Source organism: Apteryx rowi, unplaced genomic scaffold (assembly GCF_003343035.1).
Source record: "Apteryx rowi isolate R43461 unplaced genomic scaffold, aptRow1 scaffold_208, whole genome shotgun sequence".
In the NCBI taxonomy this organism is placed as follows: Eukaryota; Metazoa; Chordata; class Aves; order Apterygiformes; family Apterygidae; genus Apteryx; species Apteryx rowi.
This window is the reverse complement of record NW_020448397.1, coordinates 83,158-155,246: the sequence shown is the minus strand read 5'-3', so window position 1 is coordinate 155,246 and position 72,089 is coordinate 83,158. Positions and strand designations below refer to the sequence as shown.

Below are 72,089 nucleotides of genomic sequence, written 5' to 3'. Positions count from 1 at the left end.
TTTGTTGCCCTAGGAGCTTCCACTTTCAGCTTATTAGCAATAGCTATTGAGCGGCATTTGACTATGATTAAAATGAGGCCTTATGATGCAAATAAGAAATACCGAGTGTTCCTGCTCATTGGAACGTGCTGGCTGATTTCGGTCTCCTTGGGTGCCTTACCCATCCTCGGCTGGAACTGTATAAACAACTTACCGGATTGCTCGACGATTTTGCCTCTTTACTCCAAGAAGTATGTTGCATTCTGCATAAGTATCTTCATAGCCATTTTGGTAGCTATCGTTATCCTTTATGCGCGTATCTACATCCTGGTGAAGTCCAGCAGCCGCAACGTCACTAACCACAATAACTCCGAGCGCTCCATGGCTCTCCTTCGGACGGTTGTGATCGTCGTTGGCGTCTTCATTGCCTGTTGGTCACCACTCTTCATTCTGTTCCTCATCGATGTGGCCTGCAGGGTCAAGGAGTGCTCCGTCTTGTACAAAGCCAACTGGTTTATTGCTTTGGCCGTCATCAATTCTGCAATGAATCCCATCATCTACACTTTGGCCAGTAAGGAAATGCGTCGGGCTTTCTTTCGCCTTGTCTGTGGCTGCCTGGTGAGATCCAAAGTGGCCAGATCCTTGCCTATTCAGCCCACACCAGATCACAGTCGAAGTAAATCCAGCAGCAGCAATACCCAGAAGCCAAAGGATGATTTTCCACAGATGAATGTTGCCTCATGTATCATTGAGAAAAATGAATCTTCATTTCAGAATGGAAGCTTCTGTAAATAAAAGACTCCTCAAGACAAGGACTTTTCTGTGGCTTTTAGAGTTAAACTACAAATGGAGTTCCAGTGTTCATGCACTTAAATCATAGGGGAAAACACTAACCACTTATTTAACTTTGAGGACTTATTTATCAGCAATCATTTGCTTTGGTAGTCATTCAGCAACGCACCTGATTCAAGAGAACTTTTCATGCTCTCCACCCAACAGCTGGGACAGAGTCCATACATATCCAATGACGTTGTACACCGCAATGGCATTGCATATTTATGGTTATATATGGCACTGCCTGATCTTGCAACATATCTATAAAATCTGTCAGAAACTTCACCATTCACTAAACACTGCCAATGATCAGAAAATGAGCCTGATTATTGCTGATTGGGAAAAAGGCTCATTACATATGTTGGCGATTATAGTTATCTGTATGTATCTTGCTGTTATGTTAATAGCCTTGCACGTATGTGGTATAAATAGCTGTATATTTGTACAATTCCTTATTAAAAAGTCATTGTTTGGCAAGAGTTTACAATATGCTAAACATTGTATTGCAGTATACAGTGTACGATGACAAATTATACAAGTAGATAGATGTGTTTCAAAGAGGATGTTTGAAAACATTTGAAGAAGTAGCTTTAAACTGACACAGGAACTTTAACATGCCATATCAATGCAGTATTTTTATTTTTTCACTTAAACTTTTCATGTTCAATGAAAGACAACATGACAGTTGTCACTGTGGCATTTCACAACTTATTTTAAACAAACAGTAGTAAATAACAAGCAGTAGCAAATAACAATTGAGAAAGGATATATACGTTCGTTATTTAAAATAGCTAAAATGTGACCCAACAATACACATATATCAAGTGTATGTACTATTTCAATGCATATATTTTTACTTACTATTTCAATGTATTTAAAAAGGTATGTCAAACTCATGTAAACCTGTATACCTTGTAAATGCACTACCTAAGCTGAGATTCTTCAGTCCTGAAAAGGAGAAGTAGCATTTCAGAAAGCAATGAACCACAACTAGGTTTTCTTGGGGAGTTCCTAGTTTTCTCTCCAGGCACTACTGTGGCATTGGATCATATTATGGATTTGGTTGGGGAAGAAGTCCAGCTAGCAGGACAAGATCCCGCTGTCTGTTGGTGGAACCTTATGCTTCTCCCAACCTCTGGGCGCTTTTGCAGACACAAGAGGGAAGATGCAGTACAGCAGGATCACAGTGAGGCGAATATCTCCGTATATACCTGACCTTGCCTTGGATCTGGAATGAGAGCCCATTCAGTTTGGAAGACCTTCCACCTTTCCTGGAGCCCCAAACTTACTCTTTAGAGAGGTTGTTCCAGAGAAATCTCTATGCAAACAGCTCCATGGTTCATCGCTGCCTTACCAGGCTCCATTCAGGATGGTGGTCCATTTCAGAGGGGGTTCCCGTGACCTGTAAGGATTAAGACATCATAAACATTTGGGGTCAGGTACCCATGAACGTGGTCCGTGGTACTTCCATCAATAGTACTTCAGGGCTGGAGGCTTCAGTGGAGGTTGAAGGGAAATGCTCAAATGAGTTCCCGTTGTCTTTCAATAGGAGTATAACCGTCCAGCTTTCTTGGGCTCTTGTGAAGATTCCTGTTTAATGTCTCAAACCACACCTTGCCTTATGCACAATCAAAAGTTGAGGGTTTTTTTTAAGTTCATAGCTTGTAAAAGTTGATCCTTAGCTTTACTCCTGTCTCAATCATTTAACGCAACAGCATTAAAAGACTCTCTCCAAGTATGTACAGTGTATAAATCATGTAATGTATGTAGCAAAAGCCTTTAAAATATAGAGGTTTTCATTGTCATTATCTTTTACGTGGTAACAGTCTACTTGTAAGTTTTATGCTATTAGACAAGTATAAGAACAAAGAAAAACAAAAACTACATTTGAAAGAAACAACTGCAAGATAGTAATAAATATGAAATAATTTCTACCAAAAATGTTGAAAAGCAGTGCACATAGAGAAAAAGAGCAAGCTAAGCTAAGCATGATAAAGGAGTGAGAACTGCAGAAATATAGGCTGGGTCAGCAGCTCCATGGCTTGGTTAGAAATAGAAGTGATTGCATTGCAATGTCATGGTTTAGGTTTTTAGATCTTAGACTGCTGTTTGGCTGTATTTTCAGACTTGAAGATCTCCCCTGAAATGGTCTCTTTGAAAACTGCCTGCTAAAATGCTTACATGTTTCTAAATGTTAGCTTGAGAGGTGGTGGCACACAGCAGCATTCCTTGCTACAGTAAATGAGAAGGGCCTTAGCAACGCAACTGCTTGAGAAAACATTGCGGCTGACCCAACACCAACTCTCACGTTAAGGATGTTTTGCATGACTCTCCATATTTAGATGAGAAATAAAAATGAAAAACTGTAATAGACAAAGTCCACGGACATGCCCTTAAAAGTGAGTTTTAGCAGCGGGCTTCTAGCCCTGGCTATTGTTAGAGTTGATCCAAGGTGTGAGCAACACAAGCAGCTCTGCTGTTTGAGGCCCTGTGACTCTTTGTTAATATGAAAACCTTTCACTCTGCCTTGATTTCCAACCCTTATTTTGGATCTGTATTTTTTTTGGTAGTTCACTGCCAAGCCATACTTGACAGCAGGCTCCTAATGCTCATAGGTTCACATACAAAGCTAATATAATATACAAAGTACTTCTGACTGAAGAGAAAAAAAATCCATTGGGGATATGCTTTTCAGTGGGTACATCCCACTAAGACTTACTAGGTGAAAGCCAGATTTAGAAAGATTTCAGAGTAAAATTTCAGAGAAGGCCAAGTCAAGGGCTTAACAGCAGTGGACCATAAAGAACCAGAAAGATGTCCTGTTCTTGAAGCTGGAGAAAGCTGGAGGAGAAACTTCTTTCCAGAGCTTCTGTAGAAGCTTTTTTCCCTCTAAAATATTAGAAAAATCCTTAAAATACAACACAGAATCCAAGTTGTTCATCATCTGGGCTGATTTGACCCTACAGGAAATCTGAATCAGGTCTCCTTTAAGTAACTGGTTTGCTTTACATGGAGCAAAAGCTGTAAAGCAGACAGACATTTCATTCATATTATTTCATGAATTGGAATATTTATTTTTGTTCTGGATTACAAAAGAAATGCAAAAGAAACCACCTAAGGGAGAAAAAAGCTTTCACAAGAGGCTTTCACAAGAGGCTTATTGCCAACAGTCTTACAGAGTATTTTCAACCCATTAGGTACCATAAACATTTAGAAAACTTTCATTTAAACCTCAAACCTTTGAACTGAAGTGGTTATGTAGCAGTTGTTTTTCATAGAAATGCAAAAAGGTTTTGGCCTTCTATAGAAAGTGTACGTTTAAACTACAGATGTCATGCCTCAAAGCACTGCCTGCGAGAACGTTATGTCAACCGCATATGGTAGGTTGTCTCCGAGTCTGCCGTGGTTGAAGTCAGAGGCAGGTTTTGGCTCTGATTTCCTGGGAGCAGGCTCAGACCCTAGGCTCAGACCCTAGGCACAAACAGCAACGCACACAGCTATTCCCTAAGAAAGGCACATTTTACAATAAGCATCTGTAATTAAGGGTGCAACATCACCTACAAGGTTTGTCATTTCCAATTGCTCCAATAAGGTAAATGGAAACCAAATGTTACTGTAAGAGCTAAAGAAGCTGGGATCCTGAGAGCAGCTGGTCCATTTCTGCTGAGCTTTGCTGGAGTCAACATTTAACTGGCTTTGTTGGTGCCATTTAACTCTGGATTTCCACCAATATAATTAGCAGCACTAGCTTGGCCGTTGACTTCACTGGGAGCTGCAGACCCAGCTCCCACCTTGAGCCTGGAGCCCATCCTTGCTCATGGCAAAACTCAGGAGGGGCTGACGCAGCAGCAATGCTCAGAGGGTTTCTGCTCAGCCACCGTCAAGCCGTGGGGCCAGCCGCAGCCCTGAGGCCTCATAGCATCTGAAGGAGGCCAGAGGCATCTGCACAGCGGGTGGGAGGGAGATGGTTTGGGAGCATCAGCCCTGCTGAGCTTCCTGCCAAGGCGAAGGGGTTGTCCCTGCTCCTTGGCACACCGGCCCTTGCCCAGGGGTTGTCCTTGCCATCAGCCACCAAAGAGAGGCCGTGCGGTTGGCCACCCTCCCCTATGCAGCATGCCGGGTGGGAACGCCACCTTTCCAGGTCAGGCCACTGGCTGGGCTGGAACGAGGGGCCCCTAGGAGCAATTACTCGCTTCCGAAAAATGGTATTTTGGCAAAGTGGAACTCTTGGAAAGCAAAATCACCTCTGTCAAAGTCATTGGGGCTCCTCTAGTGCAAAGTCAGTGCAACTGAGGTCAAACACATCATATTTTATTTGGTCCTCTGTCATTTTTGGTCCCTGTTTCTACTGAGATGAGAAGTTCATTGACTTAGTAATACTCACTATCCAAATAAGCCCTGCAGAGTTTCATTTATTCTGCTTCAAAGCAGACATCTCTCCAATCAAATGTGAAAAAAAATAGGCTATTGGGGAACCTGAGTGCAGGAGAACAAACACAGGCCCACGTTCTGTACATTTAGATTTGGTAGTAGTACTGCTTATTTTATTACTTCTGTTACTCATATACAAACTGAATAATCAAAAACCAGTTGCATGACACTTATACTTCAAATCATGTTGCTTGAAGACTTCCTCAGAGACAAAATTTGCCTATACAATCAAAATGCCACGATCAGCAGACCGGCAAAAACTTGAGATTTAGTAAAGTATTTCACAACAGATTTCAAGTCTGGAGTCACAAAAGTTGCTGGGAATATAAATGATCACAATATTTCTACACACACTATTTTTCCTGCGAGTCTCAGTTTAAAATGTTTTTCAAGTAATAAATGCTAATAAATACCAAATGTACAGCCAAACTCTCTCTTACAGCAAAATAGTCACTTTTTTGTTTTGTTTTTGCTGTTTACACAATGCAAAGAAAAAAACATTTACCTCAAAAGAAGAAACCTGGCTTCTTTCAAGATTTAACTCTGCAATACTTTACTTAGAAGCAGCTATCACACCAATCCAGCCACAAAGGACACAAATATACATCTTCTACCAATTACAGTCTTTACATTCATTACCTCATATGAAATTTCACTTTTTTTGAATGAATATTTGCCCAGGTGTTTTTGGTGGGTTTTGCCTCTCTGAAGAAAAAGGAAAAAGCTGGAAAAAGCTGTCATATTTAACCTCCGTGTTGTTTAACTTCCATGATAATGATGTAAACTGTCTGTTAGGTCTGCATCTTAATCTCAAAATTTGAGGCTACCATCATCATCTGAGTCATCTTGCTGATCTCCCAGAAAGCAGGGTAACAGAATGAGTCACTTTTAGCTTTAGCTACTTCTCTGGTTTCCATGGTATCTTCTATTAGTCAAACAATGTAAAACACCCTGAATTTAGCTTTTCCCTGTACAGTCCTTTTGCTGGAAATACATAGCTCTGAAATCTTCTCTCTCTTACTGAGAAAAAACAAAAAAAAGCTTTTTCTCAGTGGAAGCCATAGAAGAAGCTCATGTTGGAGGATGCAGAAGAACAGATCAAGGCTTAGGAACATAAATGTCTCAAAAAGGGATGAGCCTGAGGCATTGCCTGGGCTTTTTGCAATTGCCCTCAGAGGTTCTGCTCTAACCATATCAACCAGTTACCGTATTTATAATTTGGTGGCAGCTCTCCATTCTCACAAGCAGCTTATACACCCATTGGTGCATGTTTCCAGGCTTCATACTTCTTGTCCCTGAAGTATTCTCTCTCAGGAGAGAATTTCAGCCCCTATTTGAGCCCCTACTTAACTTGCATGCCCACCACGTGGCTGTACTATGTTTTCCACAGACCTGACCTCCTTCCAGCTGCATCCTTGCAGCTGTGAGCAAGGTCCACAGACACCATGCAAGTAAGCAGAGTTAAGTGCAGCTGAGCCCAGAGCTTCTTGTGGGAATTTGCCCATATCCTGACAGCCTGGAGCACAAGTGGTGCAAGGATAGATTTGAGGAAAAAGACCACGCAAACCTACCCGTTTTTGACAGTAGACTAAATCTGAATGTAGTTTTTATACAGACATTTAAAAAGAAAAACATCTGGAAGCTAAACATGGAAGTGTATCTGTTACTTCAGCACAGATTTTGTTTATGCAAATATGGTTTGCTTAATATACATTCTTGGTGCTACCACTTACTTCATGTAGACATTGGATGCTAAGAACAAAGGCTTGAAAGCTGGATTTGTAACCTGATGGGGAAACATTCACAAATTGCAAATTTCTGCTCTAGAGCTGCAAATTTCCTGGAGGCTATGAAATTGTGCTAGCTTTCAAATGGAGCATTTATTACTTACAGATATATAAATATGTGTAGATTCTGTTATGAATACATTGTTGCTGGCATCTGGCACTAATGTGCCAGCAACAATTGCACTGTGATATAAATTTGATAAATTCTCCTCCTGCTACTGCACAACATGGTGCCTGGGGACCATGATGCTAAGAAACGTGAGCATGTTATTCTGCAGGGAGGGGCAGGGGGAAAGATCCTCAGATACAGAAAATTTAGGGCTGGCAGATGACACCTACCAGATTGTTAGTAAATATCTACATTTTCTTCATGCAACAGTACATGTTTTGTACTCAAATCCTGGTCCCAGGCCTACATCCTTCATTCAAGCTTTTATTCAACAAGCACAAGCTGCAGAGAGGTTTCTGGCAGACCAGTGGTAACTCCCACTGGGAACCCTGTAGGGCTGGAAGTGGAGGACAGCTATTGTATAACCTTATATCCTACTTCATGTGCAAAGCTCCGGTCAGTAAGCCATGGAAACTGGATCTCCTTCTCTTATGGTCTCCACCCAGGCATGGCCAATTTGAATATCCTCTTCTTGCATTAGTGAAGGGAGCTTGGGAGTCCTCACGCTGCCCAAACTCCCATTGAAGTCCAAAGGTAATTCAGCTTTCAAGTCGCTTTCCCTACCTTTGAGGTTTCCATTGCTTGTAAAACAGAAGAAGTAACTGAAAATTTGGAAACACGACTGCAACTCAGCTGACAGATCTCTCACTGATAACTTCACTGGAAAATTTGTTTTAACCTGATAATTACTATATATCTGCAATGAATCAGAAGCATTTAGTTTATTTTTAAAAGTCCTATTTAAAGAATCCAATGCATTTTCAATGACTGTGATTCACCTAGCTGTAACACAACTGGAAACAAAGCTGATAATCAGATTTTACCTCTCTTCAAATCAGACTTGACATGAATTTAGGCAGTCTTGCAAGATACTGGGAGTTTCTTACTCAGTTCTGTCTTCTCAGCTATCCGTTGTGATACCAATGCACTTAGTGGTTTTAAAAATAGGGTGATTGTTCAGCACCATGACTCTAAGAGATGGGATTTCATTGAAAAAGTCAATTTACAAGACTCTGTAAAAATCACTAAAATTAGGCAGTATTAGGGTATCCTTTGTTACCAATGGACATGCCAAGCAGGGAAAACTGGACATGCTGACAGAGCAGCTTAAAATACACAAATTTTCTTGGGAGGCAGAGCTTCAGAAATGTACTTGGGGGAATTTAATACTTCTGCCAAGCTTTTTCACCATGGAGAATGTTATTTTGTGTTTCCTTGCCACCTGCTTAAATTTCCAAGACATGCAGCTAATTGGCTGCTAAGTTATCAAAGCTACAGGCAGGAGAATGGTAAAACCTTTTAGATGCTTATTTCAGAGCACGTATAGTGCCTTCATTTATACAGCCATATCTTGACACATTTTGCCAGGGGTGTAGTGACTGGCTATTTAGGAATCTAAAACGAATAGGCAGAAGGTGGGATTTTTAAAGGCTCCTGAGAAAGTTAGGGACCTAGCACTTACTGAAGTGATACATAATGATGTTTTAAGCACCAAAAAGGCCTTCTTTTATAGTTAGTGATATCACACTAACAACTTCCCAGGGCATGGCTGTAGGCAGGTGGGGGCATGGGAAGACAAGTGTTATGTATGATGAAAAAAGTGGGAACTGTAGTGTTTCAAACTGGAATGTGGTGCCACATGAATGCTCTTTAAACAAGTGTATCAAGCTTGTTAAAATTTCCAGCTAGTCAATCTGTATTAAACATAAATCATTAGATGTGTAATAACGTATTATCATTCAATTGTTTTGATGGAGCATCTGTTTTTTTCTGAAGCTAAATATGCAAGTTTTGTTATAGACATAACTAAAAGATACTTAGGCTTAGACCTCACATGCTTATTTATATACATCTATGTTTAATTTTTAGAATTAGGTTCACTTGGTGATATAGCAAATACCAGGGAAAAATGCTAAACAGAGCAGGTTGGAGAACTGAATTTACAACCTGCAGTATATTTCAATAGATTCTAGTATGCATAGGAATGGAAAGATGAAACCTCAAAAACAATTTTTTGGAGCAGTAAATTTCTGCAATATTTAGAATCATAAATGTGGACTCAAAAGTATTTTCAGATTTAGCACTTAAACAAACTACCACTTTTTATTTAGATGTTTTCACTTCAAAATGTTTTGTTTCAACATTCAGACCCAAAACAAAATTTATTATTTAGGTTCTTCCAAGCAGACATGAACTTATTTTTTTGAAACTATTTTTTTCCCCAGGCAAAACCTTGATATTCCTGAAGCCCCACTTTCTAACAGAAAACAAACATGCTCAATTTCTCAGCCTTTCACCTCAGAATTTTTCCTACTAATGACAACAAAAGTATCTGGCCTGACTTTCAGTCTTATTTTCAGTTTGCAAGATCTGAGGTTAGAAAAAGTGTAGCTTTAATTAAAAAAAAAAAAAAAAAAAGGAGAATTTGTCAGTATGAACATGAAAGACGATGAAACATGGATCTCTAAACAGCACCAGGTTAAGGCTTAGGTACTGTTTGGACATGCCACAGTCCCTGGTTTCTGCGATGAAGCAGAGAAATCAGAATCCTCTTGGTTTTATTAAATATTGGAATTCTGGCCTTCACGGATGCAAAGCAAATCAGGAGAAAAAAGATACAGCTACAGCCAGTGATCCAGCCCTAACTACAGGGTAATCCCTCTTAACAGAGTCACTTTTCAGGATGAAAGCACACTCAGTAGAATAAAATATTTTCCTTCCTAGCATCATGGCCAGAACAGTTGGATAGCTACTGCTTTGGGGGTATAAGATCTCCTCACTTTCCCTTGCAATTTCCAAGCTGGTAAAAGATTGAAGCAACTCTGAAAATATTCATTCATCCCACTTCCATGCTAATTTGGGTTGCAGTGCAGCATTTAATTTCTTTCCTTTGCCCTCAGTGCCCACCCAAACCTAGAAATATCAGCTAACAACTAATAAATATCTGTAATAAAATGAATCAGAAGCATCTGGTTCACTGAATGTCCTAGTTTGACTTCTGAATGTCTTGATCACAGAAGTAAATGTACTTTTATTGCATGAGTCACATGATTAGTCTTAGATGCCTTAATCATTTTTGTTCGTGAGATCAACCAAAACCAAACTTCCAAAGTGGCAACTTTACTGTATTTCAAAGCAGAAAGTGCAAGAAAATTATTTCAGAAATTTATCACAACAGTCCTATCTGAATGGATTCTTAGTGAATCCTTCAGCCAGTTTTGTCCCAGTTTAGCAAATCCTTAAAACCAAATCTAACTTTACGTAGTTCTATTCACTTCTTGTAGGTAGGTAGGTGCTTAACCTAGACTCATCCTGCTGAGTCTAGGCCTTTCTAGATCAAGTATGAAGATTTGATTTGAGCTATCGGTGCCAGAGAAGACCTCGGGACACAAAATAAATTCTAACGATGGTTACTCTGGCACAAACTCTGCCTTTACAGAAACTGTGTTCATCAAAATGCAAATTGAATTTGGCTCTTGATGATACTACATAAATAAGAACTAAGGTTCATACAATAGGAAAGCAAATTCATACAGTGCTTGTGCTTGAACTGCACAAATGTTTGTTAAAACACTTCCCAATACCAAAGGAGAGGATATTTCTGCCAAAAAGACATCTTTAGTGTATATATATTTTTTCCAACTTGATATTTAGAGATAAGCAGTACATTTGTAATACTTAGCATGTGCTGAAGGCCAGCTTCAAGTGGTACCTTGGGAAGAGGCACCTAATAACTAAGTAAATCCAAGTGACATCATTTGCAAAACTGATCACTGAGTCAGGATAGTTTTCACTTTTTATAAGAAGAAAAGATTTTTCAGCTATGTCTTTGACCAACCATGTATATCTTGTATTAAATCTATTAAACACAAGTTATTTGAACTTGTCTAATCAGAATATAACATCTCATCGGAGACTGGTAGTCAAGAACATCTAAATCTTCACCATAAGCAGCAAACTACTTTAAATAACCTTAGCACTCAGATTAATAAATTAAAGTTGCAGAATATTAAGTTACATAATTGTTAGAAAAATCAAATGCACATACCTCATACACACAGAGATCACACCAGCTCATTGTTAAAGCAAGTTACAAATGTTTTGAATAGCATCATGTAAGAATTCAAACTTGACATCAGAAAGATAAAATGCTTTTGAAATCAGTGACACTGAATAACGCTTTTAGAAACCATTTTATGCTAAATTTCCATGTTGGAACACTAGTTGCTGAATTCAATCTCCTTGGTATTTAACCAATATGTACTCTGTTCTATGTTCTCCCCATAATTGTGCTTTTTAGATAAAATTATAAATAAGATTCCCAATATTTAGTTTCTCAATAAATTGAGACTGCTGAATTCTATTTTTACCTGAACAATCACAATTGGCATGTTTCTTCTGTTAAAAACACATGGCACAGAAGATTAGTTCCATACCTTCAACAGACTGACTTGAAAAATATAAATATATACTGTATTTATATATAATGTGTATATATACACTATCAATATTCACATTAAAGAATCAGAATAATTTTATTGAAATTACTTTTTAAGAAAGCCTTCTGTTGTGACTTCATGTCCACATAAAGCATTAAGAATTTTCAAGTGTACCATGTGAAATGGGGCTTCTTAAACCTAAAGAAAACATACTGGTGAAATATATATGAATATGCTTTTTTTTTTTTTTAAACGTACATGTTTTCAGATCTGCAATTTTCACCAGTGATAGCTTGCAAGTTACAAAAGCTAAAAGAGTTATCTAGAGTCAGTGTTTCCTCTCAGCAGGCTGCTGCAGGCAGAGTTCACTCCCAGAAGAAACTATTGGCAAATTATTCTCAAGGTGATGGTTGATGAGATGACTTATGCTGTCAAAGACACGATCTTTTGTACGAACCTTTAAAAAAAAAGGATGCAAGAAAAAACATTAAAGAAAGAGCAAAATACTTTTTTCCCCTCAACTTTGCACTAAAATTCTTTAAGAATAAAACAAAAAAAGTTAATCATTTCTTTGTTTCTTTATCCCCAGTTTTAAGAGATTGATCCTTCTCCCATCAAAATCTGTGGAAGTTTGACTGTTTCTGGAGTAAACTCTTCTGTGCCTTACTCCCTCTGTTCTCTCCAAATAGACATTTTATTGCTATCTATGGGCCAGGCTACCATAAATAGGCCTGCCTGAAAACTTTCTGAACAACATTTTATTTCACTGAAAGCTGGAATTTTAGATCCACTTTTCTTCCTCCAGAAATGACCTGCTTCTTTCAAGTATTTTCACATTTTTCATTAGAAAGAAAGAGAGACCTATAGAGAGGTGGCAGACCCTAATTCTCTCCGTGCCCCAGCAACTTTGTGTTTCCCCTCACAAAGACCTTCTTCTTGAGGTGCCAAAAGACTTGCCTCACTTCTGCTTGAAAACTCCCTTCCCCCAGAAGTGATCCAGCCGTCATTTGTGTTTGGCTTGTGTTTGCCCTGTGTGGCACAGTACCCACTCCGGCTTTCGAAATTCAAACACCTCAGAGAAGGGAACAGCATTTTTCTAGCACATTTACCAGCACTCTGCACTGGCATCCTGCTAAGTGAATTATTACGTCCATGAAAAGAGAACACTGATATTGCAAGGTCAAACAGTCAAAAGTTAGGGCAGGCCAAAAAATAATTCCTATTACAAAACGATCTTTAATGGTATAACCACATCTTCACAAAACGTTTGCTTCCTGTGTTTGGAGTGAGTTAAGGCAGGAAGAACATAGGGTCTCTCATGCCAATGTCATGCCACAATAAAGTTTCACATTGGGATGGTTGTAGAAGGTTCCAGCAAAAAGCATATGAACACTTCTGTAAAATGAGGGATATCATCTATTTTCTTTGAACTTTTCTCAGAAAGAGATAACAATTTTTGTAAAACTTTCCAAAATCAATTTATGCTGTAGCAGGCACCTCACCTGAAATATTTCAGTCTCTACAATTAAATGCTGGCAAAACTTAGGACAAGCTGTCACAGGAAAAAAAAGCAACAAACAACCTTAATGCAAATGATGCCATTAGCTCGGTGGACATCAGCAATTTTGCTGAAGAAAACCATCAGGTTCTTGTGATTTCTGAAACATATCTCTGAAACATCACTGCCTGTATTTATTCAAACCCATATTTTCAAAATTAAAGGATATCTTTAAAACAGTGCCAGCCTTCATTATCAATATTCACATGAACACCTTTTCAGTCAGTTCAATTCAACTGAGAGTGTCCTCACCATAAAACAATATGCTCTGCCAGCACCAAAGTTCAAGCTCTCATTCTAAATCCAGTAAAAAACCTTCAATCTTCAGTTTTAAGCATCACTTACCTTGAACTAGAGACTCTTTTTGTGAGCTGGATCAGGACAGAAGCAACAGGAGAGTTAACTCTGCTCTGAAAACAAGGCTTTAAGTGTTGTTACACATCACTGGCTAGTTTTGTGTATGTTAATGAATGGTCACACACTCTTTGTATGCATGAGATTCATAAATAATTATGCTAAGGCCACACAGAAGAAATGCAAGCCACTGGCACGCTCTCAGGCCTGCTATATGCTTGCATTTTATTGACCATGCTCCACTCTGACAAGTCACAAAGCTGCTCAACAGCTGTGCCTGGATCCCATAAATATGTAGACAGCACAGTTAACCTAAATACAGCCATAGAAAACTGGTTCTTATCAAGTGGTGCCTCCTTAAGTGGACTCCTGCAAGAGCAGGGTCTTTGAAGCTCCCGTAAAACAGCAGAAATAACCAGTGAACTGTGCCAAGATTGTGTAAGATGCTGCGCTGCCCACTTCCTCCTGATCTTCACCCCAAGGACATGAGGAGCCTGCTAGCAGGCAGAAGTAGTCAGGTCTGTTCAAAAATGAACTGTTTCATGTTTGGGCTCCCTCCTACAGTTTTAATTGCAGTTAAAAGATCTCCTGCCCTGTTTCTACTCAGTTAATCCCCAGCAGCCTCCACTTAAACAGCAGAAGTGGTGGGAACCGAGTTCAGTGCTCTTTGTCCATGAGGCTCAATTAATGGATGTTTGTGAAGCTTTTTGAGGCCATTATGAGGCAAGTATTTTAGTTCTTTATCCAGTGTTTCAGGGGCTTTACTGGGGCAGACAAGGAATTCCTGATAGCGTTACATCCCCATTGCATCCGCTGCCCGTCCTACTGAGGGGTGGCAGGAGGCAGAGGTGCCTTGCCAGGGGCACATCCTGCTGTGACATCTGGTTTGCTCCAACAGAGGAGCAAGCTGGGAGACTGGCTTATGGCAAGAACAGTCAGGATAAGGGTTTCCCAGCCCTCTCTGTGAAGTATATGCAGATGATGAATCAAATTCCCTAGATGCTATCAGATGAGACACACTAGCTTCTTCCTCACTGTGTATGGAGACACCAGGAAGGCAATTAAAGGGGCCCAAGATCTAGCAAGCTCATCACTGGGCAAGCAGGGCATAGCCTGAGCAAAGGTGCAATTGGGAAATGGGAAGAACATTTTGCCACACCAAGCCCTTTGTACAGACAACTGTTGTTATTCTCTCTACCCTACCCTCTTGGAAAGGAGGAGGTAAGGAAGGCTTTGGGACGTGGTGGTACATTACCAGAAGGCTGACAGATGGATAGATGCAGACAAGAAGCAGGTCCCTAGGTAGGGAGGGGAGCAAATTAGTGCTGCCATGGAAAAAAAATGAGGGTCTCTATCCTTCACCTGCACCAGCAAAATGGCCTGGGGATCACAGAGCCTTGGTACTCCACGCCAGTAAGGACAGCAGCAGACATTATATATCCTTTGCATTTCAGAGCACCCAGTGGCCTGGAACAGCTATTTGAGCATTTTTTTTGAAGAGAGAATTAGGAGACCCTACTGAAGAGGTCACAAAATAAAATTTTAGTGAATGAGGTCCCTCTTTAAGAGGCTTGGCACCCAGTTTCCCAGACTGGTGTCTCAGTGAAGCCTAGACTAGGCAGTTGTTATATAAGTAAGTGCTAAAGACATCATTTGACTGCCCTCTTGTGGCAAATACAATTACAACAAGTATCATGGCCATTTCTCACTACATTTATGCTCTGCAGGATCGACATAATTCTGCCGGTCTTCTGCAAGTTTCTCAGCTGAAATGGATGCCAGAAGGCCAGCTCCTTTCCTGGAGTTTCTCAGTTGCTTTGGGGCTTGTCATTTAAGGTTGTCCTCTACAAAGAAGAGGAGTTGCCAGCTGTCTGCTACCAGGAGTCAAGAATAAAATATGTGGCAATGCTTTAGGTTGTCTCAGATGAGGCTAAGCCTCTGCAGAAGCCTGACAGGAGAGCTGCAGAAGCTGGAGTTTCTTTGCCCTCAAAATTCTGCTGCCAGGAAGCTCCCTCCTCACCTAAGGGTGCCCTTGCGCTGCAAAGAGATGGAGCAGTTTTGTCCCATTTGTCTCCCAGGCTAAGGGCAGGAAACATTCCCAGGGAAAACAAAATGGCCTGGAGGGCATGGTCTATATTCTGGCTGACAGAAACAGTATGTGGAAATTTCAAACACAAAGGTTGTCCTGTCAGCTGTCCCATCAGCAGCTTCTCAGCCAGAAGGCTGAAAAAAATGACTTAGCTACACTTTTGAGGCCAAGACTGTATTACAGTGACAATGCTTGACCTTGATAGCAAAACAGCTCCTAATGCTCCCTGCAACCTGCAGAAATCATGCAGTAGATCTGCTAAACATCAGGGAGAGAATTAGAGATGTGATGGCACCTTATGAGAGTCTGTGATTATGACCAGGTGTGAATAAACTGTAAACAAGATTAAACATATTTAGAGAAAATATGTCAAGTCAGAAACCTCCTGCAGTATTATTCAGGAGTCAGCACTTACAGTTCCTTCTGGATCCACCAAAAGAAGATGCTTGGCTTGTCCGTTATGCATGCCGGTCAACACATAGGAGCCTGGATTCGTGGTACTTTTCCTCACGAGGAAGTCTCCACATTTCTTTAACAGCTGTTCTGCTTCTTTCCTACTCATCTCTCCTTGATACCAAGGCTCTGTACTCAGCTCCTGCATTATAGTCCAGTCTGCTGCTCTGGATAAAAGAGGACTGATACATTCAGTGGAGGTGGCCTTACTCAACACAGGCTCAGATGTTTGGTTCTTGAGAGCATCTTCAAATGGTTCTGGTTATGGACACAGACACAAGTGCAAGATCATTCAGAGGTAAATTATATTGCAAGATAGTGATATTCCAGTTGTTTTTAAATGGATTCATTTTGTGTAATAGTCACTTCCTTTTATCCTTATGAAAAACTAAGGGAAGAGGTATTGCTAGGCCCACTGATTTATGGAATATATTAAGACTGAGGAATGCAATATGTTAAAAATATACAGTATGCACAGAAAGATGCTGATAAAAATCAGAGCCAACCTTGATATGAGCTTTTGAAAGGTACTGACGAAAGGTACTGACTCTAATTCAGTAATGGCAAAAATAAGATATTGTCAACAGTTGTATTTATAAGCTCTGGTACAGGGCAGAATTATCCTTTTGTCTTGCCAGTTACGTCAGACAATTTCATTTCAAATAAATTGCATAATATGGGTAGCCAAAGTTATTATGCTCCTGTCTGGTCTCTCTTCAAACAACATATTCATTTAACAATTATGCATTACTGAGTCTCCAGCCTAAGGGGATGCCTAGAAGGGATCAGTAGCCCTTGTTACTCAGCCTACTCCTCTTCCTAACAGATACAGGCTGACATCTTCACTATGATTTAGCTAACTGAAATCATCCTTGAGGAAGCATCTTTTAAACCTCAGCTAACCCCTGAACTCAATCTTACTTTCTCCGGATTGGAATGGAAAGGTGTGTCATTAAATATCCCAACAGTCTTGCAGAAAGAGGTCAGTGTATGCTTCATTGTATGCTGTACTGACCAATCAAAAGCTATTTTCCCTCTCAGACTTTCATCTGACCAACTAGTATTAAAAAGATATGTTGTTTTGCACCCATTAGACTTACCAGAGGACATCTGCAGAGCAGGACCAGGAAGCAATACACCAGCTCTAAACAGACTACTCAGATGCTAAGGGTATACAATGGTTGCGTGGGGCCACACAGGGGTTAATTTAGCTCAGAGAAATAGGGTAAACACTATGCTGTCACAGCTTGCTGGTACCTCAGCTAACTCTCTAAATCCAATGAAGCTATGTCTTTGCTACACTGCAGTCTGCACAAAGCCCAACACATGTTTAACTTGACAAACCACATTAACATCGGGCTAGTTGACGCATTTTCTAGTACCATTTTTCTCCCTTGTGATCCAATGGTTAATAAAGATTAATGCAGGCTGGAAGATAAGAAATCAGGTTTCCTTATTTTTAGGAAAAGAATGTTTATAAAATGGAGGCAAGTGTGTACATGCTTTAAGGACATGGAATGTGGGAAATCAAGGTTAACATCCCTCATTCCATAGAGCAAACTCTTCTCATTGAAGACCACTCTTCACAGACAGGTACCCTCTCTAACTTTCTTCCCTCCCTCTAGAAATCACTGTCAGGCATATCTCAGCAAATACATTCCCGGAGGACAGTTTTATGTATATTGAACTAACAGAAATGTAGATATGTTATTTTACAAATAACATATAGGCACCAACTGCTTTGTCTCACTGCCTTTTAATTATGTGAACCGAATTAAATAAATTATGTGTCAGCAATTGACTGGAGGTAGGAAGAGTGGAACAACAGGGAAAGTTTTCTGCTTTCCCCATCCTTTTTGCTAAATATGATCTGTTCATGGCTGAGAACAGTATGTAAGGATAGCACCAGCATCAAATTATGACTGATGCTTAAAACTTTTTTTAAGGTTACGGCTATGATACTAATTTCATAATAGCTGACTTCAAAGTTAAAACAGATAGCTAGATGGGACTGTAGGTCTATCCAGAGCATGGGATAAAATGTTTTTATAATTTCCCTTCCAGTTTCTTTGTTGCACCAAGTCTCTATAGCATCGATTTGCTACCTAGTAGCATGTTGGCAGGGCTGGCAGGAGCTAATTCTCCAGCCACTCACTCCTTCAGTCCCCTTCATGAGGAGGCTCCTGATCTTATTTCCTTCTGACATTGTTGCCCACGACGCTAAGGATAACACAGGCTGCAGCTCAGCTTAGCACACATCTAATGCAAACTATCTTCAAATCTTTGGCCACCCTTATTTTGAACTCAGTCAGAGATGAACAAGCACCACAAATTCCAAAATTCACCATGAATCCCCCAGGAGTACTAAAATTCCATTGGGGGAGTTTCTGAATTCTTTAAAGACAAAATAAATCTGTAAATATATTGGGTCTCTTATTAGGAAGGGAATGAAAAGGGAGGGAACTCACTCATGTCAAATAGATCCTTTCCTGGGCTGCTCTCTTTGGTATTATCTGTTGTTCCACTGAAGGTACTTTCAGCATCTGCCTGAAGTGCCAATAGAGCTTCCATATTTATATGCTGGGTGTTCACGTACGTTGGCATCTCTGCTGTTGGGGTTACTTGTGATTTCCCTTCTGGCATGCTATAAATATCCAAAGATCCTAGAAAATTCAAAAGATTTTTTTTTTCTTTTTCTATATTTGACAGAATATTGGTTTTAGAATGACCAGAAAATATCACACATCATCACCACAGTTTTAAAATTCCCTGGAATGGGAGATGAAAAGACAATAACTGCTGGGCCTAGTCAAAAAAAATGTTGATGAATGAAGACAGAACTGTGTGTCTCAGTCAGGTTTTTTTTTTCATGAGGAAAGTGAGTTTTTGAAAATAAAGACTGTGAGTTTCAAAGCTGACATTGTGTTGGAGAGTCATGAGAGAAAGAGAATAAAATCCCCAGATTCATGCAGATTAGCTACAGAGAACAAATTCTGGCACTTGAAAAGAAAGTGTTCCTGGAAACATAGCAAAGCCATCAAGTAAATGTGGAAAGGGTGAAATTTCATATAGATGTTTTGACTGATGTGGTTTGCTTACAATTCATAGACAACAAAGAGAAAAATTATGCATGGTTTGTTACTTACAAATCATTTGTAGAACGCAGTGCAAATACACACACACTGTTCTACATTTTCAGAAGGGTTGCTGATTTTAAGCACTTCCTTTGGAAATTCCACCTTAAATATCTATAGTGAGTGAGGTTTTCAGAATGGACCAAATGGTCTGCCTTTAAATACCATGGGCTTTTAAGACATGGCAAGCCAGAAAGGGTTCAGAGCAAGCTGCAGGTTGGGGGCTACACAAATTATGAACTATTCTGCAAAATGTAAGTTTTTATGAAAGTGTTCATAAAAAAAGTTGTCCAAAGGTACTTAGCAAATACTTTTCACTGAAATCAACACTAAAATTCATGACAAAGGAAATGTATCAGTAACAAAGTACAGATTATTGCCTTAAGACTTTGAGGCATCAGGCTTTCACGCACTTTGCCCATCTGAGCCCACCTGCGTTATTAGCACCTACAAGTAGTGAAACTCACCTTGTTTAACAGGCCCATGATGCCAGTCTTCACTAAATTTGTCTCCTAGGTGCCGATTCTGATAATAGGCTTGCTCTCTTCCCACTTCTGCTGCAGACTAGAATGGACACACACACAAAGAAATCTTCAGCTACCTTTAAAACACTGGGATATATTATGAGTGGCTTTGATGATTTCCTTGCTTCTATGTACACCTACTCTTCATTTCTGATTCATCGTGGTGTCAGAATATATATTTCATGAATGCATTTGTGTAGGAGTAAGGTAATACTGGTTACCTTTGTGTAAACTTCCCTCCTTCCTGCTTTTACTAACCCCTACAATCCCAAATGACACATCATCTCCTTCAGTACAGTTGCCTTCACATAGTGAGACCTGACAAACCACGCCTGGGACAAATGCTCCACAGAAACCAGATGTGGGATCAGAAGATGCCCCAAGCACCCTCCAGAGCACCAGCTGGAAACTTCCACTGGTACTAGGGGACTCAGCCAGGTGTTGAAGGGAGGATGCTTTCTCCAGACAAGGCCCCTCTGGCATTTAAGTGGAGTTGTGCTGGATCTGAAAACTTGTCTTCAGTGGCTATGTCAATACTGCAGTCAAATGTCTGACAGCAATGCCAGCAGAAATATCCAAGATGACTTTAAACCAGATGTTCAACTGGCACTACATCAATCCTCAGCACCACAGAATTCCATGAAGGATGCAAAGCCTATATAGGAGCCTGGCTAAATACTGACTGCTACTGAGTTATTAACATAATTAACTGTTAATAATGACTGCAATAGATTGTTTAAACAGTTCTGCATCAAATCTTTCCCAGGTCACATGCACTCCTTACCATACCGGCCTGCTGGGAGAGCAAAAAGACTAGGGTCTAGGCTCCAAATACCACCACATGCCCCTGCACAGGGAAGTGCTACTCATCCAGCTCACACTCCTTGGGTTGGTGTGAGGGCAGAGACGTACCAAGGGCTGAGAAGGGTCCTGCTGACTTCCGCTAGGCTCTGCAAGGGCCACCAGCTAAGCCTGCTCAGCCACACCAAAAGCACATACTGCAGGATTCATTACATTGAATTGCAGTTATCCTTCTTGTTACTTGTAACAGTTATAATGAAGGAGTGAGGCAGGAAAGAAAGAGGTGACGATTTCAGCTAACCAACAGAACTGGGGCTGTTTTGATTCTAGATTTGTTGCTATTGCCATTGCCTGCATCTTAAGCCAAGGTTCAAAGTCCTTTCATACCAGAGATTGGAGGTGAAATGAAACATTTGGTATGACAGTGAGGGTGAGCCAGGAGAAAAGCTCTGGGGCTCACATAGCCTGCTAACCAATAAGAAGAGCCCAAAGTTGTGATAATTCAGTAAAAAGGCTAAATTCTGAGTTCTGTTGCAATGGGCAAGGCCTGCAGAACCAAACTGAAGTGCTGATCTGCAAGCAGCTGGCTGAGACTGGTTAAGGCCAATGCCTTCAACAGCACTCTTAGGGCTGGTCCAAAAGGAGGCAAAGTCCACTATCCTTGTGCTCACAATTCTGTGAGGGTCAAGGGATAGGAGACCTTCAAAGTCCCATAGCTAATGACAGGAGTCAATAGATGTTAACTAACAAGTCCTTCCATCTAGCAACCCYGTACAGGGGCATGGGAACCTTTGATTCCCCCAGCTCCTGATCCCCTACCCTGCCATGGCTGATTCCACTTACACGGAATAAAAGATCATCTTTCATTTTTTTTCACTCATGCTCATAAGTAAAAATGTAGTAATCATAAGAATATGAAAGAGTGGTCCTGGCTTGTCAGATCCAAACTCCATCTAGTTCAAAATCCTGTTTCTTAGAGTGGCCAAAAATAAATGAAAGAGCAGGGCAAAGATATATGATGGATCTCCAATATATTCTCCCAGACATCATTTGAAACTCACTGAGCAAACTACTACAAAGGTAGTAACCCTCAGTGGACCTCTCTTCCTTGAACCTGTGTAACCTTTTAGTACCATGAAGAACTCACCTCCTTTTGCTTGTCCTGAACCTGTCTAATTTGTTGCCCCTAGATCATTGATGCTCCCTCATTCAAAAGGAAACTGGCCACACATGAAGAGTTGTGAGCTATAAATGTTCCCAATGTATTCATCTTAAAATACACATCACTCTTCAATTTTGGATTAGCAGCAGGAGGGCAGAGGTGCAATTGCACTGACCTGAGCAGTATCTGCAGCAGCGGGAAGCCTCGTTTTGAGCCTGGCATCAATGAAGCCGCCAGGAGGAGGCATTTTATTTGGGATGTTGTTGTAATAGGGATGTTCTGCTGCCTCTCCCTCTTCCTCCATCCACGGCTCATCAAAACTCTGCATCCTGTAAGAAAGTGGCTGCTTTATTTTGCCCATCACTTGCAAAGTGCTCACAAGCACTTGCAGCACGTTAGGACTGTCTGTCAGGGGGTCAATACTGCATATTATTCTGACAATTTAGCTACACCTATAAGTCAGAAAGGAATGATGGATCAGACAGCAGACCCTCTCTTTTTAGATAAACTTGACAAACTTGATCTAAACTCACTTTGCAACAGACAAATTTCTTTATGCTGACTAAAGGATGTTTTCATTCAGCCTTAATAATAAGTGCTATTAAAAACTGAATTAACAAACTATTGTATTTAACCTTACTGCAGCATTTGTAATATTGTTACTTGATTGACTGACTAAATTCTAAAACATTGTCTTTAATTATGGCTGCTCTAACATAGATGTAAATGTGGAAGAACTCCATGAAGTTGAGAGATCAGATTTGCAGTCTCACTCTACATTTAACAGTCATTTACACCAGTCTAAAGCGAGTATAGAATGCTTGCAGATGAAAATAAGTAGCATTTTATATTTGCCATGCACTCATTTTACTTTCATGTAAGAGATCACACAGGGTACCAGCTCCTTGGATTTACACTAATGTTAGTGAGCATACACCAATGCATTTCAAAACCACAGTTCACTAAAGAAAAGAAAATGTTATACCCCAGCCTTTTAAATGTACATAAACAGACAGCTTTTGTATCCCCCAGAGAGGAATGCAGTCAAAGCCTGTCTACAATACATTATATTCCTAAAAACTTCATCCTAGCTAATATCAGAAATAGTGAAACATCGCTAGGCATCTTGAAAGCCCAGTAACTCTACTTTACTGAATCTAAATTGACAGAGCTGCTATGACAGTAACAACAAGGAGGAAGCACCACACAAAACATCCAGTCTTGCCATCCAACACTGTCTACTAACTACAATGGAAAACACATGAACATGTCAATAAGTTCACTGTAAAATGCGTGTTTAAACATCCTTCTAAAGTGATTGTGCTCCTTTCATACTCATTAGGCAAACCCAGCTTTGCCAGTTCAGCAGAAAGCTCTTAAATTTAAGCATTTACGTCCTGTCCTTCTCCAGCAATTTGTCCACAGCACATTTTACTAAGCAAATACAAACCTAAAGCAGATTTTTTAGCAGTCTTCTGCAGTCATACTCACCTGTCATGGAAAGCAGGCATCTTAGAGGGACATCGTAAATATTGCTTAAATCGAAGCTCAAAGGCTTGCCCTATGGTGCTGATGACATCCTGTGCCAGGCCATCACAACATTCCAGGATATGGCAAGCTAAATGGAAAAGATTGGCGCATGCAAATCATTATTTATGTTACGGCTGGGTGCACTAACCTATGACAAAAGACCGACAGGTCAGGCATAGCTGCACTATTCATGGTGTGCACATTTCAATAAAACCCAAATCAACTACAGCGAATTTCAGACAACAGGGCCTTTAAAAGTTAAATAGAATTGCTATGGTCTATACCTGCAGTAGGTGAGACCAGAAATCAGTTCCACAATTTTAACAGGTACATGAAGACAGGAAACCTCATAAAATTTCACTTATTGTTACCTCAATGCCATAGGTTATATGAGAACTTGGAGCTTTAAATTGAGATTATAAAGATATTAGTTGATAGTAACAAAAAAATTCAACTACTCCAAGCTTTCTTTGCTTTCCTTAATTTTACCCCCACTTTAGTTTTAAAAGCTAATCATCCCAAGTTTGCAAGGCCTTCACTTCCTTTGAGTTTCTAAAATTTCCCAAAATAGAGGCTCAGGGAGGTTGCATAACTTGGATACTTCCCAGATCCTGAGCCCTGATATGATCCCAGTAATAGAGAGGACTGGTGCCTTTTCCTGCTCGCCATGGAGTCCCTGCTAGCAAACTGTGGGAGCGCTGGCTAGTGCAGAACCAGGCAATTGGCTTATTTCAGCACTTTTGTGTGCCGTCTCTCTGAACCTGCCGTGACAGGGGCAGTAAGGACAACTGGCAACACAAGCTCTGTCCTGTGGGAGACTGAGAAACCTCTATCCACTGTCTGAGCAGTCAAAGCAGTCCCAGTTTTAAAAGGAGAGTGGCTCAGAGGTATCATCCTATGTGACAGCATACACAGGCAAACTCATGAAAGTTTCACCTACAAGTGTAAGAATGTAGACGGTTGTTAAGAGCTGGAAGCTAAAGGGCTGAATTAATGCCTCAATGATATTAAGAAAAGTCCAAGCAAGTTCATACTCTATATTCACTGCTGGACAAGTACATGGTCTGCTGGCTAGAGCCGGGATTGCCAATGAGGATCTGGTTGTTTTCTAAGCCCTCCCATAGTACCATGGGACCTTATTCAAAGTTATTAACTTCTGTCTCCCCTGACCACTTTACTAGGTTTGAACATAAGTTCTTCATTTAGCATTCAGCTCTGCATTTTAGTACGTGTGCAGTGCCCAGCTCACTGGAATCAAGAGCTTTGGATGCCAATGTCCTACAAATAAGGGTTGCATGCAAATAATTTGTGCACAGCTCTGTAATTTTGTCAGTTAAAGCTATATAGGAGGTGAAGGAGGTTTAGCAATGGCCCCCCAGAGGCTGGTCTGCTGGATGGACTTCTGAAGAGGCCAGAATAAAGGGCCAAGAAACCTGCAGCTATGCAGGTACAGAGCTACAAAGGCACCAAGCTCTCGCTCCCTCATTAGCACCAGAGGTAGCATGAGATGGCACCAGTCACAGTGCTGCTCTGCTAAACAGATCCAGAGATGCTCTCACCTTACAGCATCTGCTGTGCCTACCAGCAGACTGAGGCAGTGTCTGATTTGGGAGAAATGTCCCTGACTGCAGGTTGAAAGTGGATTTAAAGGCTCACATTGCTGGCTAGCAGCAGGCTATTTGCTGTTTGCCCTCCCTGCACCACCATTGGCAGTGCTGGACAATCCATCCCCAGATAAGGTGCAGACATATCTTCATGAATGTGGACTGAAAGAAGTTAGGTCAGAACTGTGATTTTTTCCACCCTGTAACAGCAGTGGGTATTTAAAGAGGCTACATCGCTCACTGCTAAACCTACCTGGAGCTGAAATGAAGCATGAGTCATTTTTTTAAAGTAGTTTCAGTAGGTGACATAATGAATAACCTGTTTCCTTGGATACATGAATGGACTTTCAGCAGGTAAGAGATGTGCTTTCTGTAAAAGGATAAGAAGGTTTGGCTCACACAAAGATGCTTTCTTGTGTATGTTACAGCAGAAGACAGACAGCCTTTAGCTTGCTAGATGCAGAATATAAAACTCTAAGAAGAGAACTTTCCCATCTTTGGAAAGAAATGCATTTAATATGCATGTGCAAGCTCCCTTACAGCATGGGTCATGGCGTCAATAATAGCAGCAGTAGCATTTTCACTAGATGTGGAAGCAAATTTGAACTCACTTCTAACATGTTTTGCAGGTAACACAAAGACTGACCGAATGGCAAGTGATGGTTGAAAAGGCGATCAGGATCCCTTGGTAAGCTAAACTCCTTAAAAAGCAAAATGCATTTTAATACCAGCCACATGCAGAGTCACAGATCTGCAGACTACTGGTGTATACACACATGGGGGAAATCCACCGTGCAACGCTCTAACCCTGAAGGATTAAGGATTGGAGCGTAAGAGAATTTCACATGAGAAAAAAGGGCTACGCTGGCAGCAGAAAGAGCTAATGAGAAAATCACTAATGAAGAGGACAAAAACAAATAAGAATAGGAAGGTGCAATCTCTATTACAGATTGGTGAGACTAATACTAGATTACTGCAAACATAACTAGCATTGATCTGCATCTTGAAAACAATGCAGAAAAATTTAAGATGGAGGAACAAAAATGATTTGAAGGATGGAGGACATGTACTGCAGTTGGAGACCTACAGAATTCACTCTGTTAAACCTTTTGTAAAGAAAACTGAGGAGCAACTTGATCACAGCATATAAATACATCTATGGGAAAATAGTATCAGGTGCTTAAACTTTGACTCCTCAATCTAGGATAGACCAGGATAACAAGAAACAGTGGCGGGAAGCTAAGGCTAAACAAATTCAAGTTAGCTATAAGGAATGTAGTCCACAAAACAGTTTTTAGATAAAATTCATTCACACAGGAACAGAAGACAGAACACAGGGGTCCTCCAGACCCTACAGTGCCCATGTCTCATCTGCGATGCTGGCCCTCTAGGTTGCTGCTGAGATCTCTTGGTGTGACTAAATTAATCTCCAGTTTTGGAGAATGGTACAGCTGAAGAAAAGGGGTTGAGAGCAGCTCCACACAGAACAGCCTACAGTCTGGTGCCTGAGCCTTTTTAACAAAAGATTCATCAGGCTGAAACACACAGGCATGGCCTGGAACTGAACCATCTCCCCATCCTCATCCCCTCATAAGTTTTCTAATCATTTGACTTATATTCAGCATATTAGTATGTTCAGTGCAGGTATTATCTACAAGCTAACACTGCCAAGACTGGACATTTCTGCACACGGACACAGCAGGTTGTTGAGGTATCTAATTAAATAATTAAATAGTTAAATAATTAAAGGTCACAAAATGTGGAAGCTATTGAGTTAGTCATGCCCGTGGTTAGGTCACAGATAATGGTTCACAGGGCTGAGATTTTGGAGTTAATGTGTCTAAATTCTGCAGAAATCTGATTGAAAGTGCTTGAGTCTTTTTTTGGAGCTAGTCTTTTTTCTACAAATCCATGAAAAATAAACCGATTCTCAGGTACATTATACAATACTCTGCACCTTGCATCAAGACCTAGTGATGTTTTCTGCATTTCAAGCAGCGAATGTTTTCTGTATCTATTATTTCAGACTGTAATTTACACTTTTTATAATTTACCTTTATTTCTGAGAACACGAGCAGGATCTCAGTCTTTGAAAACAATCAACAAGAGCTGCCTTATTTGTGACTGATGTCTATGAAAATAATAGAACTAGGCATCTCTTTGAAAAAAAATTCACTGAGAAAGAGGACAGCCTCCAGCAAGTTGGCTAGAAAGCTCACTATTTGATAAGGAATCTGATGCTGTCAGGAAGAATTAGGCATATACTGAGAAGATCTAACAGATCCAGCCTCTTAATCAGAGGACTTAATCAGAGGACTGCTTAGTTCTTGCATCTTGATTGAGTTTAGGTAAGAGTTAGCTGTTGCCTAGAAGCTCACGCTGCCAAGACTAGCAAGCTCTTGATTTAAGACATGAAGAGAATCTAAATGATATTTGGAAATGAACCATAGCTAAGATATGTTCTAATTTTCAGAACCAGCTTGGGTATGGTTGTTTGTTATTGCCACACAATCATTTCACGACTCTACCAAAGGCAATCTTTTTATTGGGCTGTATTTGTTTTTTTCTGGAAAAAAAAAATGGAGTAAATTATACTATGAATAATTCATGTTTCTCAAAGGAAAAAAAAAAAGATGCCAAATAGACATTTCTAACTTACCTCGCCGATTAACAGGGTCCTTAGCTACATATGCAACATAGTCAGTTGTATCCTGTCAAAAAATTAAGATAGCTATAATGAATGCAAAAAAAAGTTTGCACTGCTCATAGAAAAGATCATAGTCCGCAGTGTACATATTCTTGTGGGTAGGATCTCAATATGACATGTCTAGCACCACAGTTATCTACTGCTTGGAAATCTGCAGCTTTTCATTTAGTGCAAAAAAGTTTATGTGTTTTGGTACTGATCCCATCACTTCACTTTCCCCAGAGTGTGAATCTATTCCAGTATAACTTATAAATCTTTTCCACAGCCTTTGAAAATCAATTAAAGAAATTTAGTAGGATTTGGAACAGGCCTCATTCAGAAAGGAGTAGAAATTTCAAGTCCTTATCTTCAAAGTATCTGAAGTTTTTGGTTCAGAATATGAAGTAATCAACTGATTCTCTGGCAGAAAGAGTGGGGTTAACAGCCCTGCTCCTCAGAAATGACGAAGAGTCAGGTTTATTCATGTGTGACAAGCAGGTGTGTTTACTTTACTGGCTACAGTGCCGTGTGGCATGGAGGTCCTCAGCCATGGCTTGACTGTGAGACGCAGCCTCCGCAACACACTCTCCCTAGCCCATGGGCTGCTCCCAGCAGTCCCCATTCCCACACGCCAGGTGGGTTTTCTGGCAAGAGCAGGCTCACATCTTCTCTGGTGATTTCTTGCTTGCTCACACGCCTGCTCCTGTGCACAAGCAGAGCAGACTTTTATCATCCTGCAGATGAAATGGCAAGGCCAGCGCTCTGGGGAAATGTCAAGTTTACTGGCACATCAGGAAAATGCCAGGTAGACTCAATTCAGCTAGGAAGTTGGTTAGATCCATGATTTCCTGACATGCCTGGCTTGTCGTGTCTATATAAAGCTAGCTGAGCCAAACGCAGGGTACACTGCATTTGGCAGTGTAAATCTACTCCAAGCTTTCCAGGGGGACTGGTCTAAGACCATTGAACATATTATCTCAAGATCTGATGTCACAACACATACCAATTTTGAATTAAATGACAGATTTCTTTAACAGCCTTCTCCAATGCAAGCACACACATACCCCTACCAAAACAAATCACTGCGCTGCACACACAGTTCCCTTCCTAAGGAGAGGGTAATGGAAAGGATGAAGCACATTCATGGCTCTGATGAGAGATGTGTAGCCATATGACTTAATGCACTATTGGAAGGCACCCAGACACAGAAATAATGAGGCTGGTCTGTAAAAAAAAAAAAAAAAAAAAGGAAAGAAAAAAGAGAGAGAACAGAGAAGAGTAGCCCTAGCTCTTTGTCTAGTAATTTCTTATTCATCCAGTGACATAGTGTCTGGGCAATGACTTCAGCAGAAATAATGATGCATATCAACAAGTAATGGGGAGAGAAAAAGTGGCTATGTCTATAACAGCAAATAAAACAGAGCCAAGGTGCAGACCTGAGAGTTGTCCCACACTCGTCCATACCGTTTAACTGTCAGTACCCTCCCCTGCCTGGCTGTGCCAGTTCCCCAAGCAATGTCCTGAAACTGTCCAAGGGAATAGCACATGCCAAGAAGCTACTGTATGGACGTATGGATGCAAATTGTCCTGCACCATTTGGTCTCAAAGCATAAAGACAATCCATAGATCATTTTATTTGCTGGTATAGACATATCTAGTGAATACATTTAAGCTGGAGATTTATTTCATAGCCAGCCATTCGGAGTGTGGGTGCGAGACACTGGAACCACCTACTACATGAACTAGGTCTTTCTTTCATCTAAAGCTCTCTCAGATTCAAGCTCACTATGACAAACCACTTAAGGAGATGAGGACGGCACGTTGCATGCTGGCTAAATTATGAGACTCCCATCAAAAGGCTACAGAGGACTGAGCTGATGCAGGAACTGGTCTCTGAGACTGAAATTCTTACACAAAGTACTGAGGCCTCAGCTGAAGACAAGTGTGAATGTGCTGTATATTAACCCTAAAAATTGTATTGTGGTGAAAACATTTGGAGGCATCAGCTGGACCAAAACAGGGCTTGCAACTGAAAAAATACTCTCCTCAAGGACCTCTGAGAGACCTTGCTTGTGAGATGTCTCTGAAATTTCAAAAGGCATCTCCAAAACCAGGTGTCTTGCTTAGCAGCCTGGAAACAGCCACCTGAAATGATCATGGATGAAAAATGTTTGCTGTATCATAAGGGAGGCTGGAGAGAACTAGAGCAGATCCAAACACTGTCTTGGAAGTGAACTAAAAATGATTTTGAAATGGTGCATAAAAGGATTTGGTGGAGCCATTTTAAGCTCGCATGTACTGACAAAGCCTGAAACTATCTGACTCATTGCAAAGGGAAATATTGCAAAAATATATGTGGTACTCAAGCTGTTCTCCAAGACTGTGGAACGCTTCTCCAGTGGATATATTTTGAATGATGAAGGTAATTAATGCTTAGGGAGTGGGAGGAAAGTTGCAAAGCTAATTGCTGGCATCAGTGTGTGGCAGATACCCAGAGCAGAAAATTGGATGGGGCAAGAAGTGGGGGGAGTCTAGCTTCCAAATAAACCAGACTTCAAAATGCAATGTAAGGGAAGTATCCCCTGAAGAAGCTTGGGAACTGATCTGGGCTTCTCATGTCTACAGCCTTTCTTTTTCCATTTTAAATCTCAAATAAGGGAATGAGCTTATGGATTGGGGCCCAACTGTGTTTGGGGGATAAGGTTTTTGTGATAGCAGTCCTCCATCAAGTGGAAATGATTAAGGGTTGATGAAAGTTATGTCTAGATAGTCCCCAGATGGCTTAATAAAGCTGTGACTTAAATCACATCCCTTGCATCTTGTCTTCTTTTCTGTGCGCTCGGGACAAAGGAACCACCTGCTTTATGAACAAGCTTTTTTGATTTAAAGTTGTGCCAGATACTAGCCCACTGAGACAAGCCTATAGAGCGTCATTAGATCCTCACACCTACCCTCTCCACCCCCAGGATGAGATCACCATGCGGTGGTCTTATTGGGAACGCTGCTTTATAATTTCACTGTCTCTTTTACAGGCTCCCTTCCACAGTGCAATTTGATTTCTCTGGTAGCTCACTGACTCAGTAGCATGATTTTTATCTCTCTAAAACATTCAGAAGAGCTTGTTTACTCCAAACCCAGTCGCTACTGCTGCTGCTCCTCTCCTCTTCCCCGGTAAATCACTGTATCAGTGGGCAGCGTGCAATGGTGTTTCCAGGACTCAGCATTTGGGATGGCAGATGGGGAGCGAAGAATCTTCTCACGGAGGCAGGGAACTGTGCTAATCATTCCTCTGCCCACTTCAGGAATTGTTCATTTACAGCATCCATGGCAATCTGTTGTATTTCAAAGCTGCTGTTGATCCATTTCTTGTTCCCCAAATTATTATGATATGATGTCTTTTTTCCTTCTGGGCCTTCACTGAGTTCAGCAGAGTTATACCAAGACTGAACTTTGCCCTTATGTTTACTGAGAGTAGCGAAATGAAGAGAGAAATTGCCAGGGGTCTTCAACTTAATGGAGTTAAGCTGAGAGAAATAACTCGCAGGGCAGGCTAGAAATTGCTTTACCTGTATTATATGACTGATTAATGACAGAAAATTAAATGGCTCATGAAAATGCAGATTCATTCAATTAAGCTAGATTTAAAAGCTTTCAAAGCTCTAGGGTACGAGGTGAGCATCATCCCTGTTTTAAAATTCTCCCGCTTCTTCCTGGGTGAGAAATACTTTTGGAGCCCATTTAATATGACTTTGGAGGGACTTCTCATAAAAATAGGGAAAAACGCAAACAAGCCGAGGTCTGCCCTTTGATCTGCAGGAACCAAACATATAGGTGTATCTGAAAGCTTGGCAAAATTAGAAAGAAAGGTCTGGGCTTCTTCTGAAAGCCTGTCTTCACACTGCATGTGTGTAATGAATACACCTGAAGGCAGTATTTAGTACAGCCTTCTCAATGTACAGTTAGAGACGAGAAGAAAAAAACTACATACATTGCTAGAAAAATAACTGTAGTGTAAGTCTATTACTGCAAAGAGGACAAAATGAAAACAGCTAAAATGAAAATTCACACAATACCCATCTGACTGTACTACATTGCTCTGAAAAACAGAGCCATGCTTATCAGTTATTATACGAATGCTCGCAGCCCTTTGATACTTTTCATTTCAATCATTCAAGGAGGAGTATTTATGACTGCTTGTCAGTGGTTTCCTCAAAAAGAGTTTGATGGCAACAGTCAAGGAGAATTAATGAAACAAGAAACAGGGGCTATTGTGGTTATATTTTCCTTTCAGTAAGCTACACAATAAATTTTGGCACATAGTCCTCATAAAGCCATATCTCTGTGGGGGAAAGCTTTAAAGAAATGCTTACCGGATCACCTCCAGATGCAAAGGAAATAGACTGCATATGGTGATTTGCTATGATCTGTGAGGATCAGAAAAAAAAGTACAAGTTAGTAGGTTTTCTCATACAGTTTACCCTTTTGATTTCTTTTTTTGGCTTGTGTGGGGGTGAAAATCCAAAACCAAGATCAAAATAACTTCTGCATTTCACCTACAAGGAGTGTAAAGAGTAGCATGATAATATAAACAAACGTAAGAATGAATGTTTTTAATCTGGTGTTCTTTGAAACCTAGCAGGACACAGTGAAATTGTTAAATGTGCTCAGAACTCTAGTAAATCATATAGCTCTGTCATACAGTATCTTTGAAGAAATTTTAATCTGCTAAGGCTCACTTTCTTTATTACAGTTAGTGACGAATGGAGCAAAGGGTCCTATTCATCAAAATACTTTTCTGCTGATGCCACCCTGGTGAAATCAATGAAATCATGCCAACCTGCACACCCGCTAAGGAGCCTAACATTGCTTCCAATACCTGCTGTGTCATTTTATGTTCGACATATTAAACATAAACATGTTTGCAATATGCAAACAGAATTTTGAATCTAGCTGCAAATCTAGGATTACGGTCACAATCTCTGGCACACTCTAGGGCATTCGAAATGACAAAATTCAATTTGCTTATGTAGAGTTTGGACTAATACGCTATTTCTCTGGGAAGAGACAAATTGTCAAGAACCTCTAATACAAGGAAAACAGCTCTGCTGTTATTGCTATTTTGAGACTTAACTTACAAAAGCTTTTAATAATAAAATCATGTAACAAGCGAGAACGAAAAGGTCATTTTAAAGAAATTTTGCTGGATCATTTGAGTCATAGGAATGATACCACATAATTCACTTGTTATAGAAGAGGGCCCTTATTTAGAAATCTAGAGTATGTGACAATAGTCATTTGGATCTTAATTGCTCCCTTTGGAGAAGGTAACATGTACTATAGAAGACTTGGTCTGGGGGAAAAAAAAGCTATAAAAAATATTCTCTGAGCTCTTTTCCCATCCTGCATCTTAAAGACCTGAAATAGCAACTACCTTCCCTGAAGAGAAAAAAGCCTGACATGAGTTTCTCTGGATTTTGCCATTTCATGCAGTCAGAAAGAATAGACAAAGAGAAAAATGCTTTCATATAAAGTTCCTTTTTAATACTGCTGCTTATTTCATGGCAGACTCAGAAGACACAGTTAATTTTTAAATGCTCAGTGGAGGACCATTGTTCCCTTACTCCTCAATGGGGATTTTCTTCTCATTTTTTCTCATAAAGAGGAAGTGATCTTAACATCAAAGATGAACTAATATGGAATTGTTGCACATTTAATGTCATTTCTATCTAAAGTTGTGCAAATAACCTGATCTTTCCCTTCAGCAGCGTAAAAAATAGAAATTATTTCAGATTGCCTCAAAAATTATTTTTCCAAATTTTAAGGAAACTGAAAAGTGTTTTAAACTATCAGTTCAAGCCAGACTTTTTTTTTTAATTCAGTCCCAGAGCTAAAAATTTTAATTTAGTTTGCGGCAGGGGTATGCACACAAAAAATCTCCATTCATCCATCTCTACTTAAAATGGTCATGAAGCTTCTGTACAGGGATGCAAGCAACTGCTCGCCCAGTGCCCCAAGGGCTGACAACACTGTCTTTTCCCTCCTTCCAAGTCCTCTGGGAACAAGAGGCTATTACAGAAGTCCAGGCTGGCTTTCTTGGATGGGGCCTTGAAGGACAAAGCTGCTGGGCCAAACTTATTTTCGGTATTCTTAGAGGTATCGGAGAGCTCACGTTGTAACAGCTCACAGGGTAACTGAATGCTTGGTGGAAACAAGAAACAAGGGAGATCACAGCCAGATTGGGGCTCTTTGAGAAACCAGATGTCTCCCAGTCCTCCAGCATCCAGACCCAGTCTATCTCCAAAAGAATGATGTGTGTGAGAGAGAGAAGCAGTTCTGTCAACTCTCTCTTATATTTCAGCTCACTGGAAATTACTTCATCTCTCGTCGAGAAAAGCCAAAGCATTTGGGGGAGGATCCTTCCCCAGGATAAATCAGTTTAGCTCCATTTCTACCCTGACGCCAGCTGAAGACAAGGCCACTTTCAGGGTTTGGCACTTCTTTAATAGATCTTATTACCATCAAGCCCCTGTGCTGCGACTGTCCCTGCAGAAAGCCCTGCTGTGCTTATTCCCTAACACCGCTCCAAACTGCTACAGCCAGCCATGCTGCTGCTCTCGCAGCCTCTGTGCTTTCACAGTAGAAGATTACAACATTTTCTAAATGAGGATAAGAGCAAAGAAAAGATAAATCGGTAGAAACATAATAATAAACAGCAAGCTTTTAAATATATGTTGTGCGTAGCCTCTCTTATCCTTTTATCCCGAGGCTTCTGAGGACAGCAGGGAGGCTTTTCTTTTTTTCTTTCCTCACTAGCTGTATCTGGGCAGAAAGTTGCGTGCTTCAACGCAGTATGTAGCTCACAGCAAATAGCACAGCAGTGACTACGCAAGTCTGCCTGCTCTCTCCTTATATATACACTGAGCAAGGATTATTTTTTCTCCTCTCATACATCATTCACAATCCACTGCAGTGATTCCCCAAAGTCTGTACGTACCTTCAGCACAAAGAAGAAGAAGAAATGGGCTGGTTGAGAAAGGCTGCCTTGTCTGTCTAAAAGACAGGGCATTTCACTGCACTGAAAAATCCCTGCGGCTGTATTTTGAGCAGCGCCTTAGGAACAGATTGTCCTTTAAGACTCTAAATGGGAAGAATGAACACCAAACTGGGGACGCACATTCATTTCTTTAGTCACCTACTCCATCCTTAACCCTATGAAAGTTTGTAACTGCACCCAAACAAGAACTCTTGTCACCACAAAATGCCTTTTTATGTTGTAGGTCTGTTTACAGAAGAACAGAGCTGCTTGAAACATTGGCAAAAGAAAATAATGCATCTAAGCTGTGCTGAATACTTAAACAAATACTGAATCCTACTATGTTTTATATTCTGTTTTCATTCACTTTATAAATGTTATTGAGGAATAGTACTTTGAGCAACTGACTGTTTTGGCAGACAGAAAATAACAGGCTGTTCATCAAAAGCTTCACCAATTATTATGGCAGTTAAACTCACCTGTTTTGTATCAGGCGTCATTAGATTTAAACTGGTGGTGGAGATATTCAGCATTATGCTCATTCCTGCGAACTGAAGATTGCTCTTTCCCAAGATGCTAGAAAGAACTTTATTTGGTGGCTGTGAGGGGGGGAAAAAAAGCACATTTTTGTTCTCTGCTCATTTGGTCTGACCATTTATTCTATGCAGAGTTAGCTGAAATCTTAAAGGCTCATAAAAAGGTGCTGACTTTCCAAAGATCATTTCATTGGAACAGCTGTTTCCCCCTTTGGAGATCATTCTTTATTTAAAAATAATAGTCATAACAATAAAGATAATGACAAAGCAGGTACACATCAACACTTGGCCTAAAAAAAGTACTTTTTTATGAAATAGCAGACTCATAGCTTCATGGGAGCCAAGCAAGCAGAATGAGATAAATGTCCTAAGTCAGTATCTTAAAACAGGATATTCTTATTCTGGAAAAACATCTTCAGCTCCTGAAAAAAAAATCTGTTGTTTGCTCTGCATCTGTTGACTGCTCTATCCTCTCTCCACATGGAAAGCGGGACTCCTGTGATGGGGATATTGATGGGACATTCACAAATAGTTAATCACAGTGTCATTACACTTGTCACCTTCTTAGCAGTAGGTAAAAGCCCAGCCATGGGCAAATACTTGTGTATGCTGGGTCCACCAAGCAGCTTATGATTACTCCTAACTGGAAATAAGTACGAAGCATGGGAAGCCAGAGGGGATGTAATAAAACTAGCAACTTTTGCAGGCCTTTCGCTGAATTTGCATTGGTGATAAGGTGCCCACAACCTTGGAAAGATTTGTTCCTATTAACAGGCTGGACACATTTGTGCCTCTTTAGTCCTCACAGCTAACATATATGCAGTTCTAGCTTCCTTTCTTTCTGTTTATTTTATTAAAAATACACTATCTACATACTTCTTGTATGTAGATGTAGAAATGTAACATTTGTGCTGCACTAATGTTACGTTATCATCTTACAGAGCTAGTATTTTCATTAACCTCTCTTTAATGTGAGCCCTTTTGAATATTGCTGTTTCTCTGGAGCCATTTCCTTAAGCCCCCCCCGATTCTGAGCTCCTTCCTTTCCCACGGTGTGGGAAACAGCTGTGTAAAACTGGCCCGAAGAAGTACATTTCACTTTAACCACATTCGTAAACCAGAGGTAGCAAAAATATGAGAAGTGATGAAAGTGCAAAAGCTACCTGTCTTTAAAAATTAGCTGTCATTCTGTTGCTGGGCAAAATTTCTCTGCAAACAGTAGGCTTATTTGAAAAACAGCGTATCTTTTCAACGACTGATAAGCAACGCCGCTTCTAAAAACAGTAATACGGCAAGGTGTCTCATTAGGCACTTGGGATTCTGTTTAACCTACTTTTCCAGACATACTTTGTGTCATCTTGCTTTTCAAGGAAAAAGAAAATTTCCCCTTTATTTTCAGGTTTAAAAACCAAAACCAAGCAGAGAACCTAAAAATGTCATGAGATATATTTGCGGGGAGGGAAGACCCTTAATTTCTGAAACAGTTTCCATTACGCTGTAATGTACGTTGTCTCATCACCTTATTTTGCCAGGGGGCAGATTCCCCACTGCACAAGCAGGGTATCTGTCTCACCTTCCTCCTAGGATCCTAGGATCCTGCCTAAATAGCCAGGCAGGTAGGGAAGCAAGCAGACATTTTCCTTCACCTGCTTATTCTCCTTCTGCACCCAGCAGCTATTAATAACACAACAGCTACAATTAATTGCAATCAGTGCTCCTCCCCTTAGACTTGCTTCGAATTAAATCCTGGCTGGTGGAAGTACAGGCAGTGGGAGACTGCTCCAGGTGCAGAAAATGAACCCGGTGTGGCCAAAGTGAGGTGTAAGCTATAGGCACAGCTTTACGCGAGCTGGGGTCTCCTAGCGGCATCGCTGCAGCAGCACCGAGCTCACTAATGGGTGCCAAAGTGGAAAGGCTGGGCTGGTCCCAAAGCTGCCAACACATCCTAACCGCCACACCGCAGCCTCTCCTATACTGGTAGGCTATATGATCGGGCAGGTTTTCAAAGCTGCAGCTGCAACAGCAGCCGAGTGATCTCCAAAGAGGTCAAGCAGTGCAAAGCAGCCCTCGGTCCCGCCTGGTCAAGGGGCAAGAGCCAGCGCTAGCCCGGCTGTGACGGCCGGCAGCACAGGAGCTGAGCCAAGGCGTCTTCCACTCCTCACCTGCAGATCTTAACTCCTGCTACACAAACAAAAGCACAGTAATAACCGCATTAGGCCAAAGTCCATCTGTCCTGCCTTCAGTGCTGGCCACCAAACAGCCGGCAGCAAATGTTTATGGAAATAGTATCGGAAACTGAGAATCACCTGGTACGTTCTCTCCATTTCCAGAAACCAGCAACTCAGGAGCTTCCTAAACTGTTGAATAATCATCACCGGAAGGGCTATCCTCCATGCATTGAGCTAATCAATCACTTGCAAAATTATATATGCTTTTGGCCTCTGCAATAGCTTCCAGCAACAGCTTCCACAGTTTACACATGCATTGTATGAAAAAGCATCCCCTCTAGATTGTTTTAAGCCTTCCACCTACAGCCTACACAGGAAAGAAAAAGGGATTTTCTGCAGTAGGAACATAAAGGCAAGCCACAATCATTTCCTAGATGTACTCATACTTCTAGACGCCTATAAAAGAAGATCCTGACCAAAAGGGCGACAGGCTACATACAGTGGGTGAAAACAACCTATACTTTAAATGATTAATGATCTCCAATTCTCAAAGCTACGTTAAGCTCACCTGCCTGCTGCGCCTGGTCTCCTCTGTGTTGAACTAAGAAAATATGGTCAACTTCACCAAAAGAAAAGAAAAATACCTTTCGTTTCTTGAAGGCTCCTTTGGCACCAGGCACGGCTTCACAAACACGACTGATTGCTTCCCTGAAGAGACATAAAAAAGCTTTATAGCAAATGGATGTGTGAGTTTCTTCATTATACTTCTGAAATGCCCTGGAAGAGAATAGCTCCAGACAGTATTTGTATTCACAAGTGAGGACACTGAGTGGGTCAGTTAGCTCTCTTCTCGCCACTAAAATAGGTGTCATTCAAATGTAGATTACTTCATTCTAATGCAGAAGACACTTAATGGTCAATGTTAGTGTAAGGAACAGCATCTTGAGAAGCTCAAATGATAAAAACGGTTCCTTACGCCACCAAAAAGAACTTTTCTCATTGTAAATTAGAGTATTTACTTTAATACCTTCTTCCAGCTCTCATTTTTGTATCTTATTAAGTCATGGGGAACCTGATAATAAGAGATGTCTTTAAGAAACGTTGCTCTAGACCTTTTTTAACCTTTTTGTAATGTAAAAAGTAGTAACTATCTTTTTTTTCTACTTACTGTACATTTATACCGTATAGCCAGAGCAAAGCCTCCTGGCTTTACATAATATCAGAACCCTAAAATATTCCTGGTGAAATGCATGTTGTATGTAATACATGTGACATATGTTTTGACACAAACTTTTTAACTGATATTTGTTCACTATGACCGAAACGATATATTTGTGGCCACATTTTTACATGGTAAAGAAAATGAACGCCATTAACATTTTTCTTCAGTTTTCTAATATTGCTTCATTCTTCCCGTTATGCTAATAGCCTGAGTGAAGAAATGCATATTGAGAATGAATCTGAATTAGGAGAATAACTATATATGACAGGAACTTTTCCAATCGTACAGCTACAAACAAATCTTTTAGATCCTTTCAGCATTTAACAAGAGATTATCCAAGTAGTCAAGCTGATCAGTATTTAAAAACTGCTATAGTGCATGCACAGACATTCCTGTGGCAATTAGCAACACTGTTGTAATAGATCTGTCCCATTAATTGATACTGTAAGACAGAATGGTTCCACAGGGACCAATAAGGGTAACTGCAAACTATAGTTTAACTGTTCTAAATATTGATTAAGAGCCCAGACCATTAACAGTATATTATATTTAGACCTAAAGACAAGCAAATAACATGTATTTTATGCAAAAAAAAAAAAACAGAATATGAGATTATGAACTCCAAGCTGAAGAGTTGTCAAAATAATCCAAACCTTGAAACACAACCTTGCTAAAAATAATAAATGACTTTAATTTAATGCCATGAGTGGGATGGTATTTCAACTACACCCTAGGTGAATACGTGGGATTATCAAAGGAGTCAGGAGGGAGAGGTCATATATACTAGCATTCAATATATAATGGCCCAACAAATGATGTCACAGATTTATCATTATGCAGTCAGTAGTCGCTACACAGTTAAGTCTATGGTGCTTTTACCTAGGGCCCAATCCAAAGTTCAAATCACCTGAAAGAATCCCATGTTCGTTTGTGTTTTTTTTTTCCTTTGGATAAGGCCTCACAGCAGGTTTAAAATCCTGTCACTCTGGAGAAAAGTAAGATTTACAGGAAGAGATAATCCAAAAGCTTTCAGGCACACTCCTCTCTTTACATCTAGAAGAGGGCTTGCTTGCTGCAAAGCTTGCTTGTTTGTTTTTTTCCCAGCTATATGCTGGTCTAATAATATTACCCCTCACTACAAACCCTGCCTTGCATTTGTCCTTAGACCATCACAACTGCAACAGCACTCCCTTCCACAGTTCAGTGCTTGGATTCAGTTCCCACATTTACCACAATGCCTCTTCGAATTCAAACAAGTGCTTAGTTAAAGCAATTACCAAATTTTCTTATGTAGCAAGTGAAAATCGCTCGGTTTAAAAGAGCAGCCCTGACGTATCTTAGAAATACGGGACAGCAAACATCACACCTACTTATCATTATGATATTTAGACATGATATTCAGCTCTTTGTCCTCTGTGTCTCCCCTCTCATGCCTTTACTTCTGTTCTCTCTGTTCCCACCAGCGGTCTGCTTAGCATATTAAGATTACCTGCAAATTTTGCCTCTCACAAAAAGTATATCCATTCCAGAGACACGAACTGTGCTTGACAGATACATTTGCTTGCAATTTCCTTTCTCTTCCTACTTGCCTCCACCATCTTCTACTTGTAGCAGCAACACGGAGCAGGTAGGAAGCAAGGGGAATTTTCAGGTTTTAATGACAAACAGAGCTTAAGAACTTGTATTTCTGGTGCGGGGCTGGTGATTGCAATGTTTTTGCTCCTACCCCTTCTGCCTGAAGGTTCCTCCTGATTATCAGGCAGCAACCACATAGCTCAGTAGACCCATCTCATTCAAGGATCTTGTTGATCAAAACAGTCGGTTGAGCCCGGGACAGGAAAGGCACTGTCATGAGAGGTTGAAACCCGGCGCTGGGTTAGCAAGGCACCTCAGCTGCCATTGTGCACCGTGTCCCAGAAGAGCTGGGCAAGCAGTAAGCAGGTGACAGCCAGGAAACACAACCTCGCACTCAATAACAAAGCGTTACAGGTTTTCCAACTCTTGGTGTCCCTGTCAGTAAAATACCACAGTTTAACCAAACTCTTTGGCATTGCCTTCTTTGCTTCAGTCTTTACTGCTCAGGCCAGCCCTCAGGAACCCCAGACCCTGGAGGCAAGAGAGAAAGTCTGGAGGAAGGAAGACTTTCCCTTGGTGGAGGAGGATCGGGTTAGAGATCATTTAAGCAAACTTGACACCCACAAATCCATGGGCCCTGATGGGATGCACCCACGAGTGCTGAGGGAGCTGGCGGACATTACTGCTAAGCCACTCTCCATCATCTTTGAAAGGTCATGGAGGACAGGAGAGGTGCCCGAGGACTGGAAGAAAGCCAATGTCACCCCAGTCTTCAAAAAGGGCAAGAAGGAGGACCCAGGGAACTACAGGCCAGTCAGCCTYACCTCCATCCCTGGAAAGGTGATGGAGTAGCTCATCCTGGAAGCCATCTCCACGCATGTGGAGGAAAAGAAGGTGATCAGGAGTAGTCAGCATGGCTTCACCAAGGGGAAATCATGCCTAACCAATCTGATAGCCTTCTATGATGGAATGACTGGCTGGGTAGATGAGGGGAGAGCAGTGGATGTTGTCTACCTAGACTTCAGCAAGGCTTTTGACACTGTCTCCCGTAACATCCTCATAGGGAAGCTCAGGAAGTGTGGGTTAGATGAGTGGACAGTGAGGTGGATTGAGAACTGGCTGAATGGCAGAGCTCAGAGAGTTGTGATCAGCAGTGCAGAGTCTAGTTGGAGGCCTGTAGCTAGCGGTGTCCCCCAGGGGTCAGTCCTGGGTCCAGTCTTGTTCAACTTCTTCATCAATGACCTGGATGAAGGCACAGAGTGCACCCTCAGCAAGTTTGCTGACGATACAAAACTGGGAGGAGTGGCCGATACACCAGAGGGCTGTGCTGCCATTCAAAGAGACTTGGACAGGCTGGAGAGGTGGGCGGAGAGGAACCTCATGAGGTTCAACAAAGGCAAGTGCAGGGTCCTGCACCTGGGGAGGAATAACCCCATGCACCAGTACAGGTTGGGGGTTGAGCTGCTGGAAAGCAGCTCTGTGGAGAAGGACCTGGGAGTGCTGGTGGAAGTTAAGCATGAGGCAGCAATGTGCCCTTGTGGCCAAGAAGGCCAATGGTATCCTGGGGTGCATCAGGAAGAGTGTTGCCAGCAGGTGGAGGGAGGTGATTCTCCCCCTCTACTCAGCCCTGGTGAGGCCACATCTGGAGTACTGCGTCCAGTTCTGGGCTCCCCAGCACAAGAGGGATGTGGCACTACTGGAGCAAGTCCAGCGAAGGGCTACAAAGAGGATTAGGGGACCGGAGCATCTCTCTTATGAGGAAAGGCTGAGAGAGCTGGGCCTGTTTAGCCTGGAGAAGAGAAGGCTGAGAGGAGATCTTATCAAYGTGTACAAGYATCTGAAGGGAGGGTGTCGAGAGGATGGGACCAGACTCTTTTCAGTGGTGCCSAGCGACAGGACGCRAGGCAAYGGGCACAAACTGAAACACAGGCAGTTCCATCTGAACATGAGGAGAAACTTTTTCACTGTGAGGGTGACAGAGCACTGGAACAGGTTGCCCAGAGAGGTGGTGGAGTCTCCTTCTCTGGAGATATTCAAAAGCCGCCTGGATGCAATCCTGTGCAATGTGCTCTAGGTGACCCTGCTGAGCAGGGGGGTTGGACTAGATGATCTCCAGAGGTCCCTTCCAACCTCAGTGATTCTGTGATTCTGTGAAACTCAGCACTCCAAAAGTCCGCACAAGCACTGGAAATGGAGCAGAAACCTGAGAAAGGTGACAACTTGTTGCAATGCTACTCGGATAAGGCAGGTCGTCTGCACTTACACTGGACAATTGTTTTAACTTTGTTTCTGGAAATTCTGTGAACAGTAAATGTACTCAGGCACCTGCTGGTTTAAGTTAACAATGCTTTTGGTGAAAACGCTAGGAACTTCAGAAAAGATATTTTGAAAGCAAGACTGTGTGTGCAAGATCAGAGTGGTCTGTCAGGCCAGGAGATGGCTTTCTCAGCAGCGATCCCTCATGTAGCTGTAACAAAAGGTACAGTACTTTCTCCACCTGGGAGTTAAGGAGCCTTACAGAAGTATCTGATGAATATGGGAAGAAGAAAGTCAGCTGGATATCCACCGCCATTCAGATGTGCACTTTCCTGGGGGAAGCTTCCTGGATTTCCATGTTGAGAATATTCCAGATCATCTTTGTGGGGGGGTCTTTACACATGGTCTGGTGATATGGAAAAAACACCCTAAAGCTTATTTCTAGCTTGCATTGCCAGGCAGTACAGAGCAGACATCTTCTCTTTTTGCAGCAAGTCAAATTTGCAGATGCCTATGCAGCATAAACACCTGAGCCACAAAATCAGACCCCAAAATAGAAATAGCTGCTAGGTCAAGAGTGCAGTTATCTGACTCACACATGCAAATGCTCGTCTAAGAAATGTAAAAGCAGAAATTCTGGACATACTTGCATGGCTAAACAGTTGCATGGACTTTGGAGGAGCTGGATGTGACTACATTTTCTTCCTTTCCGGTAAGAAAGCTATTTGACATAGATGCCTGCCACATTTTTCTGTGCCACATGCCATTTCATTGGCTAGGCGCTGATCTCAGAGAAATACCAGTGCAAAGTTATCTTGATCTCTTGTAAAATTAGCTACTGTGCAGTCTGCAGCAGGGACCGCATGCCGAGTTCCAAATCTGTCCAAGAGTATTTTCTGCTTTGCAGATGGTCATGCTGTGGAGTCATTTTCTTGGCACAAAACACATTGTATATTTGAATATAGATTTCGGCATGCAAATGTATCCACTGAAGAATTATCAAAATGCATTTTCCCAAGCCGACCTGTTCTGCTTTAAAGCGACTTGACATCTCTCTGAGACAGAGGAAGAAGCATTTTACACTGGCATTTTGTTCTATTAAAAAGGCTAATGCCCTGATATTTTGCATAACTTTAGTCATATTTTATTCTGGCTGTTATATAAAGTAGCCCACTCGGGAAGCTGAAGTCTGTTCCTTTATGAAACACCATCACGTGAAAAAAACCTCTTCTTGTGGTTTCAGTGATTTTTTGGCTTTGGGATGCCGGGTTTTGTTGTTGCTGTTTTTAATTAAAACCATTTAATTGACTAAGAAAACAGAATTCTGAAACTAATGTTTCAGGGGAATGACAGGCACATACAAATTGCACAGAGTTTTTTCAACATATTTGGAAAAAGAATAGCCATCTCAGACATTGAGACTAGCAACCGTGACTAGTTTTTGCTCTGAAATGTTTTGTATGATAAGACCAAAAAACCACCAATAGTCTCTTGTTAATATCTTCTAGTATCCTACAGTTCCCAAGTTTACCTTTGCCACCTCCAAAGGTTGGGGCTTCACAGCTAGACATCGAAAATGTTTACAAAAATAGACATCAAAAGATAGATTTTATTAATGAAAAAATGACATGTCCAGAAGAATTGTACATAAGGCCTCCAGTAATTTCTTCACAGTATTAAACCCCTGCCAATCTTTTTAATAGTTTGTAAATCATTACCGTGCACTGTATGCTGAGGAGAAACAAAGTCTACACTGAAATTAAAAATAACTTGCTTCTGAAAAAAACAGAGACCAAAAATACATTTTTAGAAATCCATTTAATAAGTGAAATATTATTTGTTCATTTACAAAACAGGCAAAATGACTATGCGCTGTCTGAAGAAGCACAGGGGACATTCACAAACCCTGAGGACCAGGGCAATATATTACTGTTAACAAAACTTTAAATGCCAACAGGCAAATTGACGGTGGCTGGAAGATGCAAGGCTGAAAAAATAGCTAATCAAAATACAGCAGCGAATAAGGAAAGAAAGGGCGGAAGGGTAGCTGTGAGGAGCGGTTGGGCCTAATGCCACCAATTTAGCATATGGTAGCCCTGCAGGGGGGCCCACTGAGAACGTGGCAGAGAGACCTCGTGATGCCATTTGTTCACTCACGGCAGCCTCCCAGAAGTGGAGCCTGTCCAGCTGTACATGTGATGGGAAGCCTGGAAGAAAAGACTTGTGGAACAAGGTGACGTTGGCAGATGTGTCAAGCAAGCTGTTGTCAACTTGTAGAGCAAGTAGAAGACGGTTCCTCCGTTTCTTCCTCCCCGGTCCTCATTTTGTTTCTTGAAATGGGTTTTTTTTACATGTAGAAAATCTATAAGCAGAAAACAAAAGCAAGCTGGCCAATTTCATTTTTGGTATACTTAATAGATTTTACACAGTAGTAAGGCTGTCTTTGGCAACTGTTAGAGAGAAGGAGTAGTTTTCCATTGGTGATTCTAGCAGAGCAACATGGTTATTATTTTTACTCTCCTAAGTCTTCATTGTGGGACTTGCATTAAATTGCTAACAGAAGTCAATATATTCAGGAGGCTTCTTTTGCTTTTACTGTCAAAGAAACTTTTTATCCATCCGTATGCTTAATGAGGGCTCTGTTTTAAGTATGTATAGATAATGCAACTTCAAGTGATATTTGAGGCAATTTCAGTACAGTCTGTACCTTCTTTTATAATACAAAAGTTCAGAAACTCTCACTGTTTTATTCATCACTAGCAGAGAGATCTATCCGCTCTTGACGGTTTCTTCTAATATGGTCAGAACAATGCTCCGAACTTCAGAAAAGTAGAGTGAAACTGTGCATCCAACAGCACACTTTATTTAGCTATGTAACCATTCATTTTATGTGCACACAGTCAGTTTTGAACTTGGCAAAACTGGAGCAAACATATCCATTTTTCCTTGGCTACAGCAAATGTACATGGCCAAAGATGCATACAACTGTTCCTCCGCTGCAGAGAACACAGTTATATATACGTGATTAACCATTATTTAGGCTTTGACAATCACAGTCCAAAACTAAGGGTACCTTTCAAAGAGAAAAGCTCTTAAAATACTGCTTGCAGCTTTTGTAAAGATCAACTGAAAGCCGAACGCGTACCTACAAAAATCCTCCTTGTGCACAACCCTGCATCTGTGAAGAATAAGGTCAATGATGCCAACAAACTAAATAAAAATGTACTTGGAGGTCTAGATCTGTTAAGTGGATCTCTAATCCTTTAACTTCTTCTGGGGTTTTCAGGCTTTCTTCCATTCTGCATCTAGCTGTTTAGTCAAGTAGTGGTCAGGGAAATGGACAGAGAGAAATAAAAGCTGTCTTCTGTTGCTAAATCAGGATCATAGCAGTCTCCAAATTGGGTCCATCCTCAGGTCATTTAATATAATATTCTCTCTCTCAGAAAGTAGCCCATAACAGATATTTCGGAGAGAAACCTGGGAAACCTCACAATAAATAAAATTTTAAAAACTTTGTCCAAGGGATAATTTTCTTTAACTCCTAATTGACTCCAAAGCATGACTTTGGAAATAGGTATCTTCCAAAACCTCTTTTTTACTAGAGGATTAACATTCTAACACTGACCTTTCATATTACCCCTTAAGATATATGGCATTTTATAAATATGCAAGCCATCTTTGCCAAGGATTGTCCAGTGGCAATGAACTGTCTGATGTGATTAGACATAACACACAAAAGACAAACAAATTGCCTTGGTTTCTATATGTAATCAAAGTCTCTAGGTACAATTAACAGAAGAATTTCAGAGTGTCTCTATTGCCGAGGAGTAAGGCAATTGTTGACTTTGCATTAAGATTTGTGTTTAAAACACATAAAGACCACTCTGCTTCAGACCTTCTGCTTCTGTAGAACTATATGGATTCACCAACTTTCTGAAAACCCAGGGTAGACCTATACCTGTATCTGCTTCAGTGACTATTTGGCTTTCAACTCTTCACTTTCCCCATCCTCTGAGAGACTCTGCTTTCTCACAAAGGCAAGTGGAATGGGGCAGCTCAATTAATTATTCTCATTCAGGCACTGCATTACCATATATTAATCAAATTAATCCAAATACTAATCAACATTTTTGCCATTAATAATACATTGAAAATGAAAGATTTAAATGTTAAGCACACAAAAGCCTGTTTATTCTAACCCATTTCTGTGCCACTGAATCGGAGCTAAACAAGCAAATGTAAATTATTCCCTGATAGTATCAGTCATTCTTTGTGTCATTGCCCCACTTAGTGGGGCTATGCTGTAGGAATTATAAGCATGTCCCCATCCACTTTTTGGAATCCTGTTCCCTGGGGAGGGCAGCAGCAGCCAGCACCCCTCGCTTGCCTGAGCTCAGCCCTGAAGAAACCGTGCAAAAGGAAAGAGGACTCTCGTTCACACCCCTTCCCCAAATAGCTGTGAGCCCAGACCCACAGCCTGGGTTTGCATGTTCGGGAGTCCCCTAGGCACCTCCCCAAGTCCACGTAGCAGAAAGCAGGGGTGAACCCCACTCACCTTCCAGGCCAGTGTATACGTTAAGGAAGAGGTTGAGCAAACATATGGAATTCACTGCAGATAACATGTTACCTGTCTTCAGAACTCACAGTGGAGCCATTTCTTCCCTTCCAGTGTCTTCTTTCCTTTTTCAGTGATGCTTGTTGAAAGTGAATTTCTGCAAAGAACAGATATGGTTGAAGGAAACACTATAGTAAATTAATTTCATTCATGTTGTTTAGCAGGGGACTCGAACCCAGCTCTAAAATCTGGATTTGCATTATCTCCCTTCCAAAAGCTTGGGACAATGGTGCAAGAATGGGTTTGATTTTCGCTTTTAATAAAGATAGGTTCAGCCCCCAAATTGGGAGAGGAATCTCACTTCAAATAGTTCAGCCCGACAAAGTTCAGGGAGAGAATTAGGATCAGGGTTTGGATTCGGGCCCATCGCTAAAATAAAGTATCTCAGCCCTTTGATCTACTTGTTATTAACACAGCATGCAATATAATGTTTTGCTCAGCATGGGGAGGTGTGACTTTCTGAAGCTGCATGCAGCAAACTAATATTGCATTCAATTAGACAACAACAAAGAATATGCAGCCTTGTAGTCCACACACTGCTGTACGACAAACAGTGCATGCAACATTATTATAATTCAATCCAGTGTATAGCTACACTCATGCATGCAACATGGTAGTGAAGACTCATTATACTATAACAGATTTCACAGTAAGCATACAAACATACTAGATGAACGGCAAACATTGCACATGTTGCAAAAATATCTTACCTGATTTTTTTTTTTTTTTAAATAAAAAGTCTGAGGGCACGAATGGCCTGGCCACACAACCTTGAGAGTGGCCTCTTTCTGTGACGATGATGGTGGGTTTCAGATGAGCTTAGAAGCACTTGCCAGCTGCTGTTAGCTCAGTAGTCTGGCCTGCTAGTCCTCCTGCTCCTCCTCTATGTTGAAAATGAAACGCTTCTGTTCATCTTGCTGCCCAAGGAAGTTATCTTGATTTCACTTGTGTTCCAAGAATTGTCACTGGATAATTAATGATGCAACACGTGGATTCAGCTGGCTTTTATTTATCATTATCCATAACTGCTGACCCTTGGCTTGCACATCCATTTATTTGCTCAAAGAAAGATTCACATAATATTACATTCATTATACAAAAGAATAAGTACAATACGACTGATTAATGCAACCCTAGATCTCCTATTTCTCCTGTAGCGAAGGAATCTTGAAACTTAAATGTACATTGATAAAAGAAAAATATTCTTATAAATTAGCCATAGCTGTTCATTTTTCCTCAAATCACACCCCAAATTAGGATAACAATACCTTTTGTCAGGCACCAACAAGGTTGTTAAGACCTGATGAAGAGTATGACAAGTGAAAGTGCTTGCTCATTCCTTTCACACAAAGATAAATTCATTGCTAGAAGTTTAACATTTAAATTTCTAAAAAGTGAAAAAGCAAAACAAAAACAAGTCACATGTGAGGTACAACAGCATTAAATGGCACAGATTGAGAGTAGCTGTGATTTTACGCATGACTGTGACAAGAAAGGAAAGATCCCTGACCAGATTGTTTACACTGGGGCTTCACTCCAGTTCCTGGAGTTGCAGCCACGGTTTTTCATTTGTCAGACTGGTACATGCATATGCTTTTCTAATGTATTAATTATAATGGCTGGGATTTTCAAAGCCATTCAAGAGACTGGGCAACCTTTTCCCATTAACTTCTCGCGTAATATGGGTGTCAAATTCACTAGGTAACTGTAGATCCTAGCCAAATTCATAAATAATTTCTAAATGTTCACCCAAGGATTTAAGTGCTTTTTGCAACCACTAATTAATTCATTTAACTGCACATTTTTATGTGACTGAGAGTAGTAACTTCTCCAAAGTAACGCCCAGTGTTTGCAGCAGAGCCAGAGACTACAGAGCTCCCCTGTGTCTGAGCCACAGAAACTTTTTGCTTCTGGCAATTAGTGTTGCTCATCAGACTTTGGGCGTTTAGTTTCTACTCAGGGCCAGCAGAGAGAAGTGGCATACGCGATAACCAAGGGTCAGAAAAAAAGGCATTTCAGACATGGCATGTGGATTTCTAGAGACAGATGAATTAATGAATAATGAAGATTAAGATACTAGATCCTGAGATCCTGATTCAAAATTCATCTAAAAACTCCTAACTTCAGAAAAGTTTTAGATCAGGAACTACGTGATCAGAATGAGGAGCTAATCATTCATCATTATTTTATGATAAACAGAAAATTGCAAATGCAAAATTAACAACAAACAGGAAAATACGGCTTCCTGCTTGAAAAAATATCCTGTGCTCTAGATGTGGTCAGAGGAAGATGAGCCAAGAAAATGACCAGCATGTAGTCAAATATTCTATAACTTCAACAGAAAAAAATTATAATTACAGTCTGATTCACAGTAAAAGCCAAAAAGCATTTAGGTACTGAAAGAACTGTAAGACAGTGACACTGTGTTTGTGCAGACCATATTGCTTTAGATCAGCAAATATGTTAAGTATTAATCGTACAGTTATGCCTTTAAGCTAGTTAAGAAAAACAAAATGCTATCCCAATGAAGACATACAGCAAAAGAAACGCTGCAGAAAAACACAGCAAAATTTGGTCCACCTTCAGGTACAGAATACAAAACAAGTAACTATCACAGTTGTTTTATAAGTCAGCATCATTTAACTTCCACATGTTAAAAACAGATGAGCCACCTGCATTGGAACTACAAGTCTGCCTAGACATGAACTCATCTTAAAAGGTCACTGTTGCAAATACCACAGAAATGTACACTGTGAGTTCAAAATAGCACACTAGGAAATTTTTCAAATACCTCCATAGTCTAGATTGTCTGAAAGGAAAATCCAAAATCCTTTCATTTATCTGTCCCTGTACTTTCATGCCCCTCATGAACACAGCACCTTGACAAAATAATAATTAACATTTTGTGAGGACTCACAGGGTCCAACTCAAAGCTGATGTGGCAAACATAACTCAAAGTCAATGCAAAGGTACTCATATACAACAATTCTGCACACAGAGCGTAAGAATGGCATCTCAACCTAGCAACAATTATTCTTATTTAATAACAGAAATAATCAGCTGTCTATGATATTGCAATGGTTCATGATAGACCACCAGCAACCAGAAGACGCCTCAAGAGGTGAAGTTCACTGCTTCTTAAATTCAGAAGATAAGTGTTATATACACTCATATCGCTTTATATTTGTTCCTTCGAAAGGCATTGTTTTATTACTTTGCTGTCAGAATTTGACTATGATAATTTGAAACTGTGGTCTCCAGTTGTTAGAAGATGTCAACACCCTAGTCCTCTAAAACCAATGAGCTCAGCCTGTCAAGTGAAAATGCCTGCAAAACACTATTTGCTGTAATTCTTAGAAAATATCTTTTAGAAGTAAAATGATTAATGGATACTTCTTAAGATAACCCAATATTTATGTACTCCTTTTAGAACAGTACAGTGATACRTTTAAAAAAAGAATTGCAATGAGGACCTAATAGAAATTAACCGTTCATTATGAAGAGTCAGGAAAAGCCAACATATTTCCATTTGTGATATCTTTCTGCTAGTATATTTTCATTTAAATTTTTTTCTATGGCTAATTTGTAATCTTATATCTTTTCATAAGAAACTGCTACAAATACCTAAAAATACGAGGCTCCAGATCAGCTCTCTAGCCTAATTTTGACAAGTACACTGTAAATTTTAGACATATTCTAATTCTCATTGGCTTAAATGTCGCTAAAGCAGTGTCCAGATAAGTGCCTTCTTGGGCAGCACCATTCAACAGACCTGCAATAATTTTCAAGAGGGGCCTGGCACACCAAAAGACCAGGAAGAAAATATCCTTTAAGCTCTTTTGGAGCTATATTAATATCAGGTGAAAGATTTATCTGTAAAAGCAAAATAAAAAAGTGGACTTAAGCTATCTGAAAACTATTTACTATATGTTTTGCCATTTTCCTGGTTTCTTCTCTTTGGGGACACAGTTCAGAAATTACTTTAAAAGGTATTTATACAAAGTCTTACCTTGTAATCTGTGTTCTAGTATTGAAGTCAAGAGATCTCATTGAGCGTAAGACTTCTATACACCCCAAGTACTGTAGGGAAAAAGAAACAGTTATAAAAATTATTATAATTATTGTGGAGTTCTAGGAGAAAATGCAACTAATCATTAAAAGGCATTGTACAGTCCTTATTTTTACATCTGATTTAACCTAAGTATCAGCCAAATTTCTATTCTTATGTTCTTGTATGTCACAGATTTGCTTCATAAACATTTTACTTCATTTAAGTCTCAAGTTTGCTTCAACATATCTTTTTATGTCTAATCTAATCATTGTAATATACCTAGTTCATAATGGGTTGATGTGCTTGTTAGTTTTCACCTATCTTAACTGATCCATTTTAGATATAAAGCTATTCAAAGTAAAAATAAAATCAATGTAAAAGGAAGTGTGGTAAAGCAAATCCATCTAGCACTAATTAGTGGAAAAGTATTATTTAAGAGGGAGAGATAAGGCTTAGTGCAAGAAAGGTAAATTATGGCAGGGAAAGCTGAAAAGACCACCAGGAATCCAAAAATATTCCTTAAAGATCAGCTCAGGGATTGATGTGATTTAATATCTTCATTAATGACACTGGTATATAGATATGGGAAGATGTTAATAAAATATGTTAATAACACAAGCTGGGAGATGGCTTCAACAGAGTCATTCAAGAGAGGAATGACATAACAGGTTGGCCAATATTAGGAAAAGACTAGATTTACTGACTCAGAAAGTCTCTTTCTGTCCTACATCCCAGTGAAAAAGAGGGAAAATATGTTAAGACATAACAATGTCTATCAGAGGTTTAAGAAAAACTCAGGTGCATCTTATGGACTAGCTTCCAAAAGCAGACATGGTTTGCATGTGAAAAAGTCTACATGCAGCTACAGATCTCTTCAGATATTTGTGTAGCAGCTAGTACTATAATTTATCCTTTGTTTAAACCAACTCATGATTGGCATAGCCCATGATGGTAGCTTTGCATGCATATTAAATACTCAACTACTCACCTGACTTCTGGAAGTCAGGTGAAATAGGGATGAGTCTTCAGATAATGGGCCTGATAATGCTATTCCAGTATCGTGCTTTTAGATCAGTGTAGTATCTATTTGCAGCATAATGCAATCTATCTGGGTATGAAACTGGTGTAAAAAATCAAGTGAGGCCAGTATTTTGTATCTACCCGGAAGTTTTTTTTGGTATTGTTTCACAATCTTTTGATTAGGGAATTATCACATTGCTAGCTGTGCTATCTAGAATTTCAGCGATGCTTTTTCTAAAGAAACCTATCTCTCACAGGCTGTTTACAAGTTGAGGGAGTTTCTTGCTTGTTTTCAAATGTACGTTATTATTTAATTTATTCCTATCAAATATCATGAAGTCATTAGAACACTGAATAAAATAAACCAGAATACTGAGTGACTCCTATTAAATTACTCAAATTTGGATTGTAATAGCCTACAGTTTCTGGGAAGGTTTAGATCCATTTCCCGGATTTTTAGAATTCCCTTGCATCTTATCTTCTGTTTTTTTGAAAGTTTCCAAAATCCTCACGGAAAACTTTTTGTATGTAGAGATCATGGCACAAGGAACTAAGGGTCATACCCTCAAGCTCTTTAGATTATCATCACTCTCCTATCAGTGCAAACTATGTATTTGGTAACCCCTTGTATCTTAATACAAGTAGATTCCTTTCTTACATATACTTATTCTGAGTACTTAAAGCATCCGGAACAACATTTTCATGCTCTGATGCAGGAAGTTAAGCCATTATCTCTATTTTTAAGTATCTGAGGAGGTGATCTGATTTTCTTGAAGTTCATTAAACATCAGTTGAAGCAAACAGCTGAACTCAGTGAAGTTATGCCAATATACAGCAATGAAAGATGTTTCCTATACCCTTTGTGTCACCTTGTTTTAGTTCAATGATCTTTTAATAGATAAATTTTCTCAAATATTTATTTCATTTCAGACATTTTCATAATTAATTATGCTGCAAATTGGTGTAACTATTCCAAGGTATCCTGTTGATAGTTTGTTACGGAAATATTTGGTTTTGATTACTTCTTCAACCTGTTCACTTAGACCACTCAATACTCAAACACTTTTGGGTTGCACTTGTTCCTTCGCTTTTCTATATTTGCCACAAGTCTTTTAAAGCTAAATAATCAAACAATTTTGAGAATCTGGTCCAACATTTTAGAAGCAAACTCTGAAAGGTAATTTGACAAGTACATGCAGGCGTGCAAATAAATACACAAACACATGTGCACACAAAGCACTGTTGAAATAAACACACAAATAATTAGACAAATACCCATAAACAAACTCAGAAGGCGTGCATTTAGACTCCTTTGAGTCATACTACCTAATCTGCATTAACAAAAGTAGAGACAAAACCAGACTGAAGGAAGGTCAGATGGAAAAATTATCCTGTACTTGTTTTATGTATAGCATGGAGACAGCTGAACACAACATAGTAAGGCTGCAGTATTCCTGACTGATCAAGGCAAAGATGGCAACTGATTTTTTGGGATAAAAGATGTGAACACTTAACCACCACGGCATGTTTTCAAATAACAAAATTACTATAAATACTGACATTCAAAAGGTCCAAAGGCCAACTACAGGGACATATAACTCACCTACTGCTATGCTTCAATTATTCCCCAAGACCAACATTGATCTCTAAAAATATCCATTTGAAGTACATCCTGACAAGGATCCACAGAAAGAAGACATACAACCAAGATAGCAAGTAAATAAATTATTCATTTATTCAGCAAATAAATATACTGATTAAAAAGAAATGCTATCTTTTGCTTTAGGCATTCCATGAAACATTTAAAATATAGTTATAAACAGACTACTTCTAAAACAGCTCCTCTTCCTCCAAACACTTAATGTATATGCTAACCAATCAGCTACGGTGCACTGTGATATTTATGAGCTCCCACTAGCATCCTCCCTCTCATTGCTCAGGAAGCAAATATGCCAAGATGCAGCCCACCCTGAAGTAGGATAATTTGGGACTACATTGGTTCCAAACGCTCCTAGATAATGCTCTGCCTTCTGCCTACTTTCTTATGTTTGAATGAGATTCCAGCTTGTGTTACCTTCACTGAATGGTATTATGTCCTGAGGAACAGTCCTTCAGATGAATGAATCCCTTCCCATTTAGAGGTTTTGGACTCGTGACTAATACTTTGCATTGCAAGCAGCACCTTGTAGGGAGCTGATGTAAATATAAAAGCACAGTGTCACGTACTCCTAGAATCAAACGCATCTTACTGCATGAGTTTCCAACCTCTTTACTAGTTATAATTTCTCTGGGAAAAATAAGAGAAGGCCATATATCTCAGGTATCTACAGTTTGTCCCATAGATGAGGACTTCTTCCGTATTCCCTAAGGTATCTCTGTCTTCTCTGCGATTCAGTCGGAAAATTCTTGTTTGACAAGCAAATTTTTTATTGTACCCCGTGTAAGAAAGGGTACTGAGTTTTCTCGACATTTATTCGAAACAGGCAGTTCAACAAATGAGCGTTGAGTGCGTTCATGTGCTTGAAGGGAAGAGAAAAGGCAAATGAGGGTAGGTGCTGTGAGAGTTGCCTTTTGCTCCGCAAACACGAACAACCTTGTTCAGTGTTTCATAACAAGCTCACTCAGAACACCAAGTTCCTGGAAGAAATCTTCCACAATTTGAGTCAGAAGCTGGCAGCAGCAACAAAAATTTTTATAAAAATGTAGCAAGATGTAGCCACATACAGCACTGCAGTAGTCCAACCTGGGAGTGACAAATAGCAGGGGCAGACTATATCTAATATATCTAGTATATTTAAGAGCAGATGGGTATATGCCCAGAACATGGGCAGTGCTAATAACTACCCATCACTCACTCTCAGACTAAGTAAAGACTCCTAACCTCTGAATCTGAACTACTAGAATATCATTAAATCACCAAAACAATATGGCTATTCCTAGTAAATTAGGATAGACCATTTTTAATCCGTGTAACTCAATGACTGTCATCAAAGCTGGGTGGCTCAAAATATTCCAGATTGTACTTAAATACACAGAGCCTTGTGCAAATTAGGTAAGAGAGAGCATGGCTATATCAGTAAACAGACATGCACTTGGCATAGCTTGCCATAAATTAGCCAGTGCATACAAATACTGATGCATCTGGAGTCTTCTCTAGCAGTGCACAACTGCTGATAATAGCTTGGGGGCTCAAAAATAGCTTCAGTGTCCTGGGATTCTGGGTGGTATATATAGATCTAATTTTTGAAGACAGAAAGCTCTGAAGTATATTGTAAGCTGTAATAAGTCAGTCAATGCAATGTAAGTTCTTAACCCTCAGGCTTAAACTGTGCTTTTATTCGCAAAGTATGCAAAAGCGAGCATCTTCTCACTTGCCACATCTGTTCCTCATGTGTATTTAGAGTCATATCTCTACATTTTCATGATTCATTTTTTTGTGCTGCATTTTACTCTTGTTGGCAAAAGAGCTTGTCCAAAATGAAAGTACATCATGAAAGTAAATTGCCAGATAGTATGAACTGACTATTGCTAGTTAATTCCAGGTGAGGACTTATTTCAAAATAAGAGCTTTTATTTCATATTCTGATTAACCTGCTTCTGTTGCAACATGCATTTATTTATGCATCAAAATGATAGTTCATTCCAATCTCAAGTGTCACCATTAACAGCCTAAGGGCAAGGGGCTTGTGAAAAGAGCACTAATAGATGTTCCACAATTCTTGAAATTTTCAAAACTGAATTTTCAAAGCCCACTTTTTAAACCACTGCAGTGAAAAAAAACCAAAGGAACTGAAATCAGAATGTACACCCTTATAATAAAATAAAGTAAAAATACAATAGTAAAATTAAATAATAAAAAAGCCACAGTACTTGGTAATTTATTTAATCTTGCTTTAACTGAACATTTATTACCTTGAAAACGTAATTCGACTGAGACATGCACTACACATTAATTAGCTAATCAGCAGGAAAAGATCACAAAAGGAGAAGCTAGCTTATCACAATACACATTTGCTCATTCACTTCATAAGGAGATCATAGCTTAGTTAAACATATTTAATAGACTACATAGCACCCTTTAGCAGTAGATCTAATAATTTCATGAAGACATTGGAATCTTAGCAGCATTATAATTCATTAAAGCAGTAAAGTTTTATGAAAAGTCAAAAAGTGAGGAAATCAATATACAGTCCTTGCTAAATTATAACATAACCCTCCGACTGGGTGCTGACAGTCCCTTCACAGTATCCATCCATTAACAGAGGCAGTAAGAAGTGACTTACAACATCTGTGTGAAAAAATACAGTAGCAATACAGTCTTTGCTGTTTTAAAGGCAAACGGGATACAGAGTTCTACCTAAAATCTGGAATACTTAAAGATTTGTCCTTGCTGTTATCCATAGCAAAATACTTTACCATAGAAATAGGATATCCTCTTACTTCAAAAGAATGCTGTAAAGATATTGGCATGTGTCAGGAGGACTTTTCCTTCCACATCTTCAGGAAGAAAGGTGACATTTTGCAGACATTTGCTTGACATTTTTGCAGACAACTCTGCTATCCTTACTGAGGCAGTCTTTATAAGGAGGACATAATGCATTCACACTAGTAGTTTTGCTACTTTGCTTTTTGAATTTTACACAGTGTTCACACCCCTGCATCAGGCTAGCTCATCTGATCCGTGTGGGAGGCACAGAAGGCCTGGAGGCACGGCTCTGTGCCTGGATAACTGTGGGAATCCTCTTTCTAATAGGGAGCAGTGGCTCCACATCCTGTGCACAGTGAATGGCCCATGCATAGGAAACCAGACTTTTTCTTCACCTACAATATTTGTGAATCCCAAACCACCTGGTCTCCAATTAGGAATGAAAAACAGAAAGAGGGAAGGAGGGAAAGAAGGAAAGAAGAAGAGAAGGAAAGAAGAAGAGAAGGAAAGAAGGAAAGAAGGAAAGAAGGAAAGAAGGAAAGAAGGAAAGAAGGAAAGAAGGAAAGAGAGTGTGCTAAATAACTCTGAGGATGCATTTCTCATTATCCTGGAACCTAGCAGGCTCTTTCAGGGGCTATCGTCTAAGCACAGTTACCTCTAATTTCACTCTTGCTAATATGCTTAGTCTTTAATGAGGGCTAATACTGACCTGTATTTATGGTTCTCATATGTTTGTATTGTATTGTTTTCCACATGAATGATACAATGTGCTTATACAGCATCTTAAAAAGCATAAGTGCTCTTGCCAGTCAGCAGAAAGACCTTTAAATCCTTTCAAAACAGGTAAATGGTTCATTGGTAAAAATGGTAAATGGTCAGGCTAAATATTGAGGCTGCCTCTGTTTTGAATTCACATCACTGAATAAAAAAATTGGTTTAGAAGGAGGGACATCCTGAAGACATCTCTGCATAACAAAGACTGAAGCTGTGTCATATGCATTCCATCAGCACAGGAGACAAGAGTTAAGATGTGAGTTGATGTCATGACCAGTTATGAGGACTTTTAAGCAGAGTTACTGTATTTACACTGAAAAAGAGTATATATAAAGGGACACTTTGATGCAAGTCATTGACCAAAGAGTGGGGCTTGGCTACAGGACCGGAACCTAGATCTCTGTGGGAACTCAGCAAAGCTTTCTGCACTCAAGAGTCAGCTACTGCAGAGGAACATAGGAACCATTCTGAGGCCAAATCAGAACAAAAGATAGCTGTATAGTGAGGCATTTCTCCATATTTCCAAATAAATGCAATGTTTTCTTAGTATTTGTCAAAAACTTTTTTTCTTTTTTTACCTTAATGCCTGTCAAGCATTAAGAATGACTTGAGAGTGTTTGCCAAAGCCCAGGCAAACCTTTTCCTGGAAAGCAAAAAATCGGTGTATGTTGTCCTGCTATTGCTGTGGCAAACATCCCACCCAAGTTCTGCCACCACGCAAGTCTGCAAGGACACCCTTTCGCTGCAGGTGCTGCTGGTAACCCAAAGCGCTCATCAGGAAAAAGAGTCTGCCTTTGGCAAATACTAGCCAGCACCCACTGGGCATATAGCAGCACCGTGGGAGGAAGGCCTAACAGTTGAACAGCCGTTCAGATTTGCGTCAGCGTACCTAGGTATTTAAGCAGAAGGATGGAACAGAAGACTAATTCTGTGACATTTCTAATGTAGGGTGAGTTATAATATTAGAAAAAGCTGTGGGCAGAAGGAAGACTGGATATTCAGAGGGAAGTAAATTTCTATGAACAGTAGTCACAGAGCTTTAAGTCAGCTGTTAGAGATTTCAGTTTCTCTGGTAGTTTAGGATATACATATTTGCTTTTGACTGCTCCATTTAGCTATCAAGTAACATGATACTGAAGTCTTCCCTAACAGGAGTGTTATCCTATACAGGTACACTCTAAAGTAACATAAAACATTCCTGTAGCCAGTTCCTTGAAAATCATTAATCTTCCGTGTAAAACATGCACCCACGGCTACATAAAGAAACATGCACATTTTTCAGAGCTCTCTCATTACACATACACTTTCAGAAAATCCAGACTAATCCTCACAATTATCTTCTGCAATACAGTGACTGCATCAACTCAGAGGACCGGCAGGCTGATGTAGCCAAGAGAGGGGCCCCATCCCCACCCTCCTTAAGGGAGTGTAATGTATTCCCTGAGCCATGCCACATCCCTGGGTTCTTCATTCCCACGGGGCAACACACATCTTCCAGACTCTTTGAAGAAGGAGTCCTCCGAGGAAGTCTGATGACTGCGCTCCAACAGTGTACGTGGGGGGAAACGTTCTGCATTGCTGCCACGCTTCCCATGGTATCTGTACCGCAGCACACCTGCTCTAGGACTCAGTAATGCTGCATGAAAGAAACATTGGCAGCCTTATTGTGAATAAGGAGAAAGCCCTATATTTAGATGTTGTCAGAATCTAACACTAAAAATGTGTCATAAACATATGCTACTGTGAAAAACAGGCGCTCTTCTGTGCTTTCATACTTTTACAGTTGGTAATTTTTATATCTGTAAGTAATCATGTATAAAGCTTTATAGTGAATCAATATTTCCCCCAAACGGTTTTTTCTCATTAAAGAATGTGCGGTCTAATCCAGACAGAAAACTCTAAGCAAGGATTGATCGAATGGAAATGGGATGGAAAATCTAAAAACATGTCTTCTTTAGGGTTCAGCTACCAATAAGCCTTGACCCTTTGGCTGCAAATTTATCATCACAAATTGCTCCATGAGACAAGTAAACTAAGAGACCTTCTAAAGTAGTAGAAATGATGATAGATATGATTGTCAATAGGTTTGCATTTCTCTTAAAAATAGGTAGCTTACTTCTTCAGTAATGGGTGAGAGGAAAACACAATATTCCCAAGGGTACTTCCAGTTTTGACCAAAAAGTAGCTCTTTCCCATTTTGTCTTGTACAATAACTGGCTTCTGTAGTATAAAAATACTTATAAAATGTCCCCTATATATGCAGACTTTAATGATTCTTAACCAGCGATTGTTAGCCTATTTTTTCAATGAGCTGTCATATCCTATTTGAATGCAAGGCTGTTTTGCACAACTGTAATAACAAAGGGATGTAGGAGGCATGTATTAAGAAAATAAATACATGCATTTTCGGTATGAGCTCAAAATCTCCCAGAAATCACTTCTATATACTTACATACTTCTATTGGTTAATTGAAATATTATTTTAGCATAATACAATACTATTTTGGCAAAGTGTGAAGTTTACAATGTATTGCTTTTCTATTCTGTTCTTTGAACTGAATGCTTGGATTTCCAGTAACGGGAATGCTGCTAAAGTTATGCCATTAAAGTCCCTTGGAAAAGGAGGTAAGCTTCATAAACTCTTGATTTAATTATCACAGTAGAGTTATACAACGTTTTCATAAGAAACTGCAGGGAAATAAGACTTTCYCTGTATACCAGTGCCTTGATATATTTTGATTCACTGCACCAAACAGTAACGGTGTTTGTTTAGCATCCAGAGTATAAAATAGTAAAAAGACAGGTCACGTTTTAAAATTTTCACTGAATGACTGTGAGTCACTGCAGACTGCTAGATGCCTGGCTTTTAATCATTTAAATCGTTTCACAGTGAATTTCCTAAAGATTTTCATATAGATTTTTTCAACCATAACTAAAGGGAGACTGACTTCCAGAAGGATTCTGGCATCAACTGAAAAGCAAACTGTCTGGCATTGACTAATTAATACTGAAAGACTGGGAAACTTTTTCAGCTAAGTAAGTTTACTTTTGTCTAACCTGTTGCTAGTGAAAAAAATTGGCTTCTACACAAAGAAAGGCAGCTATTTTGTTCTATTTTATGAATTTTTCTTACATCAAGTTGTTTAAATGAGAAAGAAGAATCAATCTACCTTAACATAAAACAAATCTTTTTTTCATACATGTATATATACACAGACCTGGAAGTGCTATATATTGACTTCATGCATATACAAACACACAGTGCCACTGCTCTTGAGAACGCTTATCAAGAATCATAAAAGGGTAACAGAAAGATTTTTTTTTCTCATTTCTGAAATGCAGTATAACTATTTTAATGTTTTGGTGGACAGCCATGTATCTCTATTAATAAACTGACACGCATGTTTATATATAAGAAGATATCAAGATTTGCCAACAAAAACAAAGCTTACAAAGCTTACAAAGCTTACAAAGCTGGAAATTGCTTTTTCCTTTTCTTCCCCTCTATTGCTAGAACGTATTTTCACCTGATCTTGCTGGAAGAAACTAGAATTTAAGGCCTGCCCTACATTTTCCTGTATTGGAGTTATAGACAAGAGTAGTTGTGGAGATCTTCACRCAGCACAAGAATAGGGGTCATCTTATCAACAAGAAAAGAAAAAAGCCTCTCCCATAAACATCATGAAGAAAAGAAGTTCATACCAAGCGGGATATGTCTACAGTTCTCAATCTCTTGGATATTAATAGTGATACTAGTGGTTTTACATTTGTCCCCTACGAAAACATTCTAGTAAAATCTCACAATCAACTCATATGGTAATCATTCAGAATCCCTTTAAAAAAAGGCCAATGATTCAGCCAGGGGGAGACAAATATATTTTATCTTATCCTGAAAAGCAATTTCTTTAAGTCAACTCTTAGGTCTCATTTCTTGCTAGGATGGGAAAAGATACTACTGGGAAGCAAATTTTGCTTCTGACAATTTTCTAATCTCCATCACAAATGGAGCTGAAAACATCACATGTTTAAAATAAGGACCTAGTTCTCATTTCTTAGTCTTGTGTGCATGAATTAAGATTGCCAACACCAAGCTCAAAAATATTCACACAGTACAGATGCTTAATACATTGAGCTTTCACAAGATTCCACAAAAAATATCAGTAGCTTTTCACCTACAATATTTCTTATGTTCTTATTTTACACAGGCACGTGTTTGCGTGCAAAAACTCAGAAATGCTAGAATCAGAAGTGCACATATTGGACAACCATTTATCCTATTATTATACATGCAAACACATTTTGCTTTATGCCTCAATCTTTGTACGTGCAAATGTTTTAGCAAAAAACTGACTCCATTTGCAAAAACTTTAGTTCAATACTTTTTAGGTGTAATTTTCAAGGTATATAATGCAGGGTGAATGCCATTATTACAGTGTGATATTAATGAAGGTGAATAGTTACTTACAGTATGCATTGCTGTATCATAAATGAATTGCTTCATCTTCACTGGTGCATACTTTAATTCAGAGAACACTTTCCAGACTACTTTGTTTGCTACCTAGAATATCCCAAAAGATACATTGCCTTTTAAAGCACCATGCAGATTAGTTCTAGCAGCTTATGTTCTGCATCAAAATTCCTTGAACACAAACATGCAAAGGCTTCCGCAGCCAAAACATTTTGCTTCAATAGTGGAAAATCATAATTAGATATTCAAAACCATAAATATGGACACCGTAGCTAGAATTATTTATTTTATTATTTATGCTACCTTAGACATCAAATAGAACTGCTTGATGATGGGTATTACTAAAGCACAGAACCAGGAGACAGAAGGTCTAACAGGTGCTTTTCCACTAAGCTGAATATAAACCTATGCTAAGTACCTGAAATGCTATACCAATATGCTTTCAAACTTATACATTTGAGGGTATGATTTAGGAAAGACACTATCAGTGTTACCATTGAAAATCTGAAAAATCCGGGGAGGGGGAGAGGGAGTCCTTTTCTTGGTGTCAGTGCTACATGTACCTCTATTCCTCATCGCAAGAGTCCAGCAATTATAATACATCTTTTTCCTGAGTATTTATCAACCCAGTAAAGAAAAGAGGCTTTCTCTTTCTTATGCTTAAGTACCAGCTATCTGTCTTCGCAGTAAAAGAGTCCAAAATATCACCTGCGAAGTGGAAGACAGAAGAAGTAAGGTTAGCAAGAGACATCATGGGATCGATTTAAAGCATGAAAAATCTCTAGAAGGTGTCCTTGCAGCACAGAGGCCATGAAGACACCTAGAAAACAGCCCCCAAGGCAGTGGGGGTCCCAGCAGGTCCCAATGGCCCTGACCACCTCTCCTGGGACCCCCACCTGCCCCATGTCAGCTCGGGACGGGCACCCTCAGCTCCCACTCAGCTTGTGACCCCTCATGCAGCCGCCCCCCTGCTCTTGCTCCCTGACAAAGTAAATATATGGCAAGAAGGGGTTCAGTTGATGTTTCTATTCACTTAGTGCTCTCTGCTTATTTTTTGACTATAAAATTAATTTACAAAAGGTCCAAAATGGCAGAAAGATAGATCTTCAACAGTCAGTGTTTTAAGTTTTCTCTTCCAGTGTGCACCTGCTTCATGTGCAGGCCATTTATCCAGTGTAACTATTGCCTTAATAAAAGAATGATTATTGAACAGTGTGAAATCGTGGGGTAATCTATTCTATACAAATACACAGTGTTGTAAGTTGTCTCAACCTTGTTTTAACTTGAAAAGTCTGCCCCACCAAACCCTACAGGGTTAGCATCAATTCTAGTTCTTGAGACATCTCTCACTTAACTTACTAGAGGCTAGCGTCTGTGCCTAGCATTAAGCAACCTGAATTGCTATTCACAACACTGATCTAAAAAATACATTCATAAATATTGCTAACCACAACCTAACCTAGAGACTAAATCTCTAACACAGACAATACTTATCTTGTATCTCACATCTTGTATTCAAGATATTCTCCATGACTCTGATCCAGCAAAGCATCCATACCTGATATTAACTTTGAGCTTGTGAAAAACTTATTGCATTTTATGAAACACTTTTCAGGTATGTATTTAATAGGGAATTTTCCATTCTCTCTACCTGCTGTGGCATGCGCCTTGTGTTGGGTGATCCTCTGACAACTGCTACAAGTACATCACAGAAGACTGTAATTCAAAGTAAAGGTCTGCTTAGCTGGGCAAAGTTGGTTTTTTGTCTCTCCAAAATTTCTACTACAATTTCTGCTATAAATATCCTCAGTTTGCAAATTAAAAAGATATTTTCCGATTTGCCAAGTCTGCCTACTCAATTGGAGACCTGGGAGCCTGGAAATCAATTTTTTTTTTCTCACCATAAGTACCAGCATTCAGATTTCGTGAACTAATTTAGGCCCTCAGTGAAGGGAGAACGTGCTTGGCTGGAGTCCCATTCACAGTAGCAGACCTTTGCTCTAGCAGCTTTAAAGAGCAGTATGGTCTGGTGGAAGAGCACTGCACTAAGCCTCTCTTAGATGTCGTGCAAGTCTCTGGCAATAACTTCCTGCATAACCTCGAGCAAATCACTTAAACCCTCTAAGTCTTTACTTCCTCTTCAGTAAAATCAAAAGACTGACACTTTGCATTATAGAGTACTTTGTATTAAAGCTTGTAAACAAACTTCAGTACTTTGTAGAGCACTAAGATCTATTAACAATAAGCATTCCATATAAGCTAGGTATTATTATTATTATTATTATTATTATTACTCCTACAGCAAAGTGAGCCAGACTTCATTGTCTTCTTAACACTGCTGAAGTGCTGTAAGAGAGACAGGTTCAACACAACTGGTAGTGCAGTTTGATTTCATACCAGGTCTTTGGTCAAAAATCATCAATACTGATGATTTTTAGCATTCCTGAAGCAGTTAGGATAGCAGTCATCTAGGAATAGGACCATACCGGGGAGTGCCTTCATAGTTTCTGGCCCCAGAAAAGGCTTTGGGTGGATTCAAAATACTTGGCTAATGTTTTCAACAGCTTATTGTAATGTCTGTAGTGCAGCTTCACACTTAACTATTTCTATTCAGATGGAGACTCTCCATAGTTTATCTGCTTGGCCTCTTCTCTCCATTCCTGCCTAGACTATAGAAAAAAGTAACTAAAAATGGATAAAACTGTATCATCAGCACTCAACAAGTGGTGATAAAATGTGGCACCTGCCTTCAGTGGTGAGACGGGCATTTCTGAAACATTTTCACCTCTAGGGAAGTAAAGGGTGGACGGTACCTTTAAAATTTCCTGTGGCTAATTAAAGACGCTTGTCTATAAGAAAAGAGACAGCTTTGTTTCTGATAATTACTTTGTCAGAGCTACACAGTGCCAAATGCTAGTGAAGATGCTGGTTTCCAATAGGACATGCACTCCTTTGCATAATTTTCACGCTAATAAAAGCCAAAAATGGGAATAAAGGCATGTTAGTGTAACTGTGTATCTACAGGAAGCCAACGGTGCTGAGCAGTGCCCAAGATAGGATTTTCCTCTCTCTTTCAGTCTTGTCCTTATTATTTCTGGTATTTGGTTAATTTATGCATCCAATATCAGGAACTGCTCTGAGATAACAAAAAAGACGAAACAAAAATCTTTCTATCAACAAACATAATGTGCTGGTTCTACAGAAATAAGGCCTAGTTCGTTTTTTCTGTTTATCTCACAATATTTTCTTTGCATCTCCCTGCATCGTCTTTGATTTATTTTTATCTCCATCTTTTTGCTTACCATTCTTGGATAATTTCAAAGGTTTTTTTTCAGTCTTTTTAAACTTTCAGTCACAACTTGAATTTTCAGAGCCAGCCTTTTGAGACTGAAATTGTTTTTGACCCTATGAAAAACTTATTTGAAAAATCTAAGGGAATAACTACCATCTTATCAGTCTTATTAGACGAACACTCTAGATTACCCTTATTAAATTTTCCCTCAGTCTCTCTCTAAAAACGTGCGATGACTGAAATGTGGTTGCAGTGGGTCCCACCATTGCTCCCATCACCAGTTCTCTGTGACACTGTCCCAGGGCACACCTGCATTTGTCCCATTTCAAACACCAAGAATATTTAATACTGATACTTTGTGCGTTCATCGCTTCAGCTTTCCCCTCTGCCATGAAGTCAGCCTATAAAACAAGTATAATTGGGGTGTTAATGGAAACAAGGGTTCTCAGTGGGTCATGCCGCTAAAGGACGAAGGAGCACCCAGGCAGGAGCAGCAAAGGCAGGTCTGGGTTCTCCCAGATCTTAGTCCATTTGTATGTTCTCCGTAGCGGCAGATATTTACACTGGGCACATGGCATTCTTCTTATAACCAATATTTAAGGGCAGATAAAGAAACCAACAATCCAATTTCCATGGGGAAAAAAAAAAAAAAAGAAGAAGAAGAAGGAAAACAGGCTGAATGCAGTTTTACTTCCTAAACTTACCTGGGGATTTTATAACTTTAAATAACTAGTAGGACTGTATCATTTTTACTTAAAAAAAATACAGCTGTGGCTTTACTATTCAAATCAACATGAACAGTGCCCAAATTGTGTCACTTACAAAATAACCCTAGGTATGGAAATTATGTCAAGGCGTCCATGGCATTTTGCAAATGCTCGTACTTCAAATCAGACATTCATGTTGAGAATTTGATTCTTCAGCACTAAAATCRTTGCTTTTTCTGAAATGTGTGCAACTGTACAATAATAACCCTTGATTCATACAATTAGAATAATATTATAAATAAAGATCCTCCTGTATGATTTCTGCACATAGGATCTGATTTAAGTTCTGTGAGAAACTCTCTTTTAATATCAGTGGGCTGTACAACAGGCCCACAGTGTTTCAGATTGAGGGAGCTCAAAAAAGGGACTTTGAACTGAACAACGAGCATCAGAATCATTCATTCATAGCCCAAATGACAGTGAAAGCAAATGTGAAGGCTACTAGGTGATTGCAAAGGAATATGGCATACTAGGAGGAATGAATTGCTAGAAGCAAAGCTGTCTTTTTTACTTACTTCTTCCCTCTTGCCTAACCAAATGCATGTAGGTAGTTTTAAAATCCAAGGAGATAAGCCAATTTCGTGATTCCCTGAGCCCCAGCTCGCAGAGTTTGGGCACTCAGGTTGGGGACAGCAGAATCTGAGCTAAAGAATTAGTGTTCAGTCCTATTATTACCATATGCCTGAACATACAACCCACTTCTTAAACACGCAAACCTCCTTACAAACAGGATGCTTTGGAACTGCGTTTCTAGTTATTTGAATCCCATGCACAAAAACCTACTGAGTAGGTTTTACTCAGGCTATTTCAGATTGTAAGTGATAAACCATTAATGCTACTGCAAATTGACTGATAAAACTAGGAATTTAAATCTGATCCCCCCCCAAAAGTATCAATTTTTCTGTAAAGAACAAAGATAAATTTAGCATCAACCAAAAACCAAGAGAAACTAGAAAATCATGCTGCAATGTTACTATTTTTAAAAAAATGCATAGATTGTAACACTGACTTCATTTAAAGAGGTAAGAAGGAAGCAAGAAAACCTCTTGCTTTTTTAGACAGGATACCTTGGCTACCTTTCAAACAGGTGGACAAGGAGTGACACCAGTAAGCCACAGAGCTTTTGTATTTTGCTCCTACTGCAAACCAGCAAGAAATCAATTCTGGTTAGAACAGAAGGAAAAAGGGAAGCAGCTTCCAAGGAGCTCTGAGGTCTTCGATGGGAAGGCCGCAGATGGTGCAGCTTCTACCACATTAGCTCCATTTAAGGCTACGTTTCATGGTCTGGGTTAGCCATTAAAGAGAAAAGTCATTTTGCAAATTCAATATCTACTTGCAGAGATCTGCTAAAATCACATGTCCTGCCCATACCACCAAAGGGAATACCACGGTGCAAAATAAAAGGACGCAATAAAAGCATGTAACACAATAATTCGGTTAATCCTTAAACCCATACTTAACTTTCAGCATAGGAGTAGTCTCAATTATTTCAATGAGAATATTCCTTTAAACAGTGTGATGCAGAAATGTTTGCAGAACTGAAGCCTCCACTTTGTGATGTATTCAAACAGCTTCACAAAAGATGTCAGCTTTCCTCATCAGATGTAAAAAGCTGTTATTCCCCCCGCAAGACACAAAAGCATTAAAATGTTAAAGAAATAATTGCAGTTAGGCATTATACTTGTTAGATACTTTGCTACAATCTTAATAATTTAATATGCTTTTTCACTGAAATATTATTTGCCTGGCTTAGGGTGCTTCTTTTAAGTGAAGTTCTTTCTCTTATTTCTCAGATACTATCTCTGTGCCTGTTTTTAATACTACATTTACACAGGTCTTTTCTATGCCACTGTCTTGTTTTTAAGGCCAGTTATCTTTTTTGACTATGCTGTATACAAGGTTATAAATTATGCTAGAGTGTTTCAGGTTTACTTAGTTTTAACTGCTGAAAGCCGGGGTTTTAAACTCATCAACACTTATGAGAAAATTCAACCACAAGTTATCTAAAGGCAGATATATATTTGCCTCCTATCATGACTGTTCATTGTACTCTTAATTAATTGTAACAAAACCTAGGTATCTATGCAATTACTCAGTTAAACTCATCAGGAGACATTCATCATTGGAAACAAATGGATTTCACTGAAACATTTAACTAGTGTTACATTACATAGTTTTACACTTTTTTATTATATGTATTTGTTTTTCTGACAACGTGATCATTTATAATCACTCTCTATAGTAATCTGTCCCTCTATGGAGAARACACTGAACTCTTCAATGACTTCCATCACTGTGAACCACTTCATTTTTTTCATTAATCCATAATCTGTTAAACTGTTCAGCAGTAGTGTCAAATAAAACATCAGTACCTCCCTGTTTCATGTCTCCTAATTTGGCCATGGCCAAAGTCTAATCTGTTACACAACTAATTTTTTGTTTTTGTGAAGAATTTTTTCCAGTAAAAAAAAAACACCATGAAATCCACAGGGAAAATAAAGACTACAGAAAGTGCTAGTAGTTTTACAGCTGAAAATAATTCTGTCGCAACAGATCATGATAATCAGATCACAGTTTCCGTACATCATAAACCTACAGTCATTTTTAAGCATTACAGTTACACTGCCCATTTAAAAAATGGCCAAGATGTGAACTAAAGATGGGGACAGCAGTAAAGTCTAGCAAAAAATTAATGACCACCAGCATCAGTGAGCAAAATGTCACTTTTCCCTTTTGCAATTTTTATTTTGTGGATTTGGAAAAAAGAAACTTATGGAAAGGGTGTCATAAATACGTTATGCATTTGTCATATATTGCATGTAAGAACCTTGTTCCTTTTACCTCAAGATGTTCCAATATCAATTACACCAAACCGTCCAGTAGTGAGAGTTTACCCTGTCCCACAAATCATTTGCATGTTTTGAATGGGAATTAATGAGAAAATAGTAACCCAGTGCACATTTACACACAAAATGATAAAAGCTTTGCTCGTTAACAACAAATCTAATTTTTGTCTCATTTAACTAATGGCGTATGGAATGATCTGTGAGGCATATGGTACTAATTAAATATGGTGCGAGTCCGCCAGACAGTCAATATAGCCATGAGGTATCCAAGGAATGTTTCCCTTCAGTGTACATTATCTATGTATTGATTTGACGGTCTGAATGCATAAAAGCCCTGGAACTCACAATGTTTAATGATGTGGGAACTGCACTTCTATTCTAATCTACGTGAATGCTGCAGTTGCTGAGGAAAATTCTGAGATACTTAATGAATGGGCAAATTATGAACTAATGGGGACTGGTCTATTTTCATTCATACATTAGCCATTGATTTTGATATTTCTTTTTAACCTCTGTTTTGACATTTACAGCACAGTTTTGTGACTCAATATGCCAGAAAGCAGTAAGTTGAAGATATCACCCTATTTTTAATAGAAATGATAAACAGCAAGATTCCATAAATTCCAAGGACATGAAAAAAAACCTAAAGTGTAAGCTGTATAATGCTAATGATTCATTTTAAAAAGTCTAACATACATACTATATAAAAATATGCTTTCAAATATTTTACACCAGCTGCACTAAGGGATTAATTATTAACTTTAAATACAAGTCCACTTGTATTTATCTTTAATTCTCTTTTCAACTCAGACTCAAAGATTTTGGCTTCCTCTAGCACACAGAGGGCCAACCAGTGAAAAATTAACTCAAGAAGATGAGTACTGTGTTTGCTCTGCTTCACAATCATCACTTCAGGTAACACAAACAGCAGCAGTGAATTCTCACAGTCATTATTGGCCTGCTTACAATGTCCTAAGCCAAATGGAAGATAAAAACAGTTGAACTTCCTGAGCTGATGGGAGAATGGGAGATGACCTTCTGTTAACCAGAATATTGCCAGGCAAAAGAATGACAGTCTCGCTACCACTGTATCTAGCACCGATGGGTCATTTTTTATCAAGCCACTTCTCAACCAGTTACAGAGCAGCAGTTGTGTTCTGAAAGGTAGCACTGACTCTTGTAGTTCCAGCAAATTTCCACCTAGTAAAAAGACAGCGCCTTTTAAATAGCACTTTGAACTGTCCAACTTACTCAAGCTACCATCACTTGCAAAATCTACCATCACCACTAACAGAAAGAAATGAAAACTGCTTCCTTCCTAGTGCACCAGCCGTTAAATATGCACTCTGTTTCTGATAAGGAGACTTGAGAGAAATGGGTAAGAGTTAAGCAACAAGGCTGTCACTCAGTTTAAAGCATCCTGATATAAACTTCATGCTGCGACTTTTAGACCCAAAATATGATGAGAACAAAAATGGAAATAAAATCTTATTAGTTGCCTGCTACAAAACAGTCTGACACTTAAGATACAAAAGCCACTAGGCAAATAAAACATGGTGACTTAAGAATGAATTCTGGACGGTAACGTTATTTTTACACTTACTGAACACTATGCTGGAAGGTGTAACCAGAATCTTACCTGACTACTGCACATACCCTGTTCTCAGAGGCTCGAATTTTACAGTTCATTTCAAAATACTTTCAAAGCATGCAAAAATATTGCCCTGGAAACTTAAGATTTGCTGCTCTTGCCATGCAGTACCAACGAACTGAAAAGAGCAATAACATTTAAGGTGGCTGAATTCCTATTATGTAAAACAAGCTGCATTTTCCTGCTCTACCCACAACAGTATTTCTATTTGTGGAACAAGATAAGAATCACGCTCTGTGCTTTACTGCTGTAAGATTTCAAATATAATTTCACTTTAAAAACACACATGTCCTTAAAGATATTTTCAAACGGAAATGTCATGCATGATAAACAGGTCTTCACACACCAAGGAGTCTTTCTTTCCTCCTGTAGATTGCACCAGACATATTGAAAGCCTATGTATCCCAGATATATATAGTATACCAGATAACACTGAAAACCTAAATTCAGAAGAAGGAAAAAAAAACAACAAAAAGTAAGGAAGCCAGCTTTTAGCATAAAAATAATATTTTTACATAGCTGTAAAACATTATCTCACAGATAGTCTATTTGCAGGTTTGCTCTAATATAACAAATTAACACTGCTTTCCAACCCTGCCTTTCTGCGTTTACATACCATGCATTATGCACAAAAAAAGGAGCATACAAATAGAGATCCTTTCAGCCTGCCTAGCCTGTCACCAAAACCAGCGGAGAATTTTTCATTGATAAAAACAGAGAATGGAAGAAATCAGACCAACCTTCACAATGTACGTCACACCAGGTCCCAGGATCTTCTCACTTGAGTGCAGCCATCCTCGAGAGGGTTTATTGACAAAGCTGCTACTTTGATTCCAGTCTTCACCTCCCGAGTGCATTTCCTCTGACTGTGTTTTTTTCCCCATGCTCATCTTGCTCACGTCCTGCTGAGAACACGAAGTGGCAGAGACAAGGTTACATGTGTTGTCTGAAGCCCCTGCTGCCGAGCTAGAAGCACTCGAGCTTCCTTGCAACTTGGAGACAGCAAGCTCCTTTACTGCGGAGGAGAGGTTTTTGATACCCAAAAGGCTGCCTGTGTTAGAGAGTTTCAAGTGGGACACTTTATGGATGAGAGTGCACAGGGTGCTGGGTCCATCTTCTTGGTCCTTGCGGAGAACCTCTGGCGAGACCAGGTATGAAGGTGCCGTTGAAGTCGTAGCAACTGCTGAGACCTTGCTGTTCATGGACAAATTGTGAATAAGATCATCAACCGATGTCACCGAATCATTCCTGAAGCGGTTATACTTGGTACGTTGAAGCATGCCCTTCTATCTGTTTTCCTGCATATGTTCTGGCAAATCTGATGCCAACACAAGAGATGCCTGTGCTAACATAGCAGGTGATTCATAACAACATGGACGGACAACAAGATTTGGGGGTAAAAAAGCAAAGAGGATAAGAAAGAACAAAAATACATATATTTTTAAGAAATTTCTTATGGTTCCACGTTAAGGTTGGGTGAAGTAATAGTTTTCTATGACAGAGATCCCAGTCCTGCTTAGAGCTGCCAACTCGCTCACAGCAAAAGCATGACTCACACAAATGAGAAGGACCCTTTTCAACAAAAGGCTCAGTGAACACTGCAAATCACTTCCTGTAGCAAAAAAAAAAAGAAGAAAAAAAACCATCCACCCACTTACAGCACACTAGCACCAATCAATTCTCAAATTTCCTTTTCCTATCTTCTCAAACAGATATTTCCTTCCAACCTTTAATTTTTTCCCCCCTCTTTTGGTACCAAAGGTAATTACCTCTAAAACTGAATTAACATCCTTTAAAAAACACCACACTGTATTCTTCTGTTTAAATGTTCTTCCACCTCACATATTTGTGAATC

At 39.7% G+C, this 72,089-nt stretch overlaps 2 protein-coding genes across 2 annotated transcripts in view; one reads left to right on the top strand and one right to left on the bottom strand.

The window, feature by feature from the left end:
* Positions 1-2,565, top strand: part of S1PR3 (sphingosine-1-phosphate receptor 3) — a 2,983-nt gene extending 418 nt beyond the window's left edge. The window contains exon 1 of the mRNA XM_026064068.1: positions 1-2,565. This exon is cut by the window's left edge and continues 418 nt beyond it. Coding sequence (XP_025919853.1) covers positions 1-774 — 774 coding nt within the window. The 3' untranslated portion in view covers positions 775-2,565.
* Positions 2,566-11,967: 9,402 nt separating this feature from the next.
* Positions 11,968-71,635, bottom strand: SHC3 (SHC adaptor protein 3). Its single transcript, XM_026064070.1, has 12 exons — positions 70,975-71,635; positions 50,949-51,019; positions 37,916-37,979; positions 35,047-35,166; positions 31,905-31,958; positions 27,508-27,559; positions 23,206-23,332; positions 21,890-22,043; positions 19,695-19,791; positions 18,562-18,756; positions 16,056-16,351; positions 11,968-12,096 (listed from the first exon to the last, which is right to left on the bottom strand). The coding sequence occupies exons 1-12, from the start codon at positions 71,512-71,514 to the stop codon at positions 11,968-11,970; spliced, it is 1,899 nt and encodes a 632-aa protein (XP_025919855.1). The 5' UTR covers positions 71,515-71,635.
* Between the last annotated feature and the right edge of the window lie 454 nt (positions 71,636-72,089).

Coding starts and splice junctions, on each gene's coding strand:
- SHC3 (XM_026064070.1), bottom strand. CDS start 71,514: ATGCTTCAACGTACCAAGTATAACCGCTTCAGGAATGATTCGGTGACA. Junction 31,959..35,046: donor TGACGCCTGATACAAAACAG/GTGAGTTTAACT, acceptor TGATCCTCACAG/ATCATAGCAAATCACCATAT. Junction 23,333..27,507: donor GGACCCTGTTAATCGGCGAG/GTAAGTTAGAAA, acceptor TTTTCCATTTAG/CTTGCCATATCCTGGAATGT.